The sequence below is a fragment of the Zingiber officinale genome, chromosome 8B, assembly GCF_018446385.1.
Source record: "Zingiber officinale cultivar Zhangliang chromosome 8B, Zo_v1.1, whole genome shotgun sequence".
Taxonomy (NCBI): domain Eukaryota; kingdom Viridiplantae; phylum Streptophyta; class Magnoliopsida; order Zingiberales; family Zingiberaceae; genus Zingiber; species Zingiber officinale.
The window spans coordinates 86,946,938-87,019,026 of NC_056001.1; the positions used below are offsets into that span (position 1 = coordinate 86,946,938).

The 72,089-nt window shown below is 39.2% G+C and overlaps 3 protein-coding genes across 3 annotated transcripts; 2 read left to right on the forward strand and 1 right to left on the reverse strand.

Annotated features, from left to right (window-relative positions):
• Positions 1–1,595: 1,595 nt before the first annotated feature.
• On the reverse strand, positions 1,596–3,097 carry LOC122014016 (fructose-bisphosphate aldolase 3, chloroplastic-like). The gene is made up of 4 exons (XM_042570213.1): positions 2,963–3,097; positions 2,019–2,288; positions 1,824–1,933; positions 1,596–1,722 (listed from the first exon to the last, which is right to left on the reverse strand). The coding sequence occupies exons 1-4, from the start codon at positions 3,095–3,097 to the stop codon at positions 1,596–1,598; spliced, it is 642 nt and encodes a 213-aa protein (XP_042426147.1).
• A 213-nt stretch (positions 3,098–3,310) lies between these two features.
• Positions 3,311–18,913, forward strand: LOC122014017 (indole-3-pyruvate monooxygenase YUCCA2-like). The gene is made up of 4 exons (XM_042570214.1): positions 3,311–3,378; positions 17,428–18,067; positions 18,412–18,581; positions 18,862–18,913. The coding sequence occupies exons 1-4, from the start codon at positions 3,311–3,313 to the stop codon at positions 18,911–18,913; spliced, it is 930 nt and encodes a 309-aa protein (XP_042426148.1).
• LOC122014018 (NADPH--cytochrome P450 reductase-like) lies at positions 18,903–19,678 on the forward strand. The gene is made up of 5 exons (XM_042570215.1): positions 18,903–18,937; positions 19,013–19,154; positions 19,289–19,358; positions 19,505–19,601; positions 19,646–19,678. The coding sequence occupies exons 2-5, from the start codon at positions 19,064–19,066 to the stop codon at positions 19,676–19,678; spliced, it is 291 nt and encodes a 96-aa protein (XP_042426149.1). The 5' UTR covers positions 18,903–18,937; positions 19,013–19,063.
• The last annotated feature ends 52,411 nt before the right edge of the window (positions 19,679–72,089 follow it).

The window sequence follows — 72,089 nt, forward strand, 5'->3', positions numbered from 1 at the left end:
ATGATATGAACATTCAGGTCTAACACAAGCCATGTGAAAATTATAGAACCTTGCACAAAAAATAAGATAAAAACCTGAAGGAGAATCAGAAGTAACTAAGTGATTAAGTAATTGCCTTGAAAGAGCGCTGAGATACAGGATGAGCACATGTTCCAGATCAAAGATAGGTGCACCGATGGCAATTATTAGGTGTCCTTGGGGACGTCGAGCAATCCGGTTTCTAGAATCTTGAATGAACTTAGACACTTGAAGCCGTTGTTACTGGTTTTATGTTCTGTGCGTCATGCAAAGCATCCTGTAAACTCTTTACGGCACTATCGTAGTGCATAAACCCCATGAACCAAAATTCATGGTTATCGACCGACACAACCTGGATATACTTTTCTGCAGGTTTCTTTTTGCTTGTTGATGAATTAGTAGATTTGAGCTGATGTAGAGAAATAGCAACCTGCTCAGGATCCAGGAAGCAAATTTGTAAATATCATGTTAGGATAGGACATTCAATTCAAAATAGCAAACTACAAAGAGCAACAAAAAGAAACTAAAATGTAGTCGCTGTAGAAACAAGTGTAGTTCAAAAAGAAAATAATTAAACAAGTTATACGAGTTTTGCTATTGGTATGTGTAATAACTAGATCTTATTGGAATTTTTTATTAATGAAAATCATGTGGAATTAATAAACTGTGTTCATGAGTTGTCTATGAATAATTAAATTACACATCAAGGGATAGAATTATTGATAAATTTTCTAAACACACTGAATATGCCCACAAAGTTTACTACATAACAATTGACAGATATGGAACTATATGATCTGACCGCATACCACCTATATACAATATCTGAACCTTGCTGTGAAAGGTCATATCAGAAGTAATGTAGGCTAAGCTTTTGCATCTTGTCATCAAATTGATCCCTAGAGATTAAATTAGAATAAACAGATAGATTAGATTGGTATGACAGCCGGTTAAAAAATAACACCATATGAGACTACATAGGCATATTTGGGATACGTGATGCAAAATATTTCATATGCATGTAGACACATATGACCACTTCGAATTCATTCTACATTATTCTTTTAGAATTCATTGATCATTATGTTGACGATTTTCTTCAGATATATTATATAGAGATGTACATGAGATGTCTAGTTTAAAATTTTTTATATATAATAACCAATTTTAACTTCAGAGTATAAGAAGTGTTATTAACTTTTGTAATCATCATCCATCTTAGAGGAGTACCATATAAAAATGCAACTCCTACTAGTTATAAAAGGTAGACCATAGAATCGACTAAGTGACATTAATTGTGAAAGGCACATAGAAGAGCATGGTATGTTAGCTTATGCAAAGGAAACTTCATGCTTGACTTAATGCACTTTCTTCTTTACAATTATATGATTATACATATCAAGAATCTACTGCAAAGGGTAACATTCCTACAATACTTTTGTTAAATTTTCAAAAAAAAAAAAACAGAAAGTAAAGGAAAAAACCTAAAATTTCAACAAACTGGCAACCATAATCAATTAGTTGTTTTTGGCATGTGAGGCTGAAATTTTCCATGCTTGGTGTGATATCTGAAGAATTTAGTCATGCATACTAGCAAAGGTTGTCTCATTTACCTGGGCAATAGCAGCATAACGAGCAAGTCCCCATGCAGCCTCCTTAACAACCAGAGTAGAAGGTCCAGAAGGAATACTAACAGCTGTTCTCCTGCAATTTTTTCTCAAGTAATTAGAAGATACATATCGACATAATTGGATCAAGTACAATACGACAAAGCTAGTAAATAGGATGTAAAAAACTATACAAACCATTTAGCAAAACGTGCGCCGTGTTTGTAATACTCAGCACATCTTGAGGCCAATCCATCCAATCCTTGGCACCAAGATTCATTGTTTGATCCAGGTAATGGGACCAAACCCTTGACAATGGAACAAAGAAAAACAAACTTCAACATTTCATATGAGTAAAACAGAAATTGTCATAACTTTGAAGATAATAATTACCTTATCAACCTTAATACTGGGCATGATTTTCTCATGGTGTAAGCAGTCCACGAACTTCTTTCCATCTATGGTCGATTGGTATAGTGTTTCCTCATAAAGAATAGCCCCAGATATATATGCACCTAGACCCGAGGTGGTCAACAAAAGTTGTCTATAAGCTTGGCGGTTTTGTTCTGTATTCTCCAGACCAATTGAAGCAAGCCTCTTTCCACATGTAGCATTTGATTCATCGACAGCAAGAATTCCATGCCCAGGTGAAGCAATAGATTTCTAGAATAGTAATGAGCAAGCAATTGGCTAAGCAAAGAAAAAAAAGCAGACCAACACTGACAATGTTTACTAAGCAATAAAACAAAATTTATAGAAAAGCAAAAACCAAAAACACTGTACAAAATCCTGAGACAAATTTGCTTATTTTGTTTCAAAATAAAAGTGAAGAATCATTCACCAATCTACATTGCTTGTTAATCATCTTCTCTTTCTTTCTTATAGAGATGAATTTACACTACTTTACAAATGATTATCCTTCTATAGTTTCTCAAAAATTGTCATATGGCTGTGCGACAAATAAATAATAACGAACAAAAATATTGGTGTGGCCATATTTGGAACTCTGTCAAGAAACTAGAGGCCGTAACATGATACAACCTATCCAATATATCATCCAACTGTATATCGACAAATATTAATCAAAGTGAAAAACTAGATGCTTGAAAGATCTAAAAGTGAAAAAAAAACTATGAAAAATTGATAAATATTAATCAAAGGACTACATAATGGAGAGAAAGAATAGCAACATCTAATAGTTATCACACATTTACTGATTTAGGATTCAAGAGAAATAAATAAAACCAAGATTTTTTTAGCAATATTCATCAAAAGAAACTTTTTCCCCTTCATTTCTGAAACAAGATCAACATTTAGTAAAGAAAAATCCGAATTACCTCAACACCGTACTTTATGGCGACGCATGCAAGTGTGTCCAACTTGGATACATGATGCTCGATGTACTTCAACGCACAAGGAGACGAGGGAGGAGCAGAGGTATCATATTTTCTCTCATGGGAAAGAGATCCCATCGCTATAGGGTGAATGCGACAAAAAAAAATGGGGGTGAAAACCTAGAATGACATCAGTTTCTTCGATCGGCGACGCAAGGAGGTGGAAGAAGACGAACAAATCAAAATAAAAGAAGGAATTGGTAATGCAAACAAACCGAGAAATGGAAAGTAACCTAGATCAATAGATCTAGAACTCCAGATCATGTCCTGGCCTCCGTCGCGCATGCTCCCATGATCCGGACCCTTGCTGTCACCCTACGATCACTCTTCCCAGCTGTTGCTGCTCCTATGCGGCTCCAGTGAGCGAGAGATTGTGAGAAAAGAGGGATGAAAATGCTTAGGGATCGAGAAGGTAAGGGGGGAATGCGGCGGCAAAAAAATTTCGGGGAGAGGGAAAGAAAAAATGCGACAGTAAAACATGACGAAGGGGGAAAAACGACGAAGGAAAAAACACCGGTATTCAACATCACTTAATAGACAACGGTTTTCAAAAACCGTTGTCGTAATCCCAGAAAAGCGCACATAGACAACAGTTTTCAAAAATTATTGTCGTGGACTTTAAAAACCGTTGTCGTAGCCCAAAAAAAACATAAATAGATAACGGTTTTTAAAAACCGTTGTCGTAGGCAAAAAAAATTGCTAAAAGACAACGGTTTTTGTTAAAATCGTTGTTAAAAGGCAAAACAACAACCATTTGGCATAAAACCGTTGTCGTTTCAGTGTTGTTGAATGAGGATTTTATTGTAGTGAAAAGAAATAACTAGCATGATGCGGAAAGCAATTGCTAATTATATCTTCTCTTTGTATGCTAATGACCTCGAGATCTTCTGCCGTATTCCTCGCTTCGCCTTGGACGTCATGTGGGCGACGATCCTCCAAGATGAACATCACCCAAAAGCTTTCTTCATCTTCCTCTAAAATCCGGCCACCACCACCACCAAGGAGAAGAGAGCAAAGGGAAAGGGAGAAGAGAGAGGGTCGGCCACCAAGAGATCCTCCAAGCAAGAGAATAAGAGTTGTATCTCATGAAGCCTCCTCACCACTTCTTTTATAATACTTGCCCAAGGCAAATAAGGGAAGAATTTTTACAAAAATTAAAATCTTCCTCTAGTTTTTCCTTTTCCCTTTTTATTTTCCTTTTCTTTCCTCTTGATTGAATCAATCACCAAATTACTTGGGCACCAAGCAAGGGTGGCAGACTCCTATAAGAGGAAGAAAATAATAATTTTTTATAAAATTTTACAAGAAGAAAAACTCTTATAAAATTTTACAAGCTCTCTTTCCTAAAGTAGGAGTTAAAAAAGGAAAGTTCTAAAAATTAAAACCATGTTTTAAAATTTAAAACTTCTCTTGTAAAATTTCCTTTTTTAACATGGTGATAGAAAATTTAAATTTAAAACTTTTCTTCCTTTTTTTTTTCAAACCATGAGGATGGTTAAATAAGGAAAGTTTTAAAATCTTTTAAACTTTCTTTTAAAACATGTGGCCTAATTCAAATAAGGAAAGTTTTTTAAAAATTAAAATCTCTCTTATAGTTTTCTACAAAGAGAAGATTTTAAAAATTCAAAACAACCCTCCTTGTTTAATTAATGTGGTCGGCCCCTACTGGTTTGTTCATCAAACAATAGGGCCAACCCCCATGGAAGAGGATGTGGCCGGCCCTTGCTTGGTCACCAAGCATTGGATCGGCCCCCTTCTTGGACACCAAGATAGGCTTATATTTGGATGGACTTGAGGCTTTAATGAGGCTACGATAGGGACCTAAAGGAGAAATTAGTTTTGGCCTTCCGATGAGCTTGAGTATCCCGTGTTCGCCCCGAACACACAACTCAAGTTCATTGATAATAACTCATTCCACAAGAGAGTTATTATCGCACTACCGCACAAATCCCAAATTACATTATGGGCTCCTTCTTATCATGAGTGTGTTAGTCTCCCTGTGTTTAAGACAACGAATGCTCACTAATTAAGTAAGTTACTGACAACTCACTTAATTAATATCTAGATCCAAGAGTAGTACCACTCAACTTCATTGTCATGTCGGACTAAGTCCACCTACAGGGTTTAATATGGCAATCCTTATGAGCTCCTCTTGGGGACATTCTCTTCCTAGATAACTAGGACACAGATTCCTTCTATAATCAACAACACACACTATAAGTAATATCATTTCCCAACTTATCGGGCATATTGATTTATCGAGCTAAACCTCACCCTTTGATAAGTCAAAGAAATAAATATTAAATATATGTGCTTGTTATTATATTATGATTAAGAGCACACACTTCCATAATAACTAAGGTCTAGTTCTTTTACTAAGTCAGTACAAAAAGAACTTACCTAACTGATCTTACTCAATACACTTAGAGTGTACCAGTGTAATTTATTAATCAAGATAAACTAATTCTTAATTACACTACGACTATTCCGATGGTTTGTTCCTTTCCATCTTAGTCGTGAGCATCTATTTATAATTTATAAAGAACCGACAACATGATCTTCTGTGTGTGACACCACACACCATGTTGTCTACTATATAAATTAATTGAACAATTACATTTAACAAATAAATATAGATATTGACCAATGTGATTATTTTATTTCAAAAATAAATGTTTACAAAAGCTAGTCTTTTAGTATACACCCAACATGGAACACGTGGCATACTTGGGATGCTTGCTTACGGATCCTCCCTTCTTATTACTCCATTGCTTTCTCTTGGAGCTCCCCTTCCAGGTTGAACCTTGGCCCTGAGTTTTCTGAGTGCCAGAACTCCCTTGACCTTTGTTCTCAATCTGTACTGTCTTCTGTTGCTTGATGCTGTTCAGGTAATGCTCCGTGATCAGGGCACTACTAACCAGCTCTTTTACAGTCTGCGGTCTATTTATTCCACCGGCCACATTCAGAGCTATCTCTGGCCTCAATATCTTGAGCAATAGCCTTACCCTCTCTTGTTCTGTGCTGACCAGTTCGGGGCATAGGCGAGCCAGCCTATTGAATTTCTTCACGGCTTTGTCAACTGATAAACTTCCCTGACGAAATTCCGTGAACTTATCGTAGTGTTTGTTCATGACTCACATTTGAAATAATTCTTCAAAGAACTCAATCTCAAAGTTAGATCAGGTCATTTGATTCACTATTCTTTTTTCCTTGACCCGTTCCCACCACATTCTTGCATCTCCAGTGAGGCAAAGGAGGCACACTTTATCTTTTCTACCTCCGGCCAGTCAGTAGCTCCATTATGGTCTCTAGGGTTTTGAACCATGCCTGAGCATCCCATGGTTCATTGGTGCCAGAGAAGTTCTTTGGTTTCAGTTTCTGCTACTGGATGAGGTATGCTTCTTGCCTCACTACCTTTGCCGGGGCTACAGGTGTAACTGATGGAACTTCGGCTATGATAGGTGCCACCATATTGACTTTCGGTGGGACTACCGGAGAAGCTTGCTGATTAGCCGTCAGGGTGGCAATAACCTGCTGTTGCTCTGCCACTTGTCTCTGCAGCTGAGTTACTAGTTCCAAAAGGTTGGGTGGTGGAGCAGACTCATTCGTCTTTGGTTGAGGTTCATTAACTCTTGGTTGTCTAGCAGGTCGTCCTCGGGCCATCTACATATTTACAAACCAATCAGTGAGACAATGCATCCGGCCATCATCATTCTTACTTGCCATTATTAGCACTTTCAGGTATAAGCATGCTCTCATTCTTACTTGCTATCATTAGCACTTATTAGCACTTTCATGTATAAGCATGCTTAATTTTAACAACAGTCCTTACTAATCATAACAGAAATAAATGCGTAAAAGTTATGGAAACATACTTTCTTACTTGGAAGTTGCAGGATCAATGCTTGAGGTGTGTGTGGTGGAAGGATGGAACTTGCTCTGATACCAAACTATAACGCCCACCCTTCTCCTTATCTTAACTTATAGGACGGAAGTTACCCTTAGCGGTACATCTTAAATTTTGTCATTCTTACACCTTATGAACTGCTCAGCCCATAGGTCTACTTTAACTTGTTCGATTGATAGGACATGACCTGGGCCAAGCAAAGATGCACGACCATGAGAATCCACATGGTCGTGCCCCCTTAGCCGAGAGAGAGAGGTACATGACCGTGTGAATCCACACGGCCATGCCCCCATGGTCGAGGGGAAGGAGTGCACGGCCGTGTGAATCCACACGGTCGTGTCTCCTTGATAGAGAGGAAGGGGTGCACGGCCGTGTGAATCCACACGACCGTGTCACCTTGACAGAGAGGAAGGGGTGCACGACTGTGTGAATCCACACGGCAGTGTCACCTTGGGCCGAGAGGAAGGGGTGCACGACCATGTGAATCCACATGGTCGTGTCACCTTGGGCCGAGAAGAAGAGGTGCACGACCGTGTGAATCCATACGGCTGTGTCACCTTACCCGAGAGCAGGGAGTAGGGGACCGTGTGAGTCCGGACGACCGTGACACGGGTCGTGCGGAGGTCACCCCTTGCTCCATAAGAGAGGTTGTTCTCCCCTGTGTACTCATCCTTGACTTACCCTTCTATCCCATTACTTGAGGAGGAGTCTTTGACACACCAATTACTACCAAACTGTAAATTCATCATAATGACCCTTACTAGTGTTTCAGGTGGAGAAGAAATAAAGAAATGCATTAGTACCAAGGTTTAATATTGTTGGAATGTATACTAAAAGCCTAGTTTTTTGTATAAACATTTACTTACAAATAAGAATCACATTGGTCAATATCTACATTTATATGCTAAATCTAGTTGTTCAATTAATTTATATTATAGATAACATGGTGTGTGGTGTCACACACAGAAAATCATGTTATCATTTCTTTATAAATTATAAACAGTTGCTCACGACAAGATGGAAAGGAACAAACTATTGGAATAGTCGTAGTGTAATTAGGTATTAGTTTATCTTGACTAATAAATTACACTAGTACACTCTGAGTGTATTGAGAAGGATCATTTAAGGTAAGTTCTTTTTATACTGACTTAATAAAATAACAAGACCTTAGTTATTTTGGAAGTGTGTGCTCTTAATCCTAATATAATAACAATCACATATATTTAGTATTTATTTCTTTGACTTATTAAAGGGTGAGATTTAGCTCGATAAATCAATAGGCCCGATAAGTTGGGAAATAATATTACTTATAGTGTGTGTTGTTGATTATAGAAGAAAATTGTGTCCTAGTAATCTAGGTTGATAATGTCCCCAAGAGGAGCTCATAAGGATTGCCATGTTAAACCCTGCAGGTGGACTTAGTCCGACACGACAATAAGGTTGAGTGATACTACTCTTGGACTAAGAAATTAATTAAAGTGAGTTGTCAGTAACTCATTGAATTAGTGGACATTAGACATCTTAAACACAGGGAGATTAACACACTCATAATAAGAAGGAGCCCAAAACGTAATTTGGGATTGGTGCGTTAGTTCAATAATAATTCTTTAGTTGTATGAATTATTATTGATTAAATTAAGTTGGGTGTTCGGGGCGAACACGGGAAGCTTAATTTCATCGGGAAACCAAAACCAATTTCTCCTCTCGGTCCCTATCGTAGCCTATTATTTATAAAGTATTATACCCACCTGTACCCACCTTTATACACATCCTAAGGTGGCCGGCCAAGCCTTGCTTGGAGCCCAAGTAAGGGGTCGGCCAAATAAATCCTTGGATGAACCAAGTGGTGGTCGGCCCTAGCTTGAGTCCAAGCTTAGGTGGCCGACCACATCATATTAATAAGATTTTATTTTTAAAATTTTTCTTATGTGGATTCCATGGTTTTAAAAGAGAGTTTAAAATTTAAATCTTTCCTTTTATAGCTTTCTACAAAAGATTAAGAAAAGATTTGATATCTTTCCTTATTTGTAGATTGAAAGGAAGATTTTAATTTTGATAAAACTTTCCTTTTTTGTAACCATGTCCATGATTTAAAAAGAGAGTTTTAAAATTAAATATTTCCTTTTATAAGTTTCTACAAAAGATTAAGAAAATATTTGATATCTTTTCTTATTTGTAGATTGTAAGGAGATTTTAATTTCAAAGATAGCTTTCCTTTTTGGAAATCATCCACATGTTTTAATAGAGAAATTTTAATTTATATATTTTCTTTTATAACCAACCATGAAGGGATAAATTATTAGAGACATTTTATTTTTAAAATTTTCAGAAACAAATAAGGAAGTTTTAATTTTTGTTTAAAACTTGCCTATTTTGGAAGTTCTTAAGGTGGCCGACCATATGATTTATGAAAAGGAATTTGGTTTTAATTAATTAAATTTTCCTTTTCATGGCAAAGGAATTAAGGAAGTTTTTATTTAAATTTCCTTATTTTCCAAGACCAAGGATTATAAAAGAGGGGGTAGAGGTGCCTTCATGGGTGACAACTCTATTCTATTTTCCTCCCTCTCTTCTTTGGTGGTGGCCGGCCCTAGAGCTTCTTCTTCTCCTCTTCTCTTCTTCTTTAGTATCCGATTTCATCCCTCTCTTGGAGCTCTTGTTGGTGGCCGGTTCTAGCTAGGAGAAGAAGGAGAGAAAGGAGACTTTGTTTCTTGCATCCCTTGGAGCTTGGTGGTGGTGGCCGAACCTCTACATCCTTGGAGGAGTCTTGGTGGCCGAAACTTGGTGAGGGAGAAGAAGGGCTTGGGCCGTTCTCATTTCGGTAGATCGTTGCCCACACAACATCCGAGATAAGAAGAGGAATACGGTAGAAGATCAAGAGGTCGTTGTATACAAAGAAAGGTATAACTAGTAATTATTTTCCGCATCATGCTAGTTCTTTTTTGTATGAATTTCAAACACAAGAGGCATATGATTCAAGAGTTTCGGATTTGTTTCGAAGTTGTGTTTCTTTTGTTTTGTTTTTCAGATTTGTGATTCGATTGTTCTTTTCGGTTAAACCTAATGTTATTTTAGGAAATTAAATATTGAATTTCTATTAAAGGTTTTGTCGAGGCAGTGGTGGATGATCTCATACCCAAGAAGGCCTAGTGCCTCGCCATGTTTAACCTGGGAGCCGATTTTAGAAATAAATATTTAATCAACTTTATAACATAGGTGGATTTTGTAACGACCCATCCTTCTTACTACTACTCTCTAAGGGTGATCATTACCTATCTATTACTCTACTTACTAGTGTCACTGATGCTGTTATTAGCATCAGTTAGATTTATCACGGCTCAGAGGAATTTCTACCGAAAAATTTCGGCAGAGTCTCCCCTGTACCGGTGACCAAATCAATAATACAAACAATGTATACATAGCCACAGGCGGCTGGAACATATTTTTCACAATCACGCAGTGATAAAACCACAATAAGAAGAAAGAAACTACTCTAGCAATAGTAAACAACTATATCACTCCACGAATAATAAAAGAAAACTAATTACAAGTGCGGAATAAACTCAACTACAATCCCAATTGCATAATAACATTAAAAGAGAACTAAAAGAACTAAACAGAAAAGTCTTGGCAATTTGCCAGCTCATTCTGGATCTCTTCATAGTCCAGTCATCACACACCTTCATCACCACCACCTTGTCGCCTTCCTTTCATATTTTAGCTTTTCCTTTATCTGCAGTAGGAGGAAAAATAAAACTATAAGCGAAACGCTTAGTAAGTATTAATCTATCTCACAAAAACTTGAAGTGCATAAAAATAATGCAACAATACTAAAACTGAAATGCTACAAGAAAAGATACATGTACTCATGGTATACAGGAATAAAACTGAATACTAAACATGCTCACTAACTGATAGGAAAATAATGAAACTAATACTGTATGCTTAGAATTAAAAGAACTAAGCTTCTGTTGATTCTAAACATAGATTATACTTGTTTCATTTACTTATAACTTCCTATTTGAAATTAATCTTTTAATTTCACTTTTTCTTTCTTCTTCTTTCTCTTTTTCTTTCTTCTTTTTTTTCTTTGGGCTCAGTCTTAGTACCATCTTATGCGCGCTCTCTAATAGTGACTGGGGTAGCGAGCCTCCAACCCTATGAGGATAAAGACCTCGGTCTTACCAGGGCTAAGACCTCGGAATTGGTCACCTGGATTTGTTTAACGACAACCTCGGAAGTCGGGTACTAGCCTCTTACTTTAATTTACTTGTTATCTTTTCTAACTAGACCTTGGTCTTTTTCTTACTTGTAGTTACCCATAATCCTCAAAAGGTTTAATAGGGCACATAATCATACCACTAAAATACATGGCTGCTCATGCTTGTTAAAATAGCAAATGAACACTAGAAAATCTGCATATATGACTAATAAAAATCTGCACATATGACTAATAAAAATCTGCACATATGACTAATAAAAATCTGCATTTAAGCTATAAGAAATCTGCATGCCATACTAAACTGAAGTGCCTAAAAATAACATGGTACAACACTTAAAACCTCATGATCAAGAAAACCAAGAAGCTAACACTACATACTTAAATAAAGGTTGTTCTTGCTTTTTTGAGTAGCAAGGAAAATGCTAACTGCATGCTTAAATAACAAAGGTTATTCATGTTCAGAAACATGGAAATCCAAGGCTAAGATACTAAACTTAAAACTAATCATGTGCATGGAATTAGCAAAGATGAACTAAGCTACAATGAAAAATTCTGCATATAAAGAGATCCAACTACACTAAAATTCTGCACATGATATTCTAATAGCAAGAAAACTAAATTTCCAATGCTACTAAACAAGACTGATCATGTTTATTAAATAGCAAGAAAGCTAACACCATGTTCCTAGATCTAAGGTAATTCGTGCCCACTACTTAGCAAAAAAGAAGGGTCTAACAGGAATGCTGATTATAGGGTTGTTCTTGCCCAATGCAAAGCACAAAAAGGCCTATACAAACTTATTCACAGCTTAAGTTATTATAGAGTAAAGGAAACCTTTTAGCATGCTTTAAACCAAACTGAAACCAAGCAATTATACTTATCCAACAAGCATTCCTAGCTGCTCATTTCTGTTTACTCGGCCACAAAGGATTTAAAACTGCCTATCTAAAGGAGTGAACAAGAGCTGTACCAATTCTAATACATAACAAACCTCAAAGGCTGTTCTTATTCGTTTCAGCAAGGAAGAATCTAACTAAATAGCATTGCATGGCAACAGAACAACCTCACGGCGGCAAGCTTCAAGAACAAATCTTACTGCTTAAATCCCAATTCTGTAGAAATCTAAACCAAGGTTCAAAGAGGCAGATTCGGATGGAATCATCTAAACCAAGATAGTATAAATAATATCTACACTTATCCAAGAAGAAATCAGAAATCCGAATCCAAATCCTCAACTCACGGCAGTAAGCACAAGTACAAAAATCTGTACGACATGCTTCAAATTCCAGAGATGCTAGGAAAAATCCAAACGAATTCAGAGCAACTCCTACCACAGGTGAGTAGTACTTACCTACTGTTCTTGGACTTACAACCGGCGGTACGGCTGCTAGGGCTTCCGGGGAGATGAAGACTTCGGCTTCCCTTTCGTGCTCACGCGTTCTCTTAGGCGAGAGGAGCTCGGATCCGCAAGGTTCGCCGGAAGGAGGCCTTCGCCAGTTGCCGGAGACCAAAACCTAGCTTCTTCTTCATTGTCGCCCGAGCAGGAGCGCCGCACGCAGTCAGGAACGGGGAGAAGGGCAGATAGGGTTTTCGGCGAGAAAGGGAAAACTTATAACTAGGTTTAAATTCTGCTCCAACTACAACTTAATTAAATTCGCTCCCCTTCTTAATCACAAATCAACCGCAGCCTAGTTAGTTGGCTGGATTCAGCTGAGGTTTGGCTCGGGTCGAGGTTGTGGGTTCGAATCTCACCTTTAACATTTTTGGTCAAAACTTCTTTCTTTTTGTAACATACTAAACGACCTCCAAAAATTACATAAAAATACTCTAAAAATTCCTAAAATTCTCTAGAATATTTTAAAAGTATTTCCAAATATTTTTATGGACTTTTAGAACTTGAAATAGGGAAAATTGGGTCATTACAGATTTGGATCAATAGTGTTAAGTTCTGTTTGCGATCCAAATCTAAACCATTAAGAACAGATAGGTTAAATTTGGAATCAATAATGTTAAGTTTCGTTTGCAATTCCTAATTTAATTTCTAAAGAACACAATAGATTGTTTAGGAAAGGTTCGACTCTTGTACAAAATTTTTGTACAGTGGAACTGGTATGATCTTCCTAGGACCAACCAACAATTGGTATCAGAGCGAGGTTTGCCTCTGTGTGTTTTGGTTTTCAAATAGATTATGTACATGCCATACATAATTTAGGCAGGATAAGAGTAGGATGTGATAACTTTGTGGTTGCAAGCTCCAAATATTATGGCATATAGATATTGTGTGTGATTAGATCCTTGGACGTGTCAAGGGCATTTTATTGTTTGTGCATGATTATAATATTAAACATAGCAGGAGCTGTATTAGGATTTTATATTTTTGTTTCGATCTAGATTACATGTATATTCCTTTATGAAATATAGGATCGATATATGTAAAATTCTATTTTTATCGTGGATCGTATCCTTGCGAGGCGTGGTACTATTGGAGGACTAGAGGCGCAGCAGAAAAGGAAGCTCGATGGACCCGACGACATGATCCCTAGGGATGGCAGCATGCGAAGGACAGTGATGGAAGAAGTCATAATAGTTGGAAAATTAATTTCCATATTTATTGCTTTTATTTACTGTGATGTGTGTTTGCATGTGATGCATGCTAGCATAGGTTAAAATTCCTCACCTTAAATAACAAAGTGGGAGAGGGATTTTTAAATAAATTCCACGGTATCCATTACTGGTTTATAAGTGATGCAACAAGCTTGCGTGTTGGCTCTGAGTGCCTCCCTCCACAACGGATGGGTTTGTTGCGGATCACTAGATCAAACTTCCTTTATGGATGGTTATAAGAAATTATTTAGGAGCATGTGATCTTCTTCAACTGAAGGGGCATAATCCTATTTAATGGACTAAATATCAAGTAATGGTATACACTTAGACGCAATCAATAGTATCCTCCCCAACGGAGTCACTGCTATTATTTTGCAGGACCAAAGCAATACCAACTATTAATTTATCATAAAGCTAGGTAAATCCCCCCTCTTACAAATGTTTGAATTTTTATACGTTCACACTAACGTGACATACAAAATTCACGGTGTTTGAGGTAATTTTATTTGTCATAAAGTTAGGTTGACAAAATAAAATGGGTAATACCTTCTCTCACAAATAATTGAATTTATATACGTCCACACTAACTTGGCATACAAAATTCATGGCGTTTGAGGTAATTTAAGGTTGACAAGATAATGAATGGGAAAGACCCTCCTCTTACGAATGTTTGAATTTGTATACGTCTACACTAACGTGGCATACATAATTCTTGGTGTTTGAGGTGTTGGTGAATTTAAATAATATTGTTTGAGGAATTAATGTTATTTTAAATTTAAAGCCTTGACCAAATATTTGATCAAAGTAAGACCAACTATTAATTTTATTTGTCATAATGATAGGTTGACAAGACAATAAAATTAATGGATAAAATCTCTTATTAAAGTTTGAATTTGTATACGTCCACACTAACGTGGCATACAAAATTCATGGGGATTTTAAGGTGTTGGTCTTGACCAAATATTTTTGTGATTATTAGGATTTCAAATGTTTGTCAATCCCCTAGCTGTTATACTATATAATAGACTTAGTAGTCCCAATTATGATTGGAAACAAAACTTGGGCTCTAAGGTGGATTGCCCTCTCAGAAATAAGAACAATAAAAGTGTATTTAATTCATTAGTTGTTGACACATGTTTAGTGGTGTTAACTACCGGTACCTGGTATGTAGATATGGGAGCCACTGATCATGTCTGCAATTCATTGCAGGGGTTCCAGAAAACCTGACAACTATGTGAAAGGGAAAATATTGTCTACATGGGCACTGCTACAAAAGTAGCAGCTATTGTAGTGGGAGATGTTTATCCTCTGATAAGAATAAAACATGGATTTTGAGAAATTGTCTTTACATACCAAGTTTAGAAAGAACTTGAATTCAGTTTCTAAACTATTCTAAGAACTTGATATTCTATCTCTTTTGATAACAAAGTTGTTATCAAGGAAAAGAGGGAAGTTATCTGTTCTGGTACGTTAATTGGAAATTTATAAAATCCAATAACTCCCACGATGCAACAAATGGAAATTAATAACATATCTTCTAATTCTAATAAGAGAAAGCAACCTTCAGAAATGAACTAATCATATCTTTGGCATCTAAGGCTAGGTTATATTAACTTGAGTAGGATTCAAAGGATAATAGCCGATGAACTTTTGGGTTCATTGGTAGTGGAAACCTTTCCAACCTGCGAGTCTTATTTGGAAGAAAAAGTAACCAAGAAGCTTTTTAAGTCTAAGGGGTATAGAGCCAAAGACGTGTTGGAATTGGTTCATTCTGATTTGTGAGGACCTATGACTATCCAGGCAAGAGGTGGTTTCGAATATTTCGTCTCTTTTATAGACGACTATTTGAGATACTGGTATATTTACTTGATGCCCCGCAAGTCTAAATACTTTGATAAGTTCAAAGAGTACAGAGCTGATGCGGAGAAATGTCAAGGTAAAAGTATCAAGACACTACGGTGAGATCGTAGTGGCAAGTACCTCTTAGGAGAGTTTAGGAGATACTTATCAGAAGTCGGGATTAAATCCCAACTGACTGCACCTGGTACACCCCAACAGAATGGTGTGACAGAAAGAAGGTATAAGACTCTTATAGAAATAATTAGATCGATGATGAGTTATTACCAAATTCGTTTTGAGGATAAACTCTGGAAACGAAAATGAACATAGTACCTTCTAAATCAGAACCCACTACTCCCGTAGAATTGTAAAATGGGCATAAGCCTAGTCTAAAGCATATTTCGGATTTGGGGTAGTCCTGCACATGTGCTGAAGGGGGACACTGATAAGTAGGAATTAAGAATAAGAGTTCACTTGTTTATGGATTATCCTAGAGAAACGAAAGGAGGTTTATGGTCCTAAAAATCAGAAGGTTATTGTTAGCACCAATGCTCGATTTTTAGAAAAGGACTATGTAATGAATGACATGTCCATAAGTAAATTTGTTCTTAAGGAAATAATAAAGGACACGTCTAATCTAGTACCAACTGTACAAGATGAGATATCACAAGAAACTGCAACACGTATCACAAATAATACACAATTGGACAAAGTGCCTCATCGTAGTGGGAGGGTTGTTAGGCAACCTAAAATATTCATATTTTGGGAGAGTTTTTGGACTTGATCCCTGGTAAACATGAACTTGATTCCTAGACATATGATGAAGCACTCTAAGATAAAGATGCAACATCTTGGCAAAGAGCAATGAATACTAAGCTTATAAACCACCAAATGGTGTAAAAGCCATTGGGTGAAAATAAGTCTACAATAGAAAAAGTGGGACAGACGAGAAGGTGGAAACTTTCAAAGCAAAGCTTGTTGAAAAAGGGAAACCGTTTACCAGTAGTCATGCTTAAGTCTATCCGGATTCATGTATCTATTGATTATGAGATTTGGCAAATGGATGTCAAGACAGCTTTCCTTAATGGAAGTCTTGAAGAAAGCATCCATATAAAGCAATCAGAGGGGTTCATTGCAAAGGGCAAGAAGCATCTAGTATGTAAGCTCAATCTGTCTATTTATGGACTGAAGCAAAGCTTCAAGGTCTTGGAACATCTGGTTTGATGAAGTAATCCAGACCTATAGATTTATTCAGTGTCCAGATGGGTTTTGTGTATACAAGAAGTGTGATGGAAACGTGGTAGTATTTCTTGTACTATACGTAAATGACATTTTTTGTAGTTGGAAATAATATCAAAGTGTTATCGGAAGTAAGAGTATGGTTGTCCAAACAAATCGATATGAAGGACTTGGGAGAGTACGCACATATTCTCGAGATCAAAAGGATCACAAGAAAAGAATGTTCACTACAACAAAATTGCTCATAGACATCAGTGGAACAACAACGGTTTTAGGCTAAAACCGATGTCTTTGAGTATTTTACACCGGTTTTTCTAAAAATCGACGTCTATGAGCGCAGATTTTAGCTCATAGACATCGGTTTTTTAGGCGATGTCTATGAGCTTCCTTTTTTTCGTTAATAGACACCGATTTTAACATCGGTTTTTAAAATCCGATGTTAATGAACCCAAATAAAATATTTTAATTTTCCCCACAAGTCAAAATCTGCACACTGTGAATTCCCTCCAAACCTAAATCTTTATCCCGCCCCTTCCTCCGCGCGACCACCTCTCTCGCGATAACCTAAACCTAAAATTAATAGACTGCCGGCTGCAGTTCGAGCCACTTGACATTTTCCCTCCACCTTGCGGAAGTAGCAGCAGCTTTGGCCGCGTCCTCCGCCACCCAGCGGTCATCTCGCTCCAGGGTCGCTGCCTGCCTGAAGGAGAGAGGCATCCCCAGCGTCGTCCTCGAGCGCGCCGGCTGCATCGCCTCGCTGTGGCAGCTCAAGACCTACGACCGCCTGCGCCTCCACCTGCCGAAGCAGTTCTGCGAGCTGCCGCAGATGCCCTTCCCGGCCGGCTTCCCCAAGTACCCCGACAGGAGGCAGTTCGTCAGCTACCTCGAGGCCTACGCCGGCGCCTTCGACGTGCGCCCGCGCTTCCACCAGACGGTCGTCGAGGCCCGGTACGACACCGCGGTGGGGCTGTGGCGGGTGCGCACGTCGGAGGGGGGCAGAGAGTACTTCTCGTGGTGGCTGGTGGTGGCCACCGGGGAGAACGCCGAGGCCGTGGTGCCCGACTTAGAGGGCGCCGCGGGCTTCCGCGGTACAGTGGCTCACACCAGCTCGTACAAGAGCGGCGACTCGTACAGGGGACAACGAGTGCTCGTCGTCGGCTGCGGAAACTCCGGCATGGAAGTCTGTTTGGATCTCTGCGACAACAATGCGCTTCCCACCATCGTCGTCCGAGACTCGGTCTGTTTGGATCTCTGCGACAACAATGCGCTTCCGCACTGTTTGAAAATTTGATCAATTTACTGTAGAGATTGATTCATCACTTTACTTCAAATTTCACTTTTTTGAATCACGACCGGAAGAGAAGTTCATTGCTTTACAATCCCTAAACTATCTTTTGTTGGACTGCCATGGAATCGATGACCTATTAAGATGTAACTACTGCGTTACTTTTTCATGTTGAATTGTAGTGATGGAATACTCATTCTGTTCATAAATTTGATCAATTTATTGTATACTTCTTTTGGGTTTGAGATATCTCAACCATTTGCCTTATGGTAAATTCATGATCTTCCATATTTCAGGACAAGGTTAGGAAGAAAATTCATGAAGTAAGCTTACACACTGAAAACATGGAAGATTCTATTTGTTCAGTGAGGTCAATGGCAGAGTGTGGCACTCCAATTGCTGATGGGATGATTGAGGACATTAATAGATCACTACAATTGATGTCGGCATCCAAACTTAACAGAGGGTATGACGAGTTTACTACCAATTCATATGGGAAAAAATGTTTGTGTTTATTTTCCTTTAGTTTTGATTTAGGTGCTTGTATCCTTCTGTTTATAGGTTCTATCTTGATATGTAGTTAGTTTTCTCATTTAAGTCATGTGTCTATCATAATTTATATGGAACAAGAACCATCATCATTATTTAGCACATTAAAGTTGCTGATTTCAATTTGATATGTGGTGATGGTTTTGATTTTCACATGTTAACCTCGTTCCAAAACATTGTTTTTCTTCCGGATGCAGTTTACTAGCACTTAGTTCCAATGCGGTGCATAAACTCTGGCGGTGGTCGTGAGATGAACGAAATCCATCGGGCAAGGTCAGAAAGAAACAGTTGTAAGAAATTATCTATTTGCTATAATCCTAGTGCTGATTGTTTGCTTTGCTTGTTCAGTCAACTGCATCTATTGCTCCTCAGCTCCGTCAGCCACCAAATGGTATTCTTATGACCAATGAAAGGAGTGATAACAATCCAGAAGAAGCAACTGCTTGTATTGCTTTATCTAAGAATGACTCTTATGCAACGTCTGCATCAGGTAGACATGTTATCTGTGAGTTTCATACATACAACTGTAATGTAGTAGTCATGTGCAAGTTTGTAGATGTGTTTAATGAATTTAAGCATCATTCGTACTTGGATATTCTTCTATATTTTTTTTCCTCTGCATAGGCGCCAAGCACATTGTCCAAGTGGGGTTGGGAGATGATGATCAGGGTATTGAGGATGACTTCTCTGCATGGTATGTAGTATCAGCAAATTTTTATGCATGCCATCCAAATTTCAATGTCGGCTACTGCTATTTTTTAGTTTTCTATTTTTTTCTCTTTTGCCCATCATTATCTCATTACTCCCGTGTGGAATATGAAATATCAACTGTACTTTCAGGAGGGAGCTTCTTTGGCCGGAGTTGGATAAGTTACTTCAGGATGAAAATGAGACAGGTGCATCTACTCCTTATATAGCTACCATTCCTGAATATCGGGTTGTATTTGTCAAGCTTGAAGAAGTTCCATATCTGGACAAAAGTTTGAATTTTGCAAATGGCCATGCTATTCATGACATACAACATCCATGCAGGTAGAGATGCTCTTTACAAAGACAAATCTGTTGGGTTACTCTACAAGCCTTTGTTGTCATTGCTAGTCTTTTGACATCCTTTGGTATTCATGCTAGCCTCTTGGTTCATCTTCAAGTCAGATGTATATGAATGCTTACTCTGTGATGCCAAAATTTGACTGTCTTGGTAATAATGCTAAAAGAATATAGCTTTGCTGAACTCCATTTTGCTTCATCATGCTTTAGTTATTCAGATGGTATAGCTAATTTACTCCTTGAGCACATAGTTTTATGGAAGGTGGGTGGAAAACTAATTATGCTTTTTGGGCTTGTTTGCAGAATATGGATACATCAAGAAACCAACAGAACAAATGGATGTGTACAGCTTCGGAGTCGTCTTGCTGGAGCTCATCACCGGAAGGCCAGCAGAGCAACCGGAGTCCCGGGAGTCCGTCGACGTCGTCAAGCTAGTGAGAAGAAAGGTAAACATGACGAACGGAGCTCTTCAAGTTCTAGATCCCAAGATCCCGAGGAGCGCACGAGACAAGGAGGTGTTGGGTCTTGCTCTTCTACCACTGAGGACTTCAGAGCCGACCACTGAACTATGCTATGGGACCTAGGGAAAGGATTGACTGTTGGATCTGGACAGGAAGTGAGGCCTACTGCTCCGTGTGGTACCCATTAATGGTTAGGGATAGTATATCTATTAGCTAGTTTTGATGTAAAAAGAATGTTTAGGTATTTTATGGATATTGTTCTAAGAAGATTATTTATATAATTTGTTAATATTTGTGTATTTTATGGATATTATTGAATGAAGAATATTTGTATAATTTGTGAATATTTGTGTATGTTTTTTTTTTTGTTATTGTCGATTTTTCATGATTTCGGAAATCAAATTTGTGAAAAAATATACATATTACATCGGTTTTCCACCGCTGTAAAACCGGTGTTATTAACTAATATTACATCGGTTTTCCACCGCTGTAAAACCGGTGTCGTTAAGTGATACTACACCGGTTTTAACCCGATGTCTAAAATGGCAGACTTTTAACATCGGCTTCATAGACATCGGTCGAAAATGAAATAGACACCGGTGGAAAACCGATGTCTATGAAGGTTTTTGTTGTAGTGGTTGTGTTTATCCCGAGCTTCATACTATCCTAGCTCGTTTAAGCATGCAAGACTCCATGAAAGGTTTTTCTACCTTTTGTGCATGGAGAATCTTTATCTAAAGAGATGTCTCTGAAGACATCAAAATAGATAGAGGACATGAAGGCAGTTCCTTATGCTTCGGCTATCGGAAGCCTAATGTATGTAATGTTGTGTACGAGACTAGATATCTATTTTGCCCAGGGTATAGTTAGCAGATATTGAAGTAACCCAGGATCGGGACACTAGACTACCGTAAACTATATATTAAAGTACCTTAGAGGGACTAGAGATTATATGCTAGTTTACAAGGTAGATAATTTGATCCCCGTGGGTTACACGGATTTTGACTTCCAATCAGATAGGGACAATAGTAAATTGACCTTGGGATTTTGTGTTTACTTTAGGAGATGAAGCCATAACAATGGAGGAGTATTAAGCATAGGTGCTTTTCTGGACTCCACCATAGAAGCTGAGTATGTAGCAATCTCTGAGGCAGCCATAGAAGTTATATGGCTCAGAAACTTCATAATGGAATTAGACATGATTTCTGGTTTGCCCAAAAATTATTACAATTTATTGTAATAATAGTGGTGCAGTAACAAACTCAAAGGAACCATAAGTCCATAAGGCAAGTAAACACAATATAGCGCAAGTATCACCCAATACGAGACATCGTATAACGAGGAGAAGTTGTTGACGCCAAGATTGCATCAGGTGATAACCTAGGAGATTTTTTCACTAAGGCCCTTAAGGCAAGAGCTTTTGATGGGCATGTTGAAGGGATGGGAATCAGATGTGTGGCAGGATATATGGCAGCATAGTCTTTTAGTATAAGTGGGAGATTGTTGCAATGTATACTAAAAGCCTAGCTTTTGTATAAACATTTACTTAGAAATAAGAATCATATTGGTCAATATCTACATTTATATGCTAAATATAGTTGTTCAATTAAATTATATTGTAGATAACATGGTGGATGGTATCACACACAGAAGATTATGTTATCAGTTCTTTATAAATTATAAACAGTTGCTCACGACAAGATGGAAAGAAATAAACCATTGGAATAGTCGTAGTGTAATTAGGTATTAGTTTATCTTGACTAATAAATTACACTAGTACACTCTGAGTGTATTGAGCAGGACCATTTAAGGTAAGTTCTTTTTATACTGATTTAATAAAAGAACAATACCTTAGTTATTATGAAAGTGTGTGCTCTTAATCCTAATATAATAACAAGCACATATATTTAGTATTTATTTCTTTGACTTATCAAAGGGTGAGATTTAGCTCGATAAATCAATAGGCCCGATAAGTTGGGAAAATGATATTACTTATAGTGTGTGTTGTTGATTATAGAAGGAAACTGTGTCCTACTAGTAATCTAGGTTGATAATGTCCCCAAGAGGAGCTCATAAGGATTGTCATGTTAAACCCTGCAGGTGGACTTAGTCCGACATGGCAATAAGGTTGAGTGGTACTACTCTTGGACTAAGAAATTAATTAAAGTGAGTTATTAGTAACTCATTTAATTAGTGGACATTCAACATCTTAAACACAGGGAGATTAACACACTCATAATAAGAAGGAGCCCAAAACGTAATTTGGGATTGGTGCAGTAATTCAATAATAATTCTTTAGTGGTATGAATTATTATTGATGAAATTAAGTTGGGTGTTTGGGGTGAACACGAGAAGCTTAATTTCATCAGGAGACCAAAACCAATTTCTCCTCTCGGTCCCTATCGTAGCCTCTTATTTATTAAGTATTATACCCACCAATACCCACCTTTATACCCATCCTAAGGTGGTCGGCCAAGCCTTGCTTGGAGCCCAAGCAAGGGGCCGGCCAAGTAAATCCTTGGATGAACCAAGTGGTGGCCGGCCCTAGCTTGAGTCCAAGCTTAGGTGGCCGACCACATCATATTAAAAGGATTTTATTTTTTAAAATTTTCTTATATGGATTCCATGGTCTTAAAAGAGAGTTTAAAATTTAAATATTTCCTTTTATAGCTTTCTACAAAAGATTAAGAAAAGATTTGATATCTTTCCTTATTTGTAGATTGAAAGGAAGATTTTAATTTTGATAAAACTTTCCTTTTTTGTAACCATGTTCATGATTTAAAAAGAGAGTTTTAAAATTAAATATTTCCTTTTATAAGTTTCTACAAAAGATTAAGAAAAGATTTGATATCTTTTCTTATTTGTTGATTGTAAGGAGATTTTAATTTTAAAGATAACTTTCCTTTTTGGAAATCATCCACATGTGTTAATAGAGAAATTTTAATTTATATATTTCCTTTTATAACCAACCATGAAGGGATAAATTATTAGAGGCATTTTATTTTTAAAATTTCCGGAAACAAATAAGGAAGTTTTAATTTTTGTTTAAAACTTGCCTATTTTGGAAGCTCTTAAGGTGGTCGGCCATATGATTTAAGAAAATGAATTTGGTTTTAATTAATTAAATTTTCCTTTTCATGGCAAAGGAATTAAGGAAGTTTTTATTTAAATTTCCTTATTTGCCAAGACCAAGGATTATAAAAGAGGGGGTAGAGGTGCCTTCATGGGTGACAACTCTATTTTATTTTCCTCCCTCTCTTCTTTGGTGGTGGCCGGCCCTAGAGCTTCTTCTTCTCCTCTTCTCTTCTTCTCTTCTTCTTTAGTGTCCGGTTTCATCCCTCTCTTGGAGCTCTTATTGGTGGCCGGTTCTAGCTAGGAGAAGAAGAAGAGAAAGGAGGCCTTTGTTTCTTGTATCCCTTGGAGCTTGGTGGTGGTGCCCGAACCTCTACATCCTTGGAGGAGTCTTGTTGGCCGAAACTTGGTGAGGGAGAAGAAGGGCTTGGGTGGTTCTCATCTCGATAGATCATTGCCCCACAACGTCCGAGATAAGAAGAGGAATACGGTAGAAGATCAAGAGGTCGTTGTATACAAAGAAAGGTATAACTAGTAATTATTTTCCACATCATGCTTGTTCTTCTTTGTATGAATTCCAAACACAAGAGGCATATGATTCTAGAGTTTCAGATTTGTTTCAAAGTTGTGTTTCTTTTTTTTTTTGTTTTTTGGATTTGTGATTCGATTGTTCTTTTCAGTTAAACCTAATGTTATTTTAGGAAATTAAATATAGAATTTCTATTAAAGGCTTTGTCGAGGCAGTGGTGGATGATCCCATACCCAAGAAGGTCTAGTGCCTCGCCATGTTTGACCTGAGAGCCAATTTTAGAAATAAATATTTAATCAACTTTATAACATAGGTGGATTTGGATCAACAGTGTTAAGTTCCGCTTGCGATCCAAATCTAAACCATTAAGAATACATAAGTTAAATTTGGAATCAATAATGTTAAGTTCCGTTTGCGATTCCTAATTTAATTTCTAAGGAACACAATAGGTTGTTTAGGAATGGTTCGACACTTGTACAAAATTTTTGTACAGTGGAACTAATACGATCTTCCTAGGACCAACCAACAAACATAGCCAATTCCAAGATCTTCTTCCACTGTTCCATCGTACACTCACACAAAACACTGCTCTTGCTGCCTCCTCCTACTTGAGCTTTCCTTTACCTTTATCTGCAGTTTAAGGAAAGGCAATGTAACACCCACTAAGCTTTTAAGATAAGCATATGAATGTAGGATTTTGCCTTAGAAAAATAAAAGGCAGTGGGTTGAAGCAAAAAGAAATAAAATGAAATAAAAAGAAGAGGATATCAAGGATTGAACCTTGAACCTCTTATATTATAATTTATAGAATTAATTAGTAGAAACCAATTGGGATAGAAAGAAGATATTGATAGCAAAGGAGGGAAACTTATGATAAGGGTGAGAGTAAAAGTTAGCCAAAAGAAAATAAGAAAAGAGCAAGAGAAAGGCAACTTGTCTTCCTTCCTTCTCTCCCTCTTTCTCTCTTCTCTTGCCGAAAATAAAAGAGGCTAATTAAGGGGATTCATTCCCCCTTATTTCACCATGAATGATGAGGATAAATAAATAAATAAAAATAAAAATAAAATAGAAAAAAAAGGCTAAGGGAGAAGGAAAGCAAAAACTAATTTTGCTACTTCTTCCTCCTTAACATAAAAGGGAGCAAGTAAAGACAAGAATTCTAATTTTTCTCTCATTTCTCTCATTCTCCCCTCTCCATCACCGAGAACCCCAGCCCCCTCTCCTCCATCTTCGGCCCCAAGCCAAGGTTTTCTCCTAAGAAAGCCTAAGATACAAGGAGGACTTAGCAAGGGAATCAAGGGAAGGGAACTAGAAGAAGAGGCTACTTCTTCCATCACCATACCTTAGATCCACAAGCGAAAAGGATGTAAGCTTCCCCTCACCTGTGGTACAAGGCTTTTTATGTGATTTTCGGATTTTATGAGGATTAGAAAACCTAGAATAGAATTTAAGAAAATTCGGCCAAAGAAGAGTTTCAAATCTAGGAAGGTTTAAACAAGTCCTCATTTCGTGATATTTTTCTATGCTATGTAGGAAGGTTTTCCTTCATGTTTTTATACCTATATGATGCTTGGTCAGAGGAGTACCTAACCCTAGAATTTCGGCCAAAAATGTTTTAAAGAGGTTAGGGAAATCATTGTTTAACCAAACTAGTACAATATTCCCTCCATGAATTACTAAGGATCTTTTATTGGTTTTTCTTGCTTGAAAGTTACTTGGAACCAAAGGGAATCCCCTCATATGTTTCGGCCAAGAAAAGAGCTTAGGGTTAGGAAGACCTTTAAAATTTAAGTAACCATGTTTATATGATAGAATATAGAGTTCTCTTAAAGAATTGCATGTTGAATATTGCTAGAAATTCATGAACTCTTCATTAAGATTTTTGGCCATGTTAAGATGGATAGCTTAGGAAAGCTTAAACAAAATTTTAACATGCTCAAGACCTCTGTGATATTAAGATATGAAAGTGGTTTAATGCTCTCATGCTTAATTAGGGCATAGAGAATTTAGTTACATGATATATGACTTGTAAGGTCACAAGGGTCCTAGCTTGTTTATGAACCAAATTTGTATATGATGTTCTTAGTAATTTTTGCCATGAAACTTACTTAGGTTTTCCATGCTTTAGGCCACTTAAAACCTAGTTTAGAGAATGGTAGGTTTCGGCCATGAGGAAAAATAAAAGAAAAAGGAAAGAAACCTAGGAAGCCTAAGACACAATGCATATGTATGTTTATTATGCTTGTCTTTATACATGCTATGAAACTTGTATGACTTCCTATGCTTTTAGGCTATTTGAAGCAAAGTTAACCACTGATGGGTCTCGGCCAAGTAGGATTTAAATGACCTAGAGGTCTTAGAATTGAAACCAATTGTGTTAAAAATGCTTCTTATGGAAATATGATAATGTGTTGATTGTGTCACATGCTTGTATAATTTTTCCATGACCTAAATGGACCATTGTAGGTCTCGGCCATGAAGGGATAGATGCCCTAGCAACCCTAGAACAAAATTTAAATATGCTCATGTCACTCTACATGAAATATGATAAGTAGAAAGCCAAAGTTCTCATGCTATATGTTGCTTAATGACCTAAAATGAGGCTAGGGTAAGTTTTGGCCATACCCTTTGTATGATACCTTATTATGAATTTATACATGATGTTAGTTCAAGTTCACATGCTTGTATGCTTGTTTTTAGCCCTAATGAATACTTGTGAAATTTTGGCCATGACATATGTTAAGGGCTTGAGGAACTTAGGAATTAGCTCAAATATGATTACTATGTTACTTGGAAGAAAAATGCTATAAATATGGTTTAAGGTTTCCATGCTTTCATGACATTTGGGACCTTGTTTCACACCTGATAAGGTTTGGCCACATGAAGTTTAGGGACTTGGAGAACTTAGAAACCAAGTTAATCATGCTTATAATGCTTCCTATGAAATTGATGTGATGATAATTTAGGTTCCACATGCTTGGAGGTTATTTTTACCTAAATTGAGATATAAGGGGGGTTCGGCCATGATAAGAACCCAAGGGATTAGGAAGCTTAGAATCCAAGTTAACTATGTTACCATGTTTCTTATGATAGTATAATCACATGATACACCCTTATGCTTAAACATGTATGCTTGTGATTCATACTTTCCATGATATGACATGTGCTAGAAATATGCATGCTTTTATGATATGCTATGTGGATAGAAATATGCATGCTTTTATGATATGCTATGTGATGAAAATATGCATGCTTTTATGATATGCTATGTGGTGAAAATATGCATGCTTTTATGACATGATGTATGCCTAAGTGATGCATACCTTTATGAGATGATGTATGCCTAAGTGATGCATACTTTTATGACATGATGTATGCCTAAGTGATGCATACTTTTATGATATGATGTATGCCTAAGTGATGCATACTTTTATGATATGATGTGTGCCTAAGTGATGCATGCTCTTATGATGTGTGATATGTATAAGTATGACATGTACTTTACTTTATATGGCTTGTACCAAGGGTGGGCTCCATAAGCGCCCCGGGGTCGATGGAATAAGACTCGGGCCTCGTTAGGGAAGGGCTCCTAAGTGCCCCTAGGTCGATGGAGTGAGACTCGGGCCTAGTATGTTTGCCTTGTAGGGTTCAAGACTTGCTACCTTGGACCTACATAGGTTGCGCGCAATATGTAAGTGGCACATAGCCGGGATCCCCTTTAAGTTGATAATATGTTCAAGTATATATGTAAGAAGAAATGGTTTTAAAGATCATGAGACATACACATGTTTTTTCGGATACATGTTTTCAAAATCATATTGCATATACCTTATGATCATGTTGTGATGATGCTATGATTTATGATATGCCATGATTAGATATGATTATGTTATGTTTCATGCTATGCTTGATATGCCATGCTACCTTATGATGATGCTATGATATGCCATGATTAGATATGATTATGTTATGTTTCATGCTATGCTTGATATGCCATGCTACCTTATGATGATGCTATGATATGTCATGATTAGATATGATTATGTTATGTATCATGCTATGCTCTAAGAGATGATATGCCATGACTAGTTATGATTTTGTTATGTTGCATGATATGCTTAAAGAGTATGATATGTTATGCCATGACTAGTTGAGATCATGTTATGTTGAGATATTCTTTGATCATGTGATGATTTTCGGTTTTAGTGAGTAGGAAAGGAACTTACTGAGCCATGAGTGCTCATAGCTTACTTTCCTTGTACCACAGATAAAGGAAAAAGCTAGATGAGCTAAAGGAGCAGAAGGAGAGGCAAGGAGATGTGTGTGGCGGTGGCTAGGCAACCAAATAAGAACCTGCTTTAAGAACTTTTAAGAATTACGCTTTGGTTTCGTAAATTGTAGTACTATATGGGTAACTTGATGTTATGTTTCTATTTATCTTGTTATCATGTTATGGAAACCATATTAGTGTAGTTCGGATTTGAAAATAAAAGAAAAGTTTTATTAAACTAAGAAGCATAAAAAAATTATTTCAAGTCTTCCGCTGTAATATGTACATAGAGTATCGTAGCCCCGTCCCTTAGGGTTAGCAGGGAGGGCGGGCGTTACATGCAAATCTATAAATGAATGCTTAGTAAGTACCATCTACTCACAAAAATGATACATTTAAAGAGAACATGTTTCCTTTTTAAAACTGATTGCGGAAAGCACAAAAGTTACACTTGACCGTAATTCATGCTAAAACACATAAATTAGAATTAGATACAAGGCATGCATTTTTAAATAGGTTGATCATGCAAAACATCAACTCAAACCATGCTAGTAATATAATGAAAACAGGAATCATGACATATTATAGAGTTCATCAATGCTGCACTTTATAACTCGAGTTCTCAAACTTAGGAGGCTTCCACTAAGCCAACCAATGAATTTTAAAATCTTTATATTACATAACTAGTGAAAATAATAATCACTTGATTGGGCTCGGCATTGTACCACTTTGCGTGCATCCTTAATAAGATCCGAGGTATCTAATACCGATCCTATCAAAGTACTACTAGGCGGTCTAGGAGCCAAGGGGCGATCTAGGAGCCCACCCATGGACCTTGTGTCCAGTACATGCCTTTCTAAAGTAAAATACTTTTTTTTAACTATTAATTTCTTGTACTTGCACTGTTTGGCATTTACCCAAACACCTTATGTGCGCTTAATCCCCTCACACTTATAGGGAAGCACTTTAGGGCACTTGAATACGCTTCTTAGATCAAAAACTAAATGAGAAGCAATTCAAGACACACTAAACATGCTCTTAGTACCAAAACTTTAGAGGGCATCATACATATCATAACGTGCATCTTCTTTAACATGCATAAACATAACATCTTTTTTACATGCATAAAAATATGATATCTTCTTTTCATGCATAAAAACAATAACACAAGATGCATCGTCAAACAACTTATACTACAGGTGAGTAATACTTACATCCTCTCACTAGATCTTACTATGATAAGGTGTAGGGAAGACAATCCTCTCTTGCACGCTTTAATCTCCAAGATACCTGTTGGTTGCTACTCGGAAAGCCTAGAGGTTCCACTGTACAAAAATTTTGTACAAAGGTCTGAACCTTTTCCTAGCTATCATGTGTTCTTTTAAATTAAATTTTGGATCGCCTGCGGAACTTAACACGTTTGATCCAAAACTTAATCTATTTGTTATTTTAGGTTTTGACTTGGATCTCCTGCAGAACTTAACACGTTCGACCCAAATCACCTTAAGTTATTAATTCCATTAAATATTAATTTCCATAATTGGTTCCCAGTACTGACGTGGCGAGGCACATGGCCTTCTTGGATATGGGAGCAACCACCACCGACTAGACAAAACCTTTTATAGAAATCTAATATCTAATTTCCTAAAATAACTTTAGGTTAACCGAAAAGAACAATCAAATCACAAGGAAAAATAAAACAAAAGAACACAACTTCGAAAAACATATTCGAAATACTAGAACGTAAGCCTCTTGTATTTGGTATTATTTCCATAAATAACTAGTATGATGCGGAAAAGGAAAAACTACTAGTTATACCTTCTAGAAAGACCTCTTGATCTTCTACCGTATTCCTCTTCTAACCTCGAACGTTGTGTGGGCAACGATCTTCCAAGATGAGAAACCACCAACCACCTTCTTCACCTCCAAGCTAGGTTCGGCCACAATAAGGAAGCTTCACTAAGGAAGAAAATCAAAACACCAACCAAGCTCCAAGAGATGCTAGCTTTCTCTACTTCTTCTTCTTCTTCTCCAAGTAGTATCCGGCCACCACGAGAGCTCCAAGAGGAGAGAGAGGTTCGGCCACCACAAGAGGAAGAGAGAGAGAGGATGATGATGGCCGGCCACACCAAGGAACAAAAGAGGGAGATAAATAATAGAGGTTGTTACCCTTGAAGACACCCCCACCCCTACTTTTATATTCCTTAGCCTTGGTAAATTAGGAAATTTAATTACAATAAAATTTCCTTAATTTCCTTGACAACAATTAATTAAGAAAAAATAAATAAAATTTCCTAATTAATTGAATTGTGGCCGGCCACCTCATGGAGGAATAAATTAGACAAGTTTTAATCAACAAATTAAAACTTCCTAATTTGTTTCCGGAAATTTTAAAAATAAAATTTCTCTTCAAAAATCTCTTCATGGTTGATAAAAAGAAATTTCTATAATTTTAATTTTTCAACATGTGAATAATTTTTAAAGAGAAAATAAAATATCTCACCAATCTACAAATAAGGAAAGAGATTTAATATCTTTCTTTAATCTTTTGTAGATCCTTTACAAGAGAGATATTTTAATTTTAACTCTCTTTAATAAATTATATCTTCCACATAATAAATATTAAAATTAAAATTCTTTTAAATTTAATATGGCCGACCCCCTCTAGCTTGGGTTCAAACTAGGGTCGGCCACCTTAAACCATGCTTAGGCCGACCCTAGCTTGATTCCAAGCTAGCTTGGCCGACCCCCTTTAGGTGGGTATAGAAGGTGGGTATAGGTGGGTATAGTACTCTATAAATAAGAGGCTACGATAGGGACCGAGAGGAGGAATTGATTTTGGTCTCCCGATAAAATTAAGCATCCCGTGTTCGCCCCGAACACACAACTTAATTTTATCAATAATAATTCATTCCACTAGAGAACTATTATTGAACTACCGCACCAATCCCAAATTACATTTTTTTGCTCCTTCTTATTATGAGTGTGTTAGTCTCCCTGTGTTTAAGATATCGAATGTCCACTAATTAAGTGAATTACTGACAACTCATTTAATTAATATCTTAATCCAAGAGTAGTACCACTCAACCTTATCATCATGTCGGACTAAGTCCACCTGCAGGGTTTAACATGACAATGCTTATGAGCTCCTCTTGAGGACATTATCAACCTAGTATCTCTAGGACACAGTTTCCTTCTATAATCAACAACACACACTATAAGTGATACCATTTCCCAACTTATCGGGTTTATTGATTCATCGAACTAAATCTCACCCATTGATAAATTAAAGAAATAAATATCAAATATATATGCTTGTTATTATATTAGGATTAAGAGCACACACTTCCATAATAACTGAGGTATTTGTTCCTTTATAAAGTCAGTATAAAAGAAACAATCTCAAATGGTCCTACTCAATACACTCTAAGTGTACTAGTGTAATTATATAGTTAAGATAAACTAATTCCTAATTACACTACGACCTTCCAATGGTTTGTTCCTTTCCATTTTGGTCGTGAGCTACTATTTATAATTTATAAGGTACTGATAACATCATCTTCTATATGTGACACCACATACTATGTTATCTACAATATAAATTAATTGAACAACTACAATCAAATGTAGATAAATTGACCAAATGTGATTCTTTATTTAACATAAATGTTTACAAAAACTTAGGCTTTCAGTATACACTCCAACAATACCCTTCCCTCGCGTACTACCTCCTTGGGAGAAACCCTCCCCTTAGATTCCCTCCTTGGTAAGCTTTACGACTTAGAGCCCTAGGTTTCTTGGCCAAAACTTGAAAGGAGGGAGAAGAAGTTTCGGCTAGAGGAGAAGAGGAAATGAAAATTAGGTTTTTAATCTCATCCATCACCTTTTATACTAAGTGGAAGTTGAAGCATCCTGTCACACATAATCTACATATAATGAATTGTTTCATATTGCTTATGTGATGCTTTACCACTACCTAATGGCTACTTAAACCAATCTCAACTAAGAGGTCTCAGGTTCAAATCCTAGCTTGGGCCATTTATGAATATATTTTTATTTTTTTTCTCTTCTTCTATTCATTTTTACTCTTTTTGGAAGAAAGGAAATTTACGGGTGTTACACCCCTGGTACAAGATGATCCTAAGGATTTCCTTGACTCTTTCATATCTCCCCTAAGACTGCCCAGATCTGCCAAATTTATATAACTTCGCTAAAATAGATTTTTTGCCCATTAGACCTAGTTTTCTTGGATTTTCCCCTAAAGAAAACTTGTAGAGATTGAAATTATCTATATTTTAATAGGTTAATTAACCTATAACTTCAATCAAGCTGAAATTTATGATCATTCAAATTTTGGTTTGCAGTTTTGGGTGGGAGGCTGACATGGCCTATGTCGGCTATCATGGGCACCCATATTAAGCTGGGGAAAATGTTCAAAATTGACATGGGTCATGCCTAGCTAGCATGACCAACCATGGTGAAGCTGTTGGCTCAATTTTAGCATTGTTTTATGCCTAATTTCTTCCATAATAGCATGCTCGTGTTATGGGGCATTGCAGGAGCGTGTTCCTTAATTAAAACTTCATTTTGATGGTTTTTTTAATCCATTTTCTTCATGGATGCTACATGCATTCGGATTGATAATGAGGCTAGATGATGAGATATTGTTAACCCATGTTGAGCCTTTTTCTACTCCATTCTACATCTTTCTTGGTCGTAGGAGCACGTCTGTGTCTTGGGATATGGCTAGAGCGTACTCCTTGCTCTAACTTCACATTTCAAGGGGTTTATGCTCTATTTTTACTCTAAAAACATGTCCTATAAATCAAAATATGCAAAGAGAAATTCTCCAAACTAAATGAGTAAAAATAATAAAATCACATAGAAATAGGGTGTAATAATGTGAATCATGCTCATGAAATACAAGTAAATATATGACAATCAACACGTTAGGAAATTTTTAAGGTATTATCACACCTTGAAAATGAGAAGTTAATTTTTTTTTAAAAAAAAAAATTTAGAGTAAAAGTGTGCCAATTTTTTTTTTAAGTATTGAATTTAATCAAATTGACGCAAATAGGATATAATTTAATAGTGTGCCAAATCGGGATTTTAGCACATTGTAGTGTGTTAGGGCCACTTATGCTTCTTTTGACATAATTGTTAAGGCATGGCACTTAGATAGTATTTTTTTATGTTAAGGCATTCCAAGATCATCCTTTACTCCTCTCTCTCTCTCTTTCTTCTTAGTCTTTCTCTTACTCTTTCTTTTCCAACCAACCTTTCATTTGTCTAGTGAATTAGCTATATGAAATCAACTAGTACTTAATCAACAGTTCTTGTGGGTTTGATATCTTTTATATTACTGATGACGTAGTCATGCACTTGCAGTTCGTAATAATGGACATGTTATACTCAGCTGTTGGGTGAACCCTTTTTTTATAGCCAAGTTAAACCTGATCCGATCCATTGATTTGAGGATCACTATTCGTGACTTGACTTTTATCTGTGGATCGATCCTCCCTGATTGGTTGATTGATCCTTTTGAATCAGCTCAGCTTCCCATTCAGATGCTGCCACTTCAGATAAAGTCTTTGTTCGGTCGATTAATCCCACCATTCGGTCGACCAATCCTTCAATCCTCCCCGACTTATCTGGTCTAATCAACCAGCTATTTATCCACCATTTAGTCAACCAAACCTCCTTGTTCAATCGACTAATCCATCGGTCGAATCTTCATCATGAGGTAAAATCCTACTCTAATCATTAGGGGTTTGGTCCATTGATCCGGACATTTGATCAACCGAACAAGGCAAAATCCTAACCTGTAAAATGTTAGTCTTCTTATAATACAAAGTTAAAATAATAAGCAAAACATAGTATTTTGACAGTCTTGGGACTGTCGGATTCTGATTTTTAGATTTTTCATGAAACATTAGGTCGAACCGACGCCTACTATTCCCTCAATGGGAAACATGTTCTTACATACTCCTCTCAAGAGAGTTTATCTGATGCTAAACTGGTCCTCTAGACCATTTGAATTTTTGCTTAGCATCCGAGACTTTAGAATTTTCCACTGGAAGTCCGATCCCTGACCTGTCTAGTCTTTCACCTAGTATCCACGACCTCTAAGACTTTCACCTACTATCCTTGACTAATAGGATTTTTTGCCCGATATCCTCAATCTACTAAGACTTTTTCCCAGCCCCTCGAACCAAGACTTCCTGGCCTAGCCTCAATTAGGGATTTCCACCTGCCTAGTATTCACTAGGATTTTACCTTGACTAAGCTCACTTAGGACTTTTCTACACACTCAATCAAACTTATGAGAACTACAATAATATGTAACTTTAAACCTTTTATCATTATCAAAACTTGAGTTCAACTATCTAGTGCTTCTTGTACCAACAATATTTTCCTTTTTGATTATGACAACACAATTCAAAATTAAGTAAAGTATAATTATTTAAGAATAACTAAAGACCTAAATAAGTAAGAATTGTCAATGGCCTTTCAAAATTAAAATTTCTAAGTATAGAATCATATCTTAGAAAATGGTTCATACTTTCAAAGTTAAAATTTCTAAATTAAAGTTCCCTAAAAAAATGTTTAACTTTAAGTTCCCTAAAAAGTAGCACTTAACTTTGAAAAGCTTTTAAAAAAATCTAACTATTAAAATCATACTTAGCTTCAAAAATACTTTGTTTTTTTAAAAAGGAAACTTTGCTTTAGAAAAAAAAACCTTTAATTTCCTTTTTCTCCTTAGTTTTTAAAACCTTAGACCCCTTTTTATTGTGCTTGAAGGAGTACTTAGCTTTTGAAAAAGCTTACTTTGAAAAATACTTAGGTTCAAAAACTATATTTGAAAAAAAAAATCATGAATTGAGAAAGTACCTAGGTTTAGTAAAATAAAAAAACTAAGCATTTAATCTTGACTTAACTTTATCTGATCCCTTTTGACATATATCAAAAATAATTTGAAAAAAATGTAAAGAACTCCCCCTCCATTAATCCCTTAAAAAATACAAAAATTTTAAGTAATTGTTTTAAAATAAAAATTTGGAAGAATAAAAAATTACGTAATGTTAATAGAATGAGTATAATCTTAGAGTCCAACATAAATGTAATTTGGAACAATTAATTAGGTTTTGAAAAATTAATTTGATTTTAATATTAATTTGGTTAAGAATTAATTAATTTAAGTTTTTAAATTAATTTTATGTTTTGAAAATTAATTTAAGTTTTTGAAAAAAAAATTTTAAGTTTTGAAATTAGTTTAAGATTTGTAATTAATTTCAGTTTTGTAATTAATTTAAGTTTTATAAATAATTTAAAATTTTGAAAATTCATATAAAGTTTTGAAAATTAATTAAAGTTTTAGAAATTAATTTAAGTTTTGAAAATTTGATTAAAGTTTTTTAAAATTAATTTAAAATTTGAAAATTAATTAAAATTTTGAAAATTAATTTAACTTTTGACGATGAATTAAAGTTTTTAAATTTAATTTAAGTTTTAAAAATTAATTAAAGTTTTAAAAATTAATTTAATTTTAAAAATTAATTTAATTTTAAAAATTTAATTCACGTTTTCAAAAATTTATTTAAGTTTTGAAAAGTATTTTAAGTTTTAAAAATTAATTAATTGATGTTTGAAAATTAATTTAAGTTTTGAAAATTTAATTCATGTGTTTGAAAATTAATTTAAGTTTTGAAAATTAATTTATATTTTGAAAATTTAATTCACATTTTTGAAAATTAATTTAGGTTTTGGAAATTAATTAAAGTTTTGAAAATTAATTAAAGTTTTGAAAATTTAATTCAATTTTTTGAAATTAATTTAATATTGACAATTAATTAAAGTTTTGAAAACTAATTTAAGTTTTGACAATTAATTAACGTTTAAAAATCAATTAAAATTTTTAATAACTAATTAAAGTTTTGAAAATTAGTTTAAGTTTTGACAATTAATTAAAGTTTTGAAATTTAATTTTATTTTAATTTTGAAATATAATTAAATTTTATTTAAGAGAAATATTTAAGTTTGAATTTGAAAAATATTTAAATTTGAATTAGATTAATGAATTAATTTGGTTTTATGTTAGATGGAGTAAATTGATTAATTAAATTAATTAGTTTGAGTTAGGTTAAGTCTAAATTGATTAATGCTAACATTTCACTCATTTCGAGATTTTCAATCAAGGAGCTTTATAGGTTTTTATGAGATGTTTGATTTTTTTATCTTTAATTTAAATTGAAATCTAAGAGTTGATTTATATTTGAGTTAGACTTAGATTTAACAATTAGTTCCATTTCAATAATTTACTTTCAAGCTATGGCGAGGCACAGGAGCTTCTTGGGTATCGGAACAATGACCACTTATAGACAAAGCCTTTTAAGAAAATTAAATATTTAAGTTTCTTTTAAAAAATCCTTGGTCTAACTAGTCAAGTTTTGATCAAGCCTAAGTCATTATCTAACTATCCTAATCTAGGCAGAAATTAGGAAAGTAGTAAATCACGCAATAAAGTAAATCTATCTACTAATAAAGATGATCTTTCTATTATCTCCCCCTAGATCATAGTCTTGATATGGTCCATCTAGGTAATGAATTTGATCCTTGGAAATCTAATACTAATTTGGTCCAACTTAATTAGTCAACTTAGACTTAGGGACTCATGCTTGGACTAGATTTATATTGGTTCAATTTACTAAAGACAAGTATGATCTAAATTTATGTTTAGCCTTGTATCCGAGTCCAAATCGGTTGTATACTACCATTTTTTTTCTAAGAATCAGATTAAGATTCTTGAAACCCAAAGTGAACTATTCTAACATGTTCATAAGTTCTTTGACTTGAGTTTTTAAATTGAAAATTTCTTTCTCAAGTTATTGAACTTGAGTTGAAGTTTTAATTTAAATTAGCTCGGTCAAAGGACTTAGGTTTGTTACTTCCTTAAGGGTTGTCACCTTCTTTTGGAGTGACTTGATCCAAACATTAGACTTAGATAATTTACACATCAAATAATTTATTAAATCATACAACTTATCTACTAGAGGAGAACTTACAGTGTTGTTTGGCCTTTCAAAAATGGATACGGATCCGTGGCTTCTCTCAGACTCGACCTCCATTTGATCTCGAGTTCTGACTTAGATTCAGTCTCGGTAATGTGAACTTGTACCGGTAGAGCAAGGATGCTCGCTTGATCTTGTTCTTCTTCTACAAATTCTTCTGATGACACAGACTACTTTACTTCCAAAGCTTTCCTTCTTCTTTACTTTTTTTTTTTTGATATTTCGGCTTGTAGTGCCTTTTGGTTACACCCATAGTAGGTCACTTCTGATTTGGGTTTCGTGGTTTGATTTGGACCCAGTTGCTTGCTCTTGGATTAGATTATCTTTTTCTTCTTAAGCATTTTTTGAACTAGGATGACTAGTTCAGCGGTGATCTCATCTTCATCTATGGAATCCGATTCATCTTTGGATTCAGGTCAAGTTGGTACTTGGTCTTCTCCTTCTTGTTTGTGACATTTCTTGTAAGTAATGCTATACCTTTCTCGATCAGAGTAGCATTAGTTTGTTTATGTAATTCAAACTTAGAAAATAACTTATCTAATCTAATTAATGAAAGATCTTTAGAACTTTATAAGCATCTACCATGGATGCTCACAAAGCATTCCTCTAAAAAGAATTTAAAGTGTACCTTATGATGTCTCAATTCTCCACTTTCTAATCGATCGCATGAAGGTCGTTGAGGATATCTTGGATCTGGGCATGCAACTAACTCACTGATTCTCCTTCTTACATTTTAATATTATATAATTTATTTAAAATTAAATCTCTTTTTGATACCTTGATGTCAGAGGTTCCCTTATGCAGCTCGATCAGTTTCTCCAACAATTCCTTGGTGATATTGAAAGGACCGACCTGGTTCAGCTCTTCTTTGGTTAGGTCACACTGAAGGGTCTGAGTAGATTTAGCATCAGCCTCGACCTTCTTTATCATGTGTGGGTCCCAATTTTCACATGTCATCGGTCTTCTAGTGTCGTTGAGTGTTTGGATGATAATCCAAATTTCAACTTGGGTCATCATATAGTACTCCATTTGGTCCTTCTAGTAGCCGAAGTCCTTGCTGGAGAAAAGAGGCGGGCGAGCAGTGTTGTAGCCTTCTTGAGGGGTCATTTCGAATAAACCTTGCTAAAGAAAAAATAAGAAGCAAAATATACCAAGACTTGATCTTGGATTAGTAGTGTGGGAGAAGAAAATCATACTAAAAATAATATTGCTTGAGTGGTATTGCACTAACTTCAAGGAATTTTGAGAAAAATATATGAGAAATTTATCAAAAGTGGTTATTATTCTAATTCTGACTTATGACAAAAATTTGAAAATGCAAAACTAAAAAAAAAAGTCATAAGAATAATTTTTTTACTTAATAGAAATATATTTTTGAAAAAAATTAAAAAAGTGACTAAATGCTCTTATGGTGGTTGCACCAATTCAAAGTATCATTGCTCTTATACCAATTATAGGATCAAAAAGTACTAGAGGGGGTGAATAGTACTCGTGACTTTTTCATATTTTTTACAAGAACTCAAGAGAATAACACAAAGTAATAAATATAGAAGGATAAAATAAAACTTGACACAGGTTGATTTTACTTGGTTCAGAGCCTATGATGACTCATACTCTAAGGTCTGCGATCGTCGATCACTTTCGTTAGGTAATTCACTATAAGCTTGAAGAATTACACTAAATATAGAATTTAACTTGTATGAAAATAAAACAATATACTAACAACTTAATGAAGAAACTTAAGCATAGTCGTCGGAAAAGCGTTTCAGCATCGTAGAGCAGTTTCCGAAGCAGCCCGTAAGTATGAAAGTCATATGAAAGTGTTGTACTTAGTTGCTTGTCAAACCCTCTTTTTATAGCCAAGTTAATCCTTATCTGATCCACTGATCTTGGGATCACTGTTCGTGACTCGACTTTTATCGGTCGATCAATCCTCCGTGATCGGTCGATTGATCCTTCTGAATTAACCCAACTTCCCATCCAAATGTTGCTAATTCGGATAAAGTCTTCATTTGATTGACTGATCGCACCGTTCGATCGATCAATTCTTCGATCCTACCTGGCTTATCTAGTTCGATCAACCCACTATTTATCCATCAATAGGTCTACCGAACCTCCTTGTTTGGTCGACTAATCCCTCAGTCAAATCTTCACTGTGAGCTAAAATATTGCTCTGATCACTAGGGTTCGGTAGACTGATCCAGACTTTCAGTCAACCAAACAAGGAAAAATCTTAACCAGCAAAATGTTAGTTTCTTGCAACACAAAGTTAGAATAATAAATGAAACATAGTATTTTGATAGTCTCGAGACTGTCCTGTTCTGACTTTTGAATTTTCTATGAAACTCTAAGTCGAACTAACACCTACTATTCCCTCAACGAGGAATGTGTCCTCACCTACTCCTCTCAACAGAGTTTACTTGATGCTGAATTGATTGTCCAGATCGTTTGGACAATTGTTAAGCATATGAGACTTCAGGACTTTCCGCAGGACGCCCATTCTCTGATCCATCCAGTCTTCCGTCTGGTGTCTGCGACCTCCAGGACTTTCACCTACTATTCTCAACTAGTAGGATTTTCCACCTGATTTCCTTGACCTTCTAAAACTTCTGCCCCAGCCCCTCGGACTGGGACTTCTTTGCATAGTCGTTACTAGGGTTTTCCACCTGCCTAATATTAATTAAGACTTTTACCTTTCCTAAGATCACTTAGGACTTTTCTGCACACTCAATCAGACTTATTAGAACCATAATAATCCTTAACTTTGAACCCTTTTCTATTATCAAAATGTGATTTCGATCATCTGGTACTTTTTGCACTAACAGATTTTTATTATTTACATTGTCTTTCATTTATTAGGATTAGATTTCATTACCTGCATTGTTATTTCAATTCTTAGTCTGATCATTCAAATCCAACCCCCCCAATTTAAACATCAAAACCCTAAGCAATAACATTTGAATCCTAAGTCTACCATCCTACTATTACATTTGTTGAGAGATGACCCGAGTCATCCCTATGCTACTTTAGTGTAGAGGTATTCAGTAACTTTAATTATAATTTGATACACCTATAGTAAGACATACAGATTGCTCATATCATTACCTACACAAGTTCCTTCGGCCAAACACTCAGTTACTGAGATGCAAGGCATTCAAGAGTCTATAATCTCTTACGAAGATTCATAAGTACTATAAAATATTTTATTTTTCAGCTATCTTAATTATTTAACATTATTTGGTCATAAATTTATGATGAAAATTTTGTACAAGTTATTTGCAAAATTAATAAAATAGTGAATAATCATTAGGGAGGGGCTTCAATGACATATACAAGCACTCCAACACCTACAAAAGAGTTTTGGTCGAATGAGTTTAAGATATATCCCCTTCAGTTTATATATGAAATTAAAGTGAATATATAATCAATTATTTTTATTTCATTCCATCATACATTCAATTGGGACCCGAATGAAGAGTTAGAAATAAGAAGAATTTTTAAGAAAAAATATAGCGATCACATCCGACATGTACTTAATCATGCAAAGACTAGGAGGAAAGTCACCCTATATCACCAAGGAAAATTGGACCAGGATCTCCAATTTTTGGGAAACCAAGGAAAGCAAATAAAGAAGTTAATAGAATAAAACAAATCAAGATTATAATTTTGGAGACTATCTATGACATATGCGGGGTAGTCTATCAATATCAATAAGCATACACGCAGATTAATAATTTTTTAACTCTACTTATAATTTTTTAATCTATTGCAGATTATTTCATTATTTCTAATAGTATTTTTTTAGACCAAGCAATTGGAGAGGAAGTCATTATTTATAAATACTTTCACCTACACATTTCAAAAAAAAAAAAAAAAAAACAAGACAAGACTTGGAGTGGAGATAAAGTAAAACAATTAAGATTTAGATTAATCTTGATCTTGATTTATAACTTAGATTTTATTAATTATGTACCTACTGTCTCTTTATATTATATGCGTTTTTAAAATATTGTCTCTTTATATTATATGCGTTTTAAAAATATTGTTATTGTAATTTTATTTTAATTTTTTCATTACAATATAGAAGAAATATGATGAGCTAGAGCTAGCAATAAGAAGTTCGGATGTTAGTTATAATAGTGACAAATTTGAGCCCTCTATTGGTAATAATATGAGTTTATGCTGGAGACGAGTGGAGGACTGAAGGGGGGAGGATATTTGCGAATAAGTTCTTTAAGCAGAACTCATAGAGTTATTGGTACATCTTCTTCCACCCCACCGGTAGTAAAGGTACAAATATAAAACTTGACTGAAGAGGTTAGCAATTTGAAGGAGATAATATTGTAACTGGGTAAGGAAATGAGGAAATTACACCAACAACATAATCTCATAACATGACATCTTCAGTTAGGCTTCACTTCCATGTAAGATTCCTCCTGATTTTAGTGATGATGGTGTTGATGATTTTTCATGAATTTATTGTATATAAATGTTATTTATCTCAAAATTAGTATTTTTGAACATTTGTTATTTGATTGAGTTTGTGAGCCCTTCATTTTTTTGTATTTTTTATTAGTATTGTTAATTTGTTTCAAACAGGGTTGTTGAGGTCAGGGAAGATGGTGAAATTGAAAATCCATGTATGAGGAAGTAAGTTTTTATATATTAAATTTTGTGTTAGTTTATAGGATTTTCTTTCTTGTTAAAAATAATACTTTTTTTGTTTGTTTTATGATGAAAGAAAAAAAGAATGGTAGGAGAAGTGTTTGCCGAGGAAGAAGAGGGCGATGATCGAGTGGTATGAGATATTTTCATTTGAATATGCTGACTTGTTGATCTTAGAGAATGTTAGATTGGAATGTTGGATATTTTTAGATATGATGACGTGTATGAATATATTTATTTTGACTTGTTTTGATATATATGGTTTCATTTTGAATATGTTTGTTTTGACTTGTATGAATATGACTTGTTTGAAATGTTAAATATGATGTGTTGGAATGTTGAATTTTGTATGTTATAAATAGCTTTGGAATATGATATTTGTATACACGATAAAATATAAAAATAGACAGGTTCTAGGTTAAAAAATTTACATTTTGCGACGAAATATGAGACAAAAAATTTCATCGCAGAATTATTGTAAATCAATTTGTATTGCAAATCCATGACAAAAATAAGTTTTCGTTGCAAATTTACAATAAAACCATTTTCATTGTAATTTTGATGACAAATCCATTTTCATCGCATATTTATGACAAATATTCCATTTTCGTTGTAGATTGATTGTGTTTGGGTTAATGTGCGACAAATTTTGTTTTCATCACAAAATTATAACAAATTTTGCGACGAATCCATTTTCTTCGTAGATTTGTGTTTGGGTTAATGTGGGACGAATTTTGTTTTCGTCACAAATTTATAATGAATTTCGTGATGAAAATAAAATTTGTCAAAAAATTTATAATGAATTTATATTTGTTCGTTGTAGAATTTGGTTATGACTTATTTGTGACAAAAAAAAATTATTATAAATTTCATCGCAATTTGTTTTTGTGATAATTTTTTTTATAATTCTTGGCAAAATTTATCGCAAATGGTCTTCTTTTATTTTTTTATAGTGGTCATTTATTTTTCAATATAAGATTAAACTCTTATACACAATGAGGTCTCCTCCATCTACCATTTTTCCATTTACATTTTTCCAACAAATAAGTCTGTCAAAACTGGCTGCTGATAGAGTGGAGAGGGAAGTGCGACATTGTTGCGGCACTTGTGTCGTCGTCCTTAATCACATGGAACTTAACAGTCGAGCCGATTCGGTCAAATAGAAGAACCGGTTCAATCGCATCTGATTCATAGCCCCAAGCCAACTCAAAACAGTTCAGTCCACGGGAAGTTAGGTCCAACATATGGAACTGACGCAACATAACCCATGTACAGTCCAGAGCGAGCTAGGCCGGTGGTAGCTCCGCCCATTTGTCAGCTCTCTAAGCCTATGATGTGATTGAATCAATAATTGTGAGATGGGTCAATTACTGACAACTTCTTCAAATATAAGACAAATAATACAAGGCCCACATATTTGAATACTTAGGTCTTATAGAATCAAAACGCAGTAGATTAAATAGTCTATCAAATTAATTAGCCAGGCTTGGACCCTGATCTAAGTATAAGCCAAAGTACAAGTGTTTGATTATTGCCGACAAGGGACTCTGCAACGTGGGATGACAGTTTAGTCAAAGTGCTTTATGAGATTGTTAAGTTTAGTCGAGGTAAGATCAGTTAAAGTTGACGTGGTCTCTCAAGAACTACGTTGAATTTGTACATGTCTAAATTAGGGGGCACCAACTCTTACTGGATTTCAAGAGTGAAAGGAATCTCAAACTGTTGGCTTCAGTGGCACTCTATTTCGCCCTTATCTCGTAGACTTTTTGCCCGCCCTTGAATTTTATCCGATTTGTACTTTTCTCTAATTTTCAAGAGTAAGTATGACTTCTCCTTCGTAGAGTCGTAATCATCGAATTGAATATATAGATAGTCTGGTACAACTAGAGGAGAGAGAGAAGGTAGAAAGAAAATGGTTAATTATATTGTGTGAGTTTACTTGTGTGTGTTAGGTTAATCATGTCAAGTATATTATAACAAGCGCAACCCAATATTAATATGTCTATGTATGTAACATGTTTAGACATCTTATGATGTATTCGGTGTGTCATCTTTGTAAATCCACTGATAAGGCCATCCTCTTGCAGGAGACAATGGAGCAAGTTCTTTTATAATCCTTACTAATGGGATATTGTTAAACGGTATCACTCTTCCGAAGATATGCATAAACAATAAGGAAGAGTAAAATACTAAGAACTTGAGTTGAAGCTTTCAACTTTGATCTAAACCCTTGGAAATTGCTGAGTACTTAAAACATTAGAGAATTGATGAAATGAAAAATATTTTCATATTCTTGGGTTTCCTAAGCTTTCTAAAAGCTTATATATATAATAAGCACTTAAAGCTTCTAATTTGACGGTCTCCAATTGACTGGGCAAGACTTCTAATGGATTAGCGGGCCAAATATAGTCATTAATGCTAACGACGCTAAGTTAGTCAACTGAATTTCACCTTTGGTCGACTACTCAAACCTCAAGATGAGATTCACATCCAATCAACTATTGCTTGCATAGCAATATTCCAATGCTTGAACTCTCCTGCAATTAATTACTAACAACCTAAATAGTCCCTCCTTCACTTGGCTAACAATCCATGTGAGCCTACACAAAGGTCTATGATCGATCTAGTCAACAAATTACAACTTGAGACATATATATAGTCCCTCAATCAAAGCCTTTGCAATCAAGCCCTAGATAGTCTATCCCTACCTAGCAAGCACACGTCATTCCAACATTACATTTACTCCCTAATCTCTCATAGTTTTTATGCCTCTAAATTTCAACCTCGTCGATATAGACTGCCAAGCCATTGAATACCAAGTGCCCCAAGCCAGCTTTGTATCATTTGTTTAATGCTCCTCCCATCACATCAATTCCACCTCGTTCTAGGTATTTGAGTTATTGAATGCGCTAAGTTCTTCGAGTTTTCTTCATATTATTCAATCCTCCATGTCTGTAGGTCTACCGGCTGCTCAATCTTCCATGCCCTAGAATCCTTTAAGCTCCTCCAAAGTTTTATTATTCATTCTAGGCCTCCAAGCCATTGAACAAAATTCAACTCGATTTCATGAGTCAATAATTTCTATGAGCTCCATGTGCACTCTTTTAAGTCCTTGTAGACTTAATGTGCATAAAAAGTTTAACTTAATCATGTTGTCAATACATCAAAATAACATTGTTGAATCCAACTACAAAGAAGTATGGTTTCCCCAACAATAATTGCTTCGGAAATCCTACATTGCCCCTTTCCAAATCTAGGAGGTTTCGAATTTTTTTTTTCCTTTTTTTTTTTTACATTTCTCCCTATCCTATGGCAAGTTTAACCCATTGGTCTTGAAGCCATAATTAACTCGAAGATCCTTCATCACCTATGCTCTAGTTTTTCTCAAAGGTTATTTGGACTTTTCTTTTTGCTTTCTTGTTATCCATATTGAAGCTTAACCACTTGTTATTGTTGCTACAATCAACCTCTAGTCAAAATTGATCAAGTTGACCAAACTAGAATTAACTCGAGTTGAGATTTCGATATTTGATCAATTTATTAGTTGATCAAGTGAGACATTGATTAGGTCAATGTTGACTAGATACTAGTCAATCAATATTTTAAGTTAGTTGAGCGAAAAGTCAAGTAGATCAAGGTTGATCAGATATTTGACAAAATATAAAAAGTCTAAGTGGACCACAGTCAACCGAACACTTGAGATCGGAAGTCCAACATGGAGTTCGCACGAGACAAAAAGTTCAAGTGGATCATGGTTGGCTGGATACTTAGTTATCGAAAGTTTAATAGATAGTTAGCAAGAGAAAAATTCAAGTGGATCATAATTGATCGGATACTTGGAGATCGAAAGTCCAACATAAAGTTGACATGAGACGCGAAGTATCCAGCATGTCAAAGTCTACCGGATGCCACGCAATGAGGAAGTTCCGGAAGGTCAAGGTTGACCGGATACTAGGCAACAAAAAGTCTCGGTAGGTTAAGGTTAACCGAATGTCGAGCAAAGGAAGTTCTGATAGGTTGTGGTCAACCAGATACCAAACAAAATGAGAATTCAACTTCGATAAGGATGAAATAAGAGTATTAATAGATTGATAGGATGTATCAATCGACTAATGGATGTAAAACTCCAAATATAAGGTTGCTACAGTAAATCCTAAACTATGCTACAGAAATCGTGTTGCAGAATTGTTATAGTAATTATGCTACTACTATAATATTTAGCTACAGTACTTGTGAATATTAATTTGCAACAGTTCGAGTCAACTAATATGTTCAATTAGTTTATTGATAACTTCAAAAATCAAACAAAAGCAAGTCAATTCAACTGTTTGACTTGACTGATGACATCAATTGACTAATGGTTGATATAAATTGATTGATGATCAAATAATCACCAAAAATAGACATATTTCATAAAGTTCAAAGGCCATTCACTGATAGGGATAGTATCGGAGATCATATCAATTCAGCCAACTGATAGGCGGAAATCAACCCCAACCTAAAGGTTTTAAAAGGGGGATTCCGAGAAGATTTTCGAAGCCGGTTCTTAGAAGTTTGAGGACGAAGTGCTACTGCATTTCTAGAGCAACAAGAGGCAATCTCAATCAACAAGAAAGTGTTTAAAGCAAGATTTCATTTGTAAATTTGTTTATGCTTTCATTTGTATTTGTATGCTTGTTATATTTGTTGTAAGAACAATTTGTAAGAGACTTCTCTATCTCCAGAAGGTATTCGAGAATGAGAAAATTTAGTAGTGGTAGATCGCTAGGACTAGGCCTTGGATTAGTCACCTTAAGAGGTGGATATCAAGTAAAACCAAGGTAATGTGCATATGACGTCATTAAATTTGATTCAAATATTCCGCTAAGCATTCAAATAATAAACCTGCAATTGAGACGAAACGGTTGTAGTTACTCATCCCTTATAACTCGCAAGGTCCTAATAACCATTTTGTACATTTACTTATTCATGACCACCATGCTTCATTGTTGACCCTGAGAGTCTCACCCTCAACTTTAATGTTTGAAGTGTTTCATTTTATCCTCAACGAAGAAAAATAAATCTTTCTTGCCTTGGATCTTTCTGTTTCTCTTCATCGGGTGTCAATAAATTACAAGATCATTCTCTCATCTCCTCTTCTTGACTACATATCTATATTCATTGATAAAACTCATATCATAATGCTGACATGTGGTTGAAACAAGAACAAGTGTTTTGTCGATGACGAGTAACAGCTCGTGCAACTTGACAAAGGTGACTGGAATTTGATTGAAGTGCTTAATCAGGCTAATTAGATCGGACAAGATGAGAAGCACTTGTCGAAAGAACTAGGTGTTGGATATATGTGAATGGAGAAGAGGTGGAAGAGGAAAAAATGCCATTGTGAATGGGACTTTAGTCCCATATTAGGAGTTTTAAGGCATATTGGTTGGTTTATAACGATTCACATGCATTGTTGATGTAAACAAATGCATGAAGAGAGACTTTCTTTCACGCATGGGTGCACAAAGGGGGCGGTGCAAATCCAGGGTTCGGATTGTACTAAACTAAGTTAACTCATGTGCGAGTATTGTTGGACCCCGTGGTTGTTTTGATGTGATCAAACAAGTTAGTTAGGTCCTGTTTATTTTTTATCACTGTGTCTAAGTGTGCAGGAGCTTAGGAGCACAGGAAGTCGAGCGGAAGACGCAGCAAGCAAGAAGGATGACACGGGAAGGGAGTCGACGGGCTCGGTGCGTACGAAAGATGAGAGAGCTACGGAAGAGTACACCGGTGGGCGAGAAAAATGTGTGCGACGTTCGAGGGACGTAATGCCGGGATAGAAAACTGCTCGAGGAAAAGGCCGAAAACTGAGTTCGGGTGAGCCCTATTTTAGTTGGCCATAATCACCCAATCAATCGGAGCTTCGGAAGGAGAAAGGAAGCCAAAAGGAGCTGAAGAAGCTAGCTAGAGGCGCCTCAGACCAATGCTGAAGGCGCCTCAGCTGCCTCCACTTTCTAAGGCGCCTCAGACAGCTTGGAGGTGCCTCAAACCCAGTCTGAGGCGTCTCCAAGGCCATTTGAGGCGCCCCAGACCCAGTAAAACTTACCGTTTGTAATCGGATAAAGTTTTATCCGGTGAAACTGTTGGAGGCACCTTGAACCCTTGTTGGAGGCATCTTGGACCTTCGAGATAGACTTTCCAGGGGCTATAAAAGGACCTTTGGACCTAGGAATTATATATTCATTCAGGCAATCCACTTTGTAATCAATTCCTAGCAACTAGTGAGCATTCTAAGTGTAAAAAGGCTTCTCCGCCTACAGTGAAGGAGACTCTGCTAGTGGAGTTGTTCAACCGCCTTGGATTAACAACCGTCTTGGTTGTAACTAAGTCAATTTCTGGTCTCTCTTTCTTTTCTATTATTTCATTATTTTTATAGTTGCTATTATTTTAAGTTAAAAGCCTTGAGGAGGGTATAATCTTATTTTGCAGGCAATTCAACCCCCTCTTGCCGACCCTGCTGCACCAACAAGTGGTATCAGAGCCCGACAACCTCAGAAGGACTAACCGTCGACTGAAGCACAAAGATCAGGACGATGGTCGGCGCGAACATTCATCCCCGGAAGTTCGACGGAGACTTCACTACTTGGAAGCGAAAAATGGAGGTATTTTTTAAAACTAAATTTGATATACTTTTAATAATGAAATATGGATATGCAGTTTCAAAAGACAAAGAAGAATGCAACTGGACGAAGAAGGAGCAGGCCGATTGCGTAGCCAATGGAAAGGCGGAATTTCACCTACTCAGTGTTCTGCCGCCCTAAGAGGTAAGTCGGATCGGAAGCTATGACTCCGCCAAAGACCTTTGGGATAAATTCCTGGAGCTCCACGAGGTCACCTCAGAAGCAAAGCTAGCAAGGCACGACATCCTCCGGACCCAGTTAACGAACCTTCGGATGAACAACGGCAAGAAGGTAGCGCAACTCCAAGCGAGGATTAAGGAGCTGATAACTCAACTGACAAATCTCGGCGAATCGATAACGAACCGAGATTCCATCCGGTATGCGCTCAACGCCTTCCCAAGAACTCCAGAGTGGGCGTCCTTAGTAGATGCTTACTACATCTCTAAGGACTTTGAGGTAAGTAGTTTAGAAAGTCTATTTTCTACCTTCGAACTTCACGAGTCTCGACTTACAGAGCCTAAACAAGTAGAAAAGTCGAACCTCAACATTGCCCTATAAGCCGAAAAGGAAGATCCCGACTCCGAAGCGTCGATCGACGAAACTGAAGTGGCTCTTCTGGTAAGAAAGTTAAATAAGTTCGTTAAAACTAATAAGTTTAAATCGCAGTCGAGGAAATATCAACGAAACAGAAGCACGGTCCGACGCTACAACTGCAACGAGGAAGGGCACATCAAGGATGACTGTCCCAAGTTGAAGAAAAGGCACAAGGAGAAGCCTCAAAGACCGACGTCCTCTACACGCAAGAATCTGAAGGCCACTTGGGATGATTCTTCGAAGAAGAAGAAAGCCTTCTCAGGATTAGCACTGATGGCCAACCATCTCTTCGAAGATGACTCAAGCTCAGAGATGAGCATAGATGAAGGGGGAGGAACATCAGAAGAAGAAGAAAGCTGCGACGAAGGGGGAGCATCACCGAGTAAGGTAAGTAAGGTACGTGATCTCACTCCTAATTAGTCCTTTCAATTTATCAAATTACTTACGAAAGATCTAGCAAAATTTGAAAAAGAAAATGCTGAATTGAAATTGAACTTAGCAAAATTATGTCCACTAGAAGTGTATGATAATTTAAATTTAGAAAATTAAAAATTAAAAATTGAAACTGAGAAATTAAAAAATAATGCATGCTTATATAAATTTTCAAAATCGAAACTAAGGATTTATGGAAAATTAAATTGGTACATTAGAAAACATCAGGGACAACTTAGGAAAATTCCTAGAAACTATATACCCCGTAAGTTTTTAAATAACCTAGTAGGAAGGAACCTTTATTGGGTTCCAAAATCCGTTTTAGACTGATATTTTTTTCTTTAAATTAAGGCTTTTGATCCTGTCCGAATGCTGAAGCAACGGACGCTGGGCACGGGGCGCTTTCCGACTGCTGACGTGGATCTTCGACTGGTGGCACGAAGCTCCGGCGAACCTGCACAGAAGTCGGGCCGGGAAGGGGTTCCCGGCGACGACCCTCCGACGCTCAAGTCAGGTAAGCAAGTGGTGGAAAAAGTAGCTCCAAAGTTGTTTTACGCGTACCTCCGGCGAAGTATGAGGCTCGTTATATAGAACGGTGGAAGGGTTCCTGTGCGTCCACCGAGGCACATACATGTCCGAAGCCCATACTTCGGTATGTGTCTGTCAGAAAGCTTACCTGACGCCATACTGCTACAGTCCAGTCACGTCTTCGATGGGACAACAGAATACCTCGTTGTCAGACTTGGAGTATGGCCTAGCCATAGGACTTGACGGCTGTCAGAAGAAGTTCCCGTCCTTCTTTACCCATCACCGGCCGGGACGTCCCTCCGGCCGGCTGGACGAAAAGCGTCGTCCGTACGGCCCTCCTCCCCTGCGCCGGCCGGGCGGCACGCCTATCCCGTCCCGCCTGTCGCTTGCATTGATATACTGAGGGAGACTTCCGGGCGGGTGCTACGTAAGGACTGTTAGCAGTATGTCACCTTCTCTTAGGCCTTCCGCTCGGCTCTTAGATATTGTTTCAACTGAGCGTCGGAACCCCGACCCCTGTCAGGGCACCTTTTACTGTTGGATGCTTATCGGTCGGCCGATCGGTCTGTCTCTTTCTCCCAAGTCCGGTCAGCTCACCCTTCTTCGGTAGACCCCACGACCCTTTGATCTCCACGTGGCGTTGACCTCTTGCAATGGGGTCCCCTGCCTTAACCACCGGATCACTTGCCTTCCCCTCAAGTCTAGTCGAAGGAGGCGAAGTCCGACTGACTGGACTGCCGATCTGATCGAGTGGCGACCGATACCTTAGTCCGCTTGGACAGGTTGAGGGTTGCTCGGCCGTTCGGCGATATCTTACCCGTGCCTTGGAGATTATGTCGAGGCGTTTGTCAACCACGTGCGTTAACCAGTAACTTGCTGACACGTGGCTACCTTTCTCTTGTCAGGGTATGGCGGTGGAGTCACTTCTGATGGGACAACCGCCGTTTGAAATGAACGGCTGGATGATGACCTCATTATCGACGACCTGGATCGGACGGCTGAAATTGATAGCGGCCGCCCTTATAAAGCTCCGACTTCCGCTTTCCGTCGCATTTCAGCCTCATCTCCTCCCGACCTCTCGCTGCTCCTTTCTTCTCCGGCGACCTTGCGTTCCGGCTCTCCGGCGACCCTACAGCTTCTTCCGATCATCTCCCTTGCCCGTAAGGCTTCCTTTTCCTTGCTGCCTCTCCTTTCTTCTCTCTATTAGCTATTTCTGTTATCATCCCGCACTCTTTCCTAGTTTTATTTCTCCTTCCTTCCATCACGCGTCCATCCCTGACCTTATACCATGACCAGTACCTCACAGCCGACCGGCGGTGCTCCTGGTCTTTGGTATTCGACCATGGAAAGTCGGTTCGACGAGGAGGACGCCTTGCGCCTCACTCGAACCTATGATCTGCCGACCGACCACCACATCATAGTAGCTAACACCACCGACCGGCCACATGAACCGCCGTCTGGCACCGTTCTTTTCTTCCGAGACCAATTTTTGGCCGGGCTGCGTTTTCTACCCCACAAGTTCTTCTTACAAGTCTGTAATTATTTTCGCATTCCGCTCGACCAGGTAGTCCCTAACTCCATTAGGCTGTTGAGCGGAGTGATAGTCCTTTTTAAACTGAACAACATCCCCCTCGACCCTAAGATTTTTCACTACTTTTTTTATCCTAAGCAAGCCGAGTGGAGTACCTTTATTTTCCAGTCTAGGATAGGTTTCATCCTTTTTGATAGTATGCCGAGCTCCAACAAACATTGGAAGGAGCACTTTTTCTATGTGCGTTTTCTCGAGCCGCCAACTTTCCATACCAAGTGGCAGACGGCGATGCCGGCGCAACCGGAGCTCGCCAAATTTAGAGGCGATGCGGCATACCTTCATGCGGCCGAGCGGTTGGTGGGTCAGCGCTATCACATTGGCAAGCTGCTCCTTCCGGGAGTAATGTATATATTCGGCCTATCTTCTACCCCAGCCGATCTGACCTGCAGCATGAGTAAGCGATTCTCATCCCTCCTTTTTCTTTTGTTCTAATTGATTTAATCTTTATTTCTGCAGCTGAAGTTATGTGGCGTGCTAAGGCGACCGAGAAGCTCAAATTAAAGGCAGCTCAGATTGAGGCGGTGAAGAACAAGGAGGTCGCCGAGCGGGGCCTTGATCTAGCTGATCCGACCGGCGAAGTAGGTGAGGGGACTCAGGATGCCCCTGAAGCCTTAGCAGCTACTACCTCTCACGACGAGGCAGCGGGCGGCACAGAACCTTCTACCCAAGCCGAGGTGGAGGGCCGTTCGGCCGATGATGTTCCCCTGTTCACTCGGAAGCGCAGACGGCCAGAGCCGGCATCTGCATCAACTGCCTTTGATGAGCCACAGCTCGAGCGGGGCGCGGATGCTCCGATGTTATCGGGGACCATTTCTCTAGAGAGTACCCCGACCCCACATGGCTCTCCGAGGGGAAGCTATGAGGTGCCGCCGCCCAGCCCTTCAAGAACTCTGCGCCGTATCAGGCGTTTGGGCGAGCTTCCTTCCTCGTCCACCGGTGGGCCATCCGGTAAGGCCGATGCTTCTCAGAGTGAGCCGAGCGGCCCAAATTTAATTAAAACCGTCCTGCGCCTCCCCTCAGAGGAATACATGGCTGCTGCTGATCGGCCAGTGGTCCCCGAGCAGAGATCACCTTGATGGGCCCTCTTGCAAAAGCTTGGGAGGATGCTCGGCGCCGAATAGCCGCGTTGACTCCCGGGCAGCTAGGCGATAGCAACCTACAACAGGTCACCGGGGTATGCTCTTTTTCTTTATTCGTGTACTTGAATTAAGTTTTTAACTTGTTCACGTTTGCTCGCAGAACTGGGTGGAGCAGATTGCCATTAGCGATCGGTTGGCCAAGCTGGAGGATGAATTGAAAAAACTTAAAGCCGCAAGGGACAACCGACAACCGACGGCTGCTCTGGAGAAGTCCAAAAGATTACTGGAAGCCGAACGGAAATGAGCTTCCGATCTGGCAAGCGAGGTCGCTCGACTTGAAGCGATGGTCAAACAACGAGATAAGGAGATCAAGACGGCGACCACTCGGAAGCGCCAGGCCATCGATGACATGGACCGAATGAAGGTGGAGATCAGAGGGCTAGAGCAATGCATCAAGGATCTCGATGCCCTTCTGACCACCGAGAAGGAGAGCCGCTCGGCCGATTTGCTGAAATTTGATGAAGACTTAAAGGCTCTCCATGCTGCCAACGATGCCTCCCAGGCCGCGCTCAAAGAGTATCAGGAGGGGGAGTCGGCTCGTTCTGAGGAAGGCATTCGTCCGCTCGGATGCCTTTGGGGAGAAATTTACTGACAAGATCTCCCTTACCTTTGAAGAGGCGATCAAGGCGGCTGTGTAACACTTGAAGACCAAGGGCCACCTTCCCATCGAGCTGACCATCCCCCCAGAGGATCTGGCTTCCGTGATGGGCGCCATTCCTGATGCACTTTTTGATTTTGACGCGTGAGGAGTGTTTTTCATCAACTTTTTTGTTCCCTTGCCGTTCGGCCAAACTTGTTTTTTGCTGTAACTTTTTTGGTTTGCCCAGTGCTCGGCATAAATAGATTATCTTTTCCATTCCTTAAACTTTTGTTTTGGAAAGAAATTTTTCCTTCGTCACATTAAGTGTTCTTTAAAACTCCTCCGTTTGGCTTCACGCTCTAACGTGGACTCAAGCCGCTTGCCTTCAATAACGTCTTTCGCCATGCAATCGGGCAGCCGCTCGGCGCGCAAACGTCACCCGTTCGTGTGCTCACATTTCTAATTCTCATTAACCATCTTTTGCTTTGCGCCTTACCTCAAAGGGGTTTCCGCTAGATTTTTGCAATGCGAGCCGCTCGGACATTTATAGACGCCGGCTCGTCTCTTGATATTTAACGTCGGAGCTCGACGGTCTTCCGCTCGGACGTTTATAGACGCCGGCTCGTCTCTCGATATTTAACGTCGGAGCTCGACGGTCTTCCGCTCGGACGTTTATAGACGCCGGCTCGTCTCTCGATATTTAACGTCGGAGCTCGACGGTCTTCCGCTCGGACGTTTATAGACGCCGGCTCGTCTCTCGATATTTAACGTCGGGGCTCGACGGTCTTCCGCTTGGACGTTTATAGACGCCGGCTCGTCTATTAACGTCGGAGCTCGACGGTCTTCCGCTCGGACGCTTATAGACGCCGGCTCGTCTCTCGATATTTAACGTCGGAGCTCGACGGTCTTCCGCTCGGACGCTTATAGACGCCGGCTCGTCTCTCGATATTTAACGTCGGAGCTCGACGGTCTTCCTCTCGGTCACTTATAGACACCGGCTCGTCTCTCGATATTTAACGTCGGAGCTCGACGGTCTTCCGCTCGGACGTTTATAGACGCCGGCTCGTCTCTCGATATTTAACGTCGGAGCTCGACGGTCTTCCGCTCGGACGTTTATAGACGCCGGCTCGTCTCTCGATATTTAACGTCGGAGCTCGGTGGTCTTCCGCTCGGACGTTTATAGACGCAGCGGACTCGACGTCTCGATATTTAAGGCGAGTCGGGGCCATTGCATCCTTTTTATCGGCATCCTCCGCTCGGACGTTTATAGACGCCGGCTCGTCTCTCGATATTTAACGTCGGAGCTCGACGGTCTTCCGCTCGGACGTTTATAGGCGCCGGCTCGTCTCTCGATATTTAACGTCGGGGCTCGACGGCCTTTTTTAAGGCTAACTTCAATACAGCCGCTCGGCAAACCCATTGGCCATCCTTTGAATTAATTTTGCTTCCTGCATTACAAGGGCACGGGCGACCAAAATATATGCAGAAATAAGTTACATTAGTGCACCTTTCACCCAGCCCGATAAGGCTGGAGATGATTCGCGCTCCATGGCCGGCCCAGTTGACGCCCATCTTCATCCTCCAGATAATAAGCGCCCGAGCGGAGCTTTTCAATAACCTTGAAGGGGCCCGCCTATGGTGCCTCCAGTTTGCCGACGTCGCCGACCGGCTTGACTTTTTTCAAGATAAGATCGCCAACCTGGAATGATCTGGGGATTACGCGGCGATTGTAGTTTTGCTTCATCCGCTGTCGATACGCCATAAGCCGAACGGACGCCTTGGCCCGCTCCTCGTCAACCAAATCCAACTCCATGTTCCTTTGTTTGGCGTTGCCATCATCATAGCTCTGGATCCGAGCGAATTCGACGCCGACTTCAACAGGGATGACTGCCTCGCCGCCATACACCAGGTGGAAAGGCGTGACGCCCGTCCCTTCCTTTGGAGTCGTTTGGATGGCCCATAAGACGCCCGGCACTTCATCCACCCAACTTCCTCCCAAATGGTCGAGCCGAGCGCGCAGAATACGAAGAATTTCCCGTTTGGCCACTTCGGCTTGACCATTGCTCTGGGGATATGCCATGGATGTGAAGTGTTGCTCGATGCCATAGCTTTTGCACCAATCTTCGAGCAACTTTCCCGTGAATTGCCGCCCATTATCGGAGATAAGTCGACGGGGGATGCCGAACCGACAGATGATGTTCTGCCAAATAAATTTCTTGACCATCTGCTTGGTGATCTTGGCTAGCGGCTCGGCCTCCACCCACTTGGAAAAATAATAAACCGCCACCAATAAGAATTTTCGCTGTCCGGTCGCCATTGGAAACGGACCCACGATATCCATTCCCCATTGGTCGAACGGGCAAGACACAATGACGGCCTTCATTTCCTCTGCCGGTCGGTGGTAGAAGTTATGGTACTTTTGGCACGAAAGGCATGTCGACACGGTCCGAGCAACGTCCGCTTGTAAAGTTGGCCAAAAGTATCCAGCTAGCAGGATCTTCTTAGCTAGTGATCATCTGCCCGGATGCCCTCCGCATGATCCTTAATGTATTTCTTGGAGGATGTAAGCCGAGTCCTCCGAGCTCACGCATTTCAACAGCGGGCGTGAGAAAGCCTTTTTGTAAAGCTGATCGCCGATGAGTGTGAACCGACCGGCTCTCCTCCTTAGCAGCTGGGCTTTATTCTCATTGGATGGTGTGGCGCCCGAGCGGAGGAACTCTATGATGGGTGTCCGCCAGTCGCTTGGAAACGTGAGGCCTTCCATCCGGTCGACGTGCGCCACCAACAGTACTTTTTCAATTGGCTGCTGAATGGCGACCGGCGTTATTGAGCTCGCGAGTTTGGCTAACTCATCGACTGCTTGATTTTCTGTTCTGGGTATCTTCTGGACAATAACTTCTCTAAAATTGGCTTTAAGTTTCTCAAACGCTTCAGCGTAGAGCTTGAGTCGGGCGCTGTTAATTTCAAAAGTGCCAGAGAGCTGCTGCGCGGCCAACTGCGAATCCGAATGAAGTGTTACCCGACCGGCGCCTACATGCCGAGCTGCCTGCAAATCGGCTATGAGGGCCTCATACTCTGCTTCATTGTTGGTAGCTTTATAATCCAGCCGGACGGATAAGTGTATCTTTTCTTCTTGAGGGGAGAGCAACAATATTCCAATCCCGCTTCCGATCCGAGTAGATGACCCATCCACATATATTCTCCACATAGCTTCCGGCTCCGGCCTTTGCACCTCAGTCACAAAATCGACCAAGGATTGCGCTTTGATCGCCGAGCGGGGCTGGTATTGGATGTCAAATTCACTTAACTCCGTCGTCCATTTGATGAGCCACCCGGATGCTTCTGGATTCAACAACACACGCCCAAGTGGGCTATTGGTCTTGACAATGATGGTATGCGCCAAGAAATATGGGCGAAGGCGCCGAGCGGCGAGGATCATAGCGAAGGCCAACTTTTCGAGCCCAGTGTAGCGAGATTCAGCATCTTTTAAAATATGACTAAGGAAATACACCGGCTCTTCTCCGCTCGCTCTCACTAGTGCCGAGCCGATTGCCTGCTTAGTCGAGGATAGGTAGATACAAAGTGGCTCACCCGCAACCGGCTTGGCTAATACCGGGAGAGAATTCAGATATGCTTTTAAATCCTCGAACGCCCGATCGCTTTCTTCGTCCCAGTGAAATTTAGTGGCCTTGCGCAAGATTTTGAAGAAAGGCAGGCTCCGGTCGGTGGTTTTGGATATGAATCGAGACAGAGCAGTTATCCGACCGGTCAAACGTTGCACTTCCCTTGTATTTTTTGGAGGCGGCATGTCTTGTAGAGCTTTCACCTTGCTGGGATTTGCTTCGATTCCCCGCTCGGTCACTATGTATCCCAGAAAACGTCCTCCCTTTGCTCCGAACAGGCACTTCTGGGGATTTATCTTGACTCCATATTTGCGCAGCGTTCGGAAGGTTTCCTCCATGTCTTTGAAGAGATCGGCCGCTCGGACGGTCTTGATGAGAATGTCGTCCACATACACTTCCAGATTTCGCCCGATCTGCTCTCTGAATACTTTATTCATCAAGCGCTGATAGGTGGCTCCCGCATTCTTCAATCCGAATGGCATCACATTATAGCAATATGTGCCGTCGGCCGTCACGAAGCTGACTTTTTCTTGATCTTCACGGGCGAGCGGCACTTGATGATAGCCTTGGTAAGCGTCGAGCATACAAATTAATTCGCAGCCGGCCGTAGAGTCCACTAGCTGATCTATCCTGGGCAGAGGATAAAAGTCTTTTGGGCAGGCTTTGTTGAGATCCCGAAAATCTATGCATACTCTCCACTTGTTGCCCGGCTTGGAGACTAATACTACGTTCGCCAGCCAGCTCGGGAACTGCACCTCGCGTATATGGCCGGCTTCCAGAAGCTTCTCCACCTCCGCCCGGATGATGGCATTCTGCTCGGCGCTGAAATCTCTTTTTCTCTGCTTGACTGGCCGAGCGTCCGGTCGGACGTGGAGCTCATGCTGCGCAATACTTGGTGAAATTCTGGGCAGCTCATGTGTCGACCAGACGAAGACATCGTGGTTTCTTCTGAGGCATTGGATCAGCTCCTCATTCTGCTTCACCTCCAGATCAGACGCGATGAAGGTCGTGGCCTCCGATCGGGTCGGGTGTATCTGCACTTCCTCTTTTTCTTCATAAACTAAAGAGGGAGGCTTTTCAGTTATGGTGTTTACCTCGATCCGGGGCGATTTCCGAGCGGAACTTGCTTCTGCTCGGACCATTTCAATGTAGCATCGCCGAGCTGCCAGTTGGTCTCCCCATACCTCTCCTACTTTGTCTTCGACGGGGAATTTGATCTTCTGGTGGAAGGTGGAGATGACCGCTCAGAACTCGCTGAGCGCCGGTCGTCCCAAAATGACGTTATATGATGAGGGAGAGTCGACCACCACGAAGTTTGCAGTCCGCGTCCTTCTGAGCGGCTCCTCTCCCAGCGAGATAGCTAGCCGGATTTGCCCGACCGGCAGGACTTCATTGCCCGTAAACCCGTAGAGCGGGGTTGTCATGGGCAGCAATTCGGCTCGGTCGATTTGTAGTTGATCGAATGCCCTCTTGAATATGATGTTGACTGAGCTCCCTGTGTCAACAAATACGCGGTGAATAGTGTAATTAGCTATTACCGCTTTGATGAGCAGAGCGTCGTCGTGGGGCACTTCAACTCCTTCCAAGTCCCCGGGCCCGAAACTGATTTCTGGTCCGCTCGCCCGCTCTTGGCTGCAACCGACTGCATGAATTTGGAGCTGCCGGACACTCGCCTTTCTGGCTCGATTAGAGTCTCCTCCGGTCGGCCCGCCAGCAATAATGTTGATCTCGCCTCGGGAAGTATTGCTTCTATTCTCATCTTCCTGAGCGGACGGTCGAGACCGTTCTCGTGACTTTCGGCGATTCTCCTGCCTTGGAGAGCGGTGCTGATCGGGCGTCTGTTGCTGTCGCCTATCGGTTCGAGTCCGGTCGGCTTCATGAGTTCTCTGTCTCCTATTGATGGAGGGAGATCGTCGTCCGGCATTCCGGGGTACGGGATGAGCCACGAAGGGAAGACTTCGACAATCCCTTGTGTTGTGCGTATCCGTCCGGTGGAAGGAGCAGAACATCGGGGTCCATTTCTTCTTTGGCTTGGGCCGAGCGGCAGCTACCTCTTGCACGTGGGATCTGGCATGGGGGGATCGGATTGCTTCGGCCCTCGGTCCTCTGGGCGGCTGATGAGCGGCGTGCTGTTTCCGCTCGGCAGGAGGAGCGCGCTTGGTTGGAGTTTCTTTTTTCCGGGCCGCTTGCGCTTCTTCCACGTTGATGTATTCGTTAACCCGGTGTAGCATGTGATCATAATATCGGGGCGGCTTTCGGATGAGCGATCGGAAGAAATCCCCATCCACTAGGCCTTGTGTGAAGGCATTCATCATGGTCTCCGAGGTGGCCGTTGGAATATCCATGGCCACTTTGTTGAAACGCTGGATGTAAGCTCGGAGCGATTCACAGGCTTCTTGTTTGATGGCGAACAGACTAACGCTGGTTTTTTGATAGCGCCGACTGCTTGTAAAATGATGGAGGAAGGCCGTTCGGAAGTCCTTGAAGCTTGTGATGGATCCGTCCGGCAGCCTCCGAAACCACCGTTGAGCCGATCCCGAGAGAGTGGTAAGAAAAACTCGGCACTTTACTCCATCTGTGTATTGATGGAGAGTAGCTGTGTTATCGAACTTACCCAGATGATCATCCGGGTCGGTTGTCCCATTGTACTCGCCAATCGTCGGAGGCACATAGTGCTTGGGCAGAGGATCTCGTAGAATAGTCTCTGAAAATTGGCGATTGATCCGCTCGGGAGATGCGTCCGCTCGAGGGGCTTTCCCTTTTCTATCGTCTCGTCTAGGCATTTCGTCCGAAGAAGATCCCCGATCTCTATGAGCTACTGCGGCTTCAGGGGTGCGGAATAGGGCTCGATGAAATGCAACGGTGGCCGGCGGTGCTTCCGCTCGACCACCAGACGCTGACGTTTCTTGCTGCTCCGACCGCTCGGCTGTTGCTTTCTGTTTTTGCTCCACGAGCTTGGCGGCCCTTATCTCGATCAGAGCTTCGAGTTCCTCATTCGAAAGCGTCACCGCGTGTTGTCGTCCAGCCTCGTCCATTATTTCCGTTAGGATGCAGGAGCTTCCCATAGACGGCGCCAAATTGATCCTGTCCGAATGCTGAAGCAACGGACGCAGGGCACGGGGCGCTTTCCGACTGTTGACGTGGATCTTCGACTGGTGGCACGAAGCTCCGGCGAACCTGCACAGAAGTCGGGCCGGGAAGGGGTTCCCGGCGATGACCCTCCGATGCTCAAGTCAGGTAAGCAAGTGGTGGAAAAAGTAGCTCCAAAGGTGTTTTACGCGTATCTCCGGCGAAGTATGAGGCTCGTTATATAGAACGGTGGAAGGGTTCCTGTGCGTCCACCGAGGCACATACATGTCCGAAGCCCATACTTCGGTATGTGTCTGTCAGAAAGCTTACCTGACGCCATACTGCTACAGTCTTCGATGGGACAACAGAATACCTCGTTGTCAGACTTGGAGTATGGCCTAGCCATAGGACTTGACGGCTGTCAGAAGAAGTTCCCGTCCTTCTTTACCCATCACCGGCCAGGACGTCCCTCCGGCCGGCTGGACGAAAAGCGTCGTCCGGACGGCCCTCCTCCCCTGCGCCGGCCGGGCGGCACGCCCATCCCGTCCCGCCTGTCGCTTGCATTGATATGCTGAGGGAGACTTCCGGGCGGGTGCTACATAAGGACTGTTAGCAGTATGTCACCTTCTCTTAGGCCTTCCGCCCGGCTCTTAGATATTGTTTCAACTGAGCGTCGGAACCCCGACCCCTGTCAGGGCACCTTTTACTGTTGGATGCTTATCGGTCGGCCGATCGGTCTATCTCTTTCTCCCAAGTCCGGTCGGCTCACCCTTCTCCGGTGGACCCCACGACCCTTTGATCTCCACGTGGCGTTGACCTCTTGCAATGGGGTCCCCTGCCTTAACCACCGGATCAGCTTTCAAAAGAAAAATTAAACAGATAATTTCTTTTGAGGCTTTGTCTAAGGAAGTGGTTGTTGCTCCAATAACCAAAAAGGCCTATTGCCTCGCCACGACCTGGAAGCTAAAATATTGAAATGAAATGTTTAATTAACTTCTTATTAAAGCATTAAAATTAAAATTAAATAATGCTTTAAATTTTTTCCCCATACTTAGGAAAATATTCTTGCTTGGAAAATCTTTAGAACTATTTTTGCCTAAGTTAAAAAGTCTTCTAAAGTTAAAATTTTTTTTGGTTTAACTTAAAATTTTTTGCAAAAACCTAAGGAAAATCTTAGAAAATTTTTTTTTCAAAAGACTTAGAATTTTTTCTACAGACTTAGAACTTTTTAGAAAATCTTTTTCAAATTTCTTCTTAATTAACTTAGAATTTATTTTGAAATATTTGGTACCCCGTTTTTGCTGTGATCAAAGGGGGAGAAATAGGTACAAATTAAGTTTATGGGGGGGGGGGGAATTAAAATTAACTTTGGTTAAATTTTTTATGCTTTTCAACATTTAGTATTAGAACTAAATTTTATGCTTGTTGCAATTTAGTGTAATTGCAAATTTAGACATTAAATGTTAGTTTTATAATTTCTTAAAATTACTATTTGTTTGTTTTTACCCTAACTTGACCTTGGGTTGATGCACAACAAAAAGGGGGAGATTGTTGGACCCCGTGGTTGTTTTGATGTGATCAACCAAGTTAGTTAGGTCCTGTTTGTTTTTCATCCCTGTGTCTAAGTGTGCAGGAGCTTAAGAGCACAGGAAGTCGAGCGGAAGACGCAATTAGCGAGAAGGACGGCACGGGAAGGGAGCCAACGGGCTCGGTGCGTCCGAAAGAGGAGAGAGCTGCGGAAGAGTACACCGGTGGGCGAGAAGAACGTGCGCGATGTTCGAGGGACATAAAGTCGGGATGGAAGACTGCCCGAGGAAAAGATCAAAAATTGGGTTTGGGTGAGCCCTATTTCGGTTGGCCGCAATCACCCAATCAATCAGAGCTTCAGAAGGAGAAAGGAAGCTAAAAGGAGCTAAAGAAGCTAGCCACAGGCGCCTCAGCTGCCTCCACTATCTTAGGCGCCTCAGACAGCTTGGAGGTGCCTCAGACCCAGTTTGAGACGCCTCCAAGGCTATTTGAGGTGCCTCAGACCCAGTAAAACTTACCGTTTGGAATCGGATAAAGTTTTATCCGGTCAAACTGTTGGAGGCACCTTGAACCCTTGTTGGAGGCACCTTGGACCTTCGAGATAGACTTTCCAGGGGCTATAAAAGGACCCCTTGACCTAGGAATTATATATTCATTCAGACAATCAACTTTGTAATCAATTCCTAGCAACTAGTGAGCGTTCTAAGTGTAAAAAGGCTTCTCCGCCTACAGTGAAGGAGACTCTGCTAGTGGAGTTGTTCAACCGCTTTTGATTAACAACCGTCTTGGTTGTAACCAAGTCAATTTCTAATCTCCCTTTCTTTTCTGTTATTTCATTATTTTTATAGTTGCTATTATTTTAAGTTGAAAGCCTTGAGGAAGGTATAATATTATTTTGCAGGCAATTCACCCCCCTCTTGTCGGTCCCGCTGCACCAATAAGTATGACCTATGTGCGTCGAATGTAAAACCGATCAAGGCAAAGTTTATCCAAGTGGAACTACCAATATTTTGTTACGTAAATCTTTTTACTGCTTATTAAGTGTGTAACATATGCATTAAATTATGATTAATGTAGAATTTAAACGACCGAGTGAAACGTTGGTATTTCATAGCTTGGTGAGTAATGATCATTGTCGTTACCCATTGTCTAAACTCCTATATAAGGAGACTGCGATCATTAGCAAAAGATGTTACACACACAAAAAGTTGAAGCTCTCCACCTATGTTTCCCCTCCTCTGTCATGCATCTCTTGCTCAACAGTAACCCATGATAGCAGTCGAGTACCGCTCAGTTCACCATAACCACTAGTGCTTGGTGTGTATCACAGATAATCATTGTATCCTGGGAAATAGACGACCCGAGAAACCCTCAAAGCACAGCCGAAGGTGGAGCGAATCTGTTTCAAGAAAACAACATCCATCACAGGCCTCAGTTCATCCTCTCTTCTCATTCGCTCAACTGTTCAGGTGCTCTGCCCAATCACTCATCCACTCTGCCTATTCGCTCAGCCACTCTGCCCATTTGCTCAGCCACTTGGCTCATTCCCTCAGCCACTTTACTCATTTGCTCATCCACTCTTCTCATTCGCTCATATGCTTTTCTCATTCGCTCATCTTCTTTGCTCATTTGTTCATCTGTTCTGCTCATTCGCTCATCCGTTCTACTCATTCGCTCAGCCGCTCTGCTCACTCATCCGCACATCTACTCTACTCACTCTCTCATCCGCTTTGCTCACTCGCTCATCCACCTCTACTCACTCATCCACTCATTTGTTCATTCACTCTGCTCACTCACTCATCCACTCTTGTCATTCACTCAGCCGCTCAACCTCTCTGTCTGCCTAGCCGTATGCTCAGCTAATTGCACCCTCTACTCGCTCAACCATTGGGTAGTCTGTACTCAGCACTTGGCAGAAACCAGCCCCTGCTGGCAGCTTGAGATTATCTTTTCATGTCATCTTGACAGATAAGTTGAATTTAATTCAGTGTAATTTAAATTCAACTAATTCCCTAAATCTCCAGCAAATTGTTCAACACTAGGTAACGCTGAGTCTATTGGAAAAATGTGAATGGAAAGTGATGGAATGGATGAAGAAGACTTCATTGTGCATGAGACTTTACTCTCACTTTAGAAGTTTCAAGACTTGATGGTTGGTTTATATTGTTTCACAAGAATGTATATTATGAATAAAAACATGAGGAGAGGGTCTCTCTCATGTGTGGATGCACAAGGGGTGCATATCTAGGGCTCAAATTACATTGAACCCAGTTGACTCATGCAGAAGCACGACTTGTGTGCATCGAATGTTAGACCGGTCAAGGTAAAATTTATCTAAATGAGTGAACCAACATTTTTCCATTTGTGTTTTTGCTCCAAGTATAACATATGCAATAACGCAATGAAATATTTGACATTTCATTAGTGGGAATTAAAAAAACATTAAAGTTTATTTTTTTTTGGTCATTTCATTAGTGGTGCTCCCCTATAAACGGAAGCATGGGTAATGAGAAAAATAAGCAAGAAGAAAGATTAAAAAAATCTTTCCATCCACCTCTCTTTCCCTTCTCTGTAGCTTTTTTCTTCCACTCAATAGAACCCGGTGATAGCATTCGGGTATTTTTAAGTTCACACGACCACCAGTGCTTGGTGGAGATTACCATTTTGTCGTTGTATCCTAAAAAATGGATGACCCAGAAAAACCTTAAAGAACCACGGAGGTGGGTCGAATCTGTTTTAAGGAATCTGCGTTAAACACAGACCTCGGCTCCACAATTCCTGTACACTGTACACGGGCACTCAATTTAAAATCCCAACTGCTCAATCAACCGTTTAACCGACTCAGCTAATGTGCTTTCCTACATGATCAACTTTCTTCCCAATTCGGCTACGTGCTTCCCGACTCATCCCAGTTGCTTACCAAGTCGGCCCTCAGCAGATAGCTTGAAATTATCAGTGCAAGCCTATCAACAGATAAATCTAAATTGATTTTGTTAATTCAATATCCCCCAATCTATGACAACATATTGTCCAACAATCTTAAAATAGATTTGGTTATGTTGAGATGACCACAAAAAGTATTGAGATTCAATAAACTCATCATATTAAGGCCCCTTCCACCTTGATTAGGAATATTCGAATCAACCATGGGGTAGACCTGAGGAGTCTACTGGGTGGAACTTCAAGAGGTGGCAACAGAAGATGCTCTTCTACTTGATCATGTTCAATTTGACCCGGTTCTTGACCGAGGACTCTCCCAAGCATGCTGAGGATGATAATGTTCACACCATCAATACAATGGAGGCATGTACTCATTCTAACTTTCTTTGTTGAAACTGCATCCTCAACTACCTTTCTCACTCATTGTACATTGTGTATAGCATGAAGAGAATGACTAAGGAGCTGTGAGAGTCCTTGGACAAGAAGTACAAGAAGGAGGATGCGGGGACCAAGAAATTCATTGTGGACCAACTCTTGGATTGGAAGATGGTTGACTCCAAGATGGTGATCAGCCAAGTCCAGGAGCTTCAGGTGATCTTACATGAGATCCACTCGGAAGGTATACTTCTAAGTGAAACCTTCCAAGTGGTTGCAATCATTGAGAAGTTGCCTTCTGGCTAGAAGGACTTCAAGAATTACTTGAAGCATAAGTAGAAGGAGATGAACGTAATAGAACTTATTGTTAGACTTCAAATTGAAGAAAACAATAAGAGTTTAGAGAGAAAACTATTCGCTCAGGCTACTATGAAAGCTAACATGGTCAAGCACTGTCAAAACTCAAAATGGAAGAACCTCAAGACTTCTAAGATGGGACCCAAAGGAGGCATAAATAAAAAATTCTCTAGGAACTTAAATTGTGGCCGAGTCGGCCACAAATCTTTGGAGTATAAAAAGTCAAAGAAGAAGCAAGAGGGTAACTTGAACGAGGGGCAAGAGATGGATGACCTTTGCATTATGGTCTTTGATCTGAACTTGGTGGGTTAAAACCAGCGATAATGGTGGATCATACTGGAGCCACCAAACATATCTACTACAACGAGCAGCTGCTCCACAACTTTGAAGAAATCAAAGATGAAGAGAAAATTTTCATAGGGAACTCAGCAACCTTGGACATCATGGGCCAAGGAAAAGTGTTGCTGAAACTGACATTGGGTAAGGAGTTGACTCTCAACAATGTATTGTATATTCTAGAAATTCGAAAGAATCCAGTGATGGAGTCACTTTTGAGCAAGCATGGCTTCCACATTATTTTTGAGTTGGACAAAGTTGTTTTGTCTAAAAATGGAATACTTTTAAGAAAGGGTTAAGTAACTGATAGCCTATTTAAGGTCAGCTAAATGGAAATTACATCTAAGGTTAATAAAACTGCAAACTCTTTCATTTATATGCTTGAGTCTTCATGTTTGTGGCATGGTAGATTTGGACATGTTAACTACGATGTGTTACATAGATTAACTAACATGCAAAGCATAGCAACATTCCATCTTGACCTGAAACAGAAGTGTGAAATTTGTGTTGAAGCGAAAATGACAAGGTCATCCTTTTAACATGTGGAAAGAAGCAGCGAACCACTCAGCATAATTCACACCAATGTGTGCAATCTAAAAGGTACACCAACATGTGATGGGAATAAATAATTTATTACTTTTGTAGATGATAACACAAAATACTACTATGTGTATCTTTTCAAAAGTAAGGATGAAACTATATAAAAATTCAGTCTATATAAGAATGAGTTAGAAAATCATCTTAATAATAAGATTAAGGTATTTTGAAGTGATAAAGGTGGTGAATATTTTTCATTGTTCGCTGAGTTGTGTGCTAAACATGGAATATTAGATACAAAATAATAGCTTCTTATACTCCTTAGTAGAGTTGCTGAGCAAAAGAATTAAACTCTAAAGGAGATGATGAATGTTCTTCTATTGAATTCTGGATAGCTAGAGTTCATATGGGGGAAAGCTGTGTTTGTAGGATCGGTGTGCTAAAGGGGGGGGGGGGGTGAATAGCGCTTGTGATTTTCACATTTGTTTTAAAACTCAAGAGTAACGACAGCGAAATAAAGATAGAAAGAAAATAAACAATGCTATCAAATCTAAGTTTTATTTGGTTCGAAGCATGTGGTGACTGCTACTCCATGGCCCGTATGTGAGAGTTCTTTCGTTGGGCAATCACTAGTTAATCAGAAAGTTACAAAAGAAAATTACAATTTAGAACAAGTAACTTTTAAAATTAAGCAATATCGATGCCATAGAAATGAATCTTGAATGTAGTCTTCATCGGAGCTTCTTTCGGGCGTCGTGGAGGTATTTTTTTTAGCAGCACCTAGAAACGGAAGATGTTCAGAATGTTGTGTTTGAGGTGTTGGTCGAATCCTCCTTTTATTACCCACTCTGGGCACCTAGAACCTCCCCCGGGTGCCCCCACAGGGATGACGTGGCATGCTCTTGTTGAAACTTGATTCGACAAAGCTTATCCACCTCCAGGTGCTCGAACCACCCCCGAGCGCCTGGACCATGATGTAGCCTAACCAATTGGAGTGCGCCAGCTCACCACTTGAGGGCACCTGATCAATCCGACTCCAAGCACCCGAAGCCCTCCCGAGCACTCGAACCACTAATTTTTCTAGCCTTGTTTTCCTAAAAAAAAAGAGTTAGTCCAGGTAAGTTTTCCTATAAAAAGAGTTAGTACAGACAATAAACAATATATAAAGTATGAATTGGACAACCTCTAGACTGTCTAATCCTAACTTTGAGTTTCGCTAAAATTCTTGGTTGGACCGACACCTATTGTTCCCTCTTCGAGGAACACATCCTCACCTACTCCTCTCAAGAGAGTCTATCTTTTGCGAGACTAGTCCTTAAGATCATCTAGAATTTTGCTCACTGTCCGAGACTTCAGGACTTCATGCTGAACGTCCAATCCATGACCTACCTAGTCTTCCACCTGGTGTCTGTGACCCCCAGGATTTTCACCTAGAGTCCTCAACTCTAGGATTTTGTCTAAAGTCCTCAACCCCCCTCCCCAAGACTTTGCCCATTCCCCCAGATCAGGACTTCACTGTCTAACCGCAGCTAGGACTTTCCTTTTGCCTAACATTACTTAGGACTTTCATGCACACTCAGCTTAACTTATTAGATCAATAATAATACTTAACTTAAAACCCTTTGCCATTATCAAAACTCAAGTTCAATCATTTGGTGCTCCTTGCACCAAGAGTCTCCTCCTTTTTGATTATGACAACACAGTTCATAGTTAAGTTAAGTTCAACAGATATCAAGTAATAATAATTTAATATTTTACAAGTCAAATTTTTTCAAAAAAAGAGCTACATTTCTATGTTTTGAAATACAATTAAGAATTAAGAGTTCAAAGACTCCACCTAAAGTACAACACTTTTTGTTTTTCTTTCAAAATATTTAGCTGCATATACTTAACTAAAAATACCTTTTTAAAAACACTTATTTTTTCTTGCTTTTAAACTTTGGTTTTGGAAAAATACTTTTACCTTTTTTTAAAAAAAAGCTAAACTTTGAAAAAGTACTTTAAAAATTTTAAAAATAATTTTATTTTAAAAAAAAAAACTTAACTTTGAAGAAGTACTTTGAAAATTTAAAAAATACTTTAACTTTAAAAATATTTAACTTTGAAAATTTGAAAAAATACTTTAACTTTAAAAATTAAAATTTTGAAAAATACTTTATCTTTAAAAAAACTTTAACTTAACTCGTTTTAATTTTGAAAAAATACTTTTAACTTAATACTTTAATTTTAAAAAAAATTACTTAACTACTTTTATTCCCCCTTTGACATATATCAAAAACACTAAGTAGAGAATGTTGATGCAGGGAGCACCAAACGATCGAACCTGAGTTTTGATTGTGGAAAAGGGTTTAAAAGTTAAGTTGTTTTGTTATCTAACAAGTGTGGATGAGCTTGTAGAAAAGTCCTAAGTTCTCTTAGACAAAAGTCATAGTGGATTCTAGGTTATGGAAAATCCTAGGGGGAGGTAACTCTAGGTCATAGGGGTGGTAACCCTAGGCAAGCAAAGTCCTAGTCCAGGGGACTAGACGAAGTTTTGGTAGGTCGAGCACTTTGGGTGAAATCCTAGAGTCAGGACTCTAGGTGAAAATCATGGTGGTAGCAGACTATGTGAAAGTTTGGACGGATCATGGAGCGGGCATTCAGCATGAAGACCTGAAGTCTCGGGCACTGTGCAAAAGTCTAGTCGGTCTGGAGGATAGGTCTAACAAAAGGTAACTCTCCTAAAAGGAGTAGGTGAGGACGCATTCCCTAAAGAGGGAACAGTAAGCGTCACTCCAACCTAGAGTTTTAGTGAAATTCAAAGTCAGGACTAGATAGTCTAAAGACTGTCAAAGGCTATATTGCTTTATTATTTGTTATTTGTCTAACTGTATTTTATAAGGAAACTAACATTTTATAGGTTAAAGTTTTGGCCTTGATCGGTCGACCGAATCGGGGATCGGTAAACCCAACCTCCAAGAAATCAGAGTAGATTTTCAGCCAGCTGATCAAGTTTGACCGAAGGATTGGTCGACCGAACCTAGGGTTCAATCGACTGAAAGGTGGATTAGCTTCAGACCGGGTTGATTGGGTCAGATAAGCCACTGAGGTCAACAGGATTGGTTGACCGAATGATGGGATCGGTCAACCAAACGATGGGATTAGTTGACCGAATGATGGGATCGGTCGACCAAATGAGGACTTATTGTTACGCTCCGCAAGTGTACGGAAATGTCGCAAGTAATATAAAAGATTATCGTATCCACAGGGACTGGAATAAGCACTAGAAATGTCTCAATGCGAATTAGCTAAACAACTATCCAATCGTTTCAAAAGCAAAGTAAAGGTAAACAAATCTAATATTAGAGATCAACAAACAAGAGTTTAGTGTTTTGGGTTATGATAAAGGGAGATTCTAGGAGTTTCGGTTTCTTTGTAAGATTTCTTGAATGTAAATGGTTCACCAATTCTTATTCCTCAATTGCCAAACATGTAGAAAGTTGTCGGTTCCCTATTGCAATAGACAACCGGCTAAGGACTGAGAAATGTTTCTAAATAGGATTAATTAGACATGAACCTACGTTGTCCTTACACAGAAGCGCACCTATTACTATGCCTTCCTCGGATATCAACATAGAAGCCCACACCTTATTAATCTATAAAGATACAAGAAGCTAATCATATAATCCATCCTACTCTCTTGAATATTCCTATTTCCTCTTCAAGATTATCTCTCAAACGTCCTTACACGGGCTTGCACCTGTCACGTGGATCCCTCGGATGATCGAGTGAGAGTTTATCCTTACCAAGTCCATAAGAAATCCAAACAATCAATCAAGAATGAGAATTAAGCACAAACCACCATCAATCATTCAAGATCTAATTGATACAAGCAAGATAATGTCATTGAAACAAGAAAATAGCAAATCCATAAGAGATTACATCAATCCATCATACAAATACTCCCTTAATCCTAGAATACAAGATCTACTCCATGAATCGAGGAAGAAAACCCGAGAGAATAGAGATTACAAGCATTCCTTGAATCCCCAATCCAAGAAAACAAGAAGAGGGGAAAAGAGAAAACTTATCTACAAAGAAGCTTCGTCTTCGGATCCAATCCACGCTCCGGAGTCGAAATCGTCGAGATCTCCCTAAGAATCGCCCAGAAATCCTCCCAAGAATGGGAGGAAACCACCAAATCTTGCTTTCTCCCAAAGGGGGAGAGATCCCCTTTCAATTCATGAAGAAGGGTTTAAATAGAGGAGGGAATCGGGCGCCACACGGCCCCGTGACACGGCCGTGTGAGATTCACACGGCCATGTCCAGTTCCCTCTCTGCCAAAGCTGCACGGCCGTGTGACTCCACACGGCCAGAACCCCTCTGCTCTCTGGAAATGCTACACGGCCGTGTGGTGCACACGGCCACAGCCTGCTTGGTCTCTGGAAGTCTCACACGGCCGTGTAGATCCACACGGCCATGTAAGGCTTCTGCTCTGGTTGGCTTCAAATCTTGACACGGCCGTGCGAGGTTCACACGACCATGTCATCTTCCTCTTCTGTTGGTGCCAAACTCCACACGACCCGAGCTCCATCCCAGTGCATGGCCGTGTGAGGTACACGGCCCGGTGCTTTCTCCCTTCGTTTCCTCCAATGCATGCCCAAAGATGTAGATTCTTCACCAAATCGACTCCTGTGTACAGAAAATGCACAAAAAGCAGATCTCCGAACCAAAAGAGTAAATATGCTAAAAGGAAAGCTGGAAGTATAAAAATGCATAGATCAAGCATGCTCAAAGTATGTAAATGTGCGTAAAAACATGCATAAAAGAGTATATAATCTACGCACATCACACCCCCAGACTTAAACCTTTGCTTGTCCTCAAGCAAAATGCTGCAGTCTAAATTCATATGTTCTACAACACATTCATAAAACCCAGTGCACTTTCCTAATTCTATCAAAAAGTTTCATTAACAAGCATGATCATGGAAACAAGTAAAGTATGGTTCAAGCATAAGAATCTTGTGCGCAGTGTAAAAGTAACTCAACACCCTTCAAGTTTCAATCCATGTCCTAGTCAAGTCGTCATTAAATTTGAATTCCTAATGTTTCCAGTGAAAGACAAGTAACTAGTGATAGGCACTTACTTACCATTCACTTGGTTCATATTTCTCAACTAACCCAAGGTCTCAAAGGTGTGCTCAATCTCAAGGGAAGCTAAGCAGTCATTTCCCCAGTAACCTAACTCGGTCTCAAAGGGGTGACTTGCTAGATTCGACTCATGACAACTGTTTTTTATATCCCTTATTGTTCATTTTTTATTTTTTTTTTTATAAGTGTTTGCATTGTGCAAAACTTATTCACAAATGTACTTTTAGCACACATGTTGGGATATTTTGATTTTTCCAAATGAGCTTTAATGATTTGAGCCTCATCCAGTAACCAAAATGAAAGTTGAGAGATCACCATGGAAACCAAGTACTAAGCAAACAAGATGAATCATGAATATTTCAATGACATCAACTATTCAAGCATCAAGCACAAGTGTAGTGAAGATAAAATCCTTAAGGTTGAACCAAAACTAAAACTCATCACCATAAGATTCTTAGCTTATTAATGCTTCCCAAGATAGAAAAAAGAACTACACAAAGTTTACTAGTAGCATCATGCGAACATCATGAATCGAGACAATAATCGTGCTAACAATTCACTTGAATCCAAGAAAGCATATAAGTGAAGATTTGATGTTCTCAAAAATTTTTTTGCCATGATTATTTCAAAAACAAGCAAAATAAAGCAACAAGCAATGAAAATAAGAACCAACATGAAAAACTAATCAAAAACTAAAAACTGAAAACCAAACTAAACAATATATGACACCCCCCCAGACTTAAACTTTTCATCGTCCCTGATGAAATCAGTATGGTGGAGGAGGTGGAGGTGGACGAGGGAAAGGAGGTCTACGACGTGGTTGGCCAATAGGAAAACTAGGAAAACCTGGAATCTCACCCAAGGATCTATGATACTCATATAAAGCATCAA

What these genes read in the sequence shown, in the direction of transcription:
- LOC122014018 (XM_042570215.1), top strand. Translation starts at nt 19,064, where the DNA reads ATGACCAATGAAAGGAGTGATAACAATCCAGAAGAAGCAACTGCTTGT. An exon ending in TTATGCAACGTCTGCATCAG is followed by an intron (nt 19,155 to 19,288) that starts GTAGACATGTTA and finishes TCCTCTGCATAG; the next exon opens with GCGCCAAGCACATTGTCCAA. An exon ending in CTACCATTCCTGAATATCGG is followed by an intron (nt 19,602 to 19,645) that starts GTTGTATTTGTC and finishes TCTGGACAAAAG; the next exon opens with TTTGAATTTTGCAAATGGCC.
- LOC122014017 (XM_042570214.1), top strand. Translation starts at nt 3,311, where the DNA reads ATGATCCGGACCCTTGCTGTCACCCTACGATCACTCTTCCCAGCTGTT. An exon ending in GCTGCTCCTATGCGGCTCCA is followed by an intron (nt 3,379 to 17,427) that starts GTGAGCGAGAGA and finishes TGCCGGCTGCAG; the next exon opens with TTCGAGCCACTTGACATTTT. An exon ending in CCATCGTCGTCCGAGACTCG is followed by an intron (nt 18,068 to 18,411) that starts GTCTGTTTGGAT and finishes TCCATATTTCAG; the next exon opens with GACAAGGTTAGGAAGAAAAT.
- LOC122014016 (XM_042570213.1), bottom strand. Translation starts at nt 3,097, where the DNA reads ATGGGATCTCTTTCCCATGAGAGAAAATATGATACCTCTGCTCCTCCC. An exon ending in CCAGTATTAAGGTTGATAAG is followed by an intron (nt 1,934 to 2,018) that starts GTAATTATTATC and finishes TCCATTGTCAAG; the next exon opens with GGTTTGGTCCCATTACCTGG. An exon ending in GGCGCACGTTTTGCTAAATG is followed by an intron (nt 1,723 to 1,823) that starts GTTTGTATAGTT and finishes AAAAAATTGCAG; the next exon opens with GAGAACAGCTGTTAGTATTC.